General features: G+C 41.5%; 2 protein-coding genes across 2 annotated transcripts in view; one reads left to right on the top strand and one right to left on the bottom strand.

Moving 5' to 3' along the window:
• The first annotated feature begins 14,259 nt into the window (after window positions 1-14,259).
• Window positions 14,260-50,990, top strand: itga5 (integrin, alpha 5 (fibronectin receptor, alpha polypeptide)). Its single transcript, XM_023289758.3, has 30 exons — window positions 14,260-14,684; window positions 23,815-23,945; window positions 27,542-27,642; window positions 28,118-28,241; window positions 29,241-29,302; window positions 29,396-29,441; window positions 29,523-29,648; window positions 29,757-29,801; window positions 30,048-30,091; window positions 30,320-30,376; window positions 30,986-31,038; window positions 31,199-31,407; window positions 32,736-32,927; window positions 33,009-33,054; window positions 33,431-33,544; window positions 34,954-35,009; window positions 35,433-35,590; window positions 35,762-35,899; window positions 38,373-38,440; window positions 39,785-39,935; window positions 40,947-41,039; window positions 41,761-41,840; window positions 42,643-42,723; window positions 42,816-42,921; window positions 43,248-43,406; window positions 44,020-44,127; window positions 47,222-47,335; window positions 47,974-48,075; window positions 48,185-48,307; window positions 48,414-50,990. The coding sequence occupies exons 1-30, from the start codon at window positions 14,476-14,478 to the stop codon at window positions 48,495-48,497; spliced, it is 3,180 nt and encodes a 1,059-aa protein (XP_023145526.2). The 5' UTR covers window positions 14,260-14,475; the 3' UTR covers window positions 48,498-50,990.
• Window positions 50,991-54,123: 3,133 nt separating this feature from the next.
• The window catches only part of rapgef3 (Rap guanine nucleotide exchange factor (GEF) 3), a 25,398-nt gene continuing 7,722 nt past the window's right edge, over window positions 54,124-71,799 (bottom strand). The window contains exons 3-27 of the mRNA XM_023289259.3: window positions 66,246-66,352; window positions 66,033-66,154; window positions 65,241-65,418; window positions 64,951-65,035; window positions 64,518-64,578; window positions 63,694-63,770; window positions 63,434-63,580; window positions 62,471-62,577; window positions 60,919-61,007; window positions 60,746-60,824; window positions 59,388-59,538; window positions 59,181-59,263; window positions 59,048-59,078; window positions 58,847-58,922; window positions 58,498-58,635; window positions 57,434-57,531; window positions 57,057-57,182; window positions 56,493-56,674; window positions 55,776-55,866; window positions 55,637-55,687; window positions 55,398-55,485; window positions 55,239-55,303; window positions 55,092-55,146; window positions 54,901-54,972; window positions 54,124-54,699 (exon numbers count right to left, since the gene is read on the bottom strand). Coding sequence (XP_023145027.1) covers window positions 54,581-54,699; window positions 54,901-54,972; window positions 55,092-55,146; window positions 55,239-55,303; window positions 55,398-55,485; window positions 55,637-55,687; window positions 55,776-55,866; window positions 56,493-56,674; window positions 57,057-57,182; window positions 57,434-57,531; window positions 58,498-58,635; window positions 58,847-58,922; window positions 59,048-59,078; window positions 59,181-59,263; window positions 59,388-59,538; window positions 60,746-60,824; window positions 60,919-61,007; window positions 62,471-62,577; window positions 63,434-63,580; window positions 63,694-63,770; window positions 64,518-64,578; window positions 64,951-65,035; window positions 65,241-65,418; window positions 66,033-66,154; window positions 66,246-66,352 — 2,478 coding nt within the window. The 3' untranslated portion in view covers window positions 54,124-54,580. The remainder of the gene's footprint in view (window positions 54,700-54,900; window positions 54,973-55,091; window positions 55,147-55,238; window positions 55,304-55,397; window positions 55,486-55,636; window positions 55,688-55,775; window positions 55,867-56,492; window positions 56,675-57,056; window positions 57,183-57,433; window positions 57,532-58,497; window positions 58,636-58,846; window positions 58,923-59,047; window positions 59,079-59,180; window positions 59,264-59,387; window positions 59,539-60,745; window positions 60,825-60,918; window positions 61,008-62,470; window positions 62,578-63,433; window positions 63,581-63,693; window positions 63,771-64,517; window positions 64,579-64,950; window positions 65,036-65,240; window positions 65,419-66,032; window positions 66,155-66,245; window positions 66,353-71,799) is intronic.

Genomic DNA, 71,799 nt, shown 5'->3' with positions numbered 1-71,799 from the left:
ACACAAGTTTACTGGGAGACTCAAATGTTCCGGGTTGTTCATGTCCCCTGTTTGAACGGTGGGGGGGGCAGCTGTAGATGATACAGTCTACATACGAAATGTGCGTGACTCAAAATGAGAGAGACGCGGTGACGGATGGGGGCTGTCTTGTAAAAGGGAAATTTCTGCCTTAACAGCTCCCGTACCTAGACAGAATGCGCACGGAGGCCTGTGCCAAATCACTAATAGAAACCAGACACATGGCGCATGAGGAGTGAGGCTTTCACTGCACAGCTCCAGAGGGAACCACTGGAGGAGTGATGAAGGAGGAGGAGGTGGGAAGTAGGCAAAAAAAAAAGAGTAAAGACATGAAGAACTGCGTAGATAACAAACCTTTAACCGTCATTTGCCCTCTGAGGCAGGTTGAGACGGCAGAGTTCGGTTCCTATTGGAGGTTTCTCCATCCACTCGCAAGATGAACACAACTGACTGATAAGGAGAGTCGGAATAACACTTAACTGAGATAACTCTTTAAAACGCAGCCTGCTGTACATTTGAGAAAATTCCCTACTAAAGCATTTAACTGCAACCACATGCACACACCGATAACCACCCAGCTTCGGCCCTGAACTTACTGACAGCTTACTGAACTGCACACTGGAAAAAATTAATGTTTACCAGTCATTTTAAGAACAATTTAGTGGCACCTTACAGATTTACCGTGCACAGATCTAGTAAAGTCACAGAAAAAAATATGAATTTACGTTAATCCTAAAAACAAGCCAATGCTGTACATAATGTTCAGATCGGCAATCTGTATTTTTATTATTATAGATTCATCTTTTACAATGTTTGACTATAAAATAAAACTTTTGCTACATTGAAATCAGCATAAAAAATGAAAAAATTTATTTGGCAGATATTTGTATTTCTTTTGAAAAAAATGTATATGAAGGAATAAAAACAAATCATCAACCATTTTTAACATTTTAAACAAACTTTCTCTGTTTTCTTACATTACAGATAATATGTAGTGAAATCACAGGGAAAATCTTAATATAACCATGGATGGAGCAAATGTGAAAAGTTGAGTATGGTATAATCGTGTGCTGTTGTTTCAAACAAACTCTGTCTGAGGACTTGGGTAATTTGGGATGTTGGGACGTCAGATCAGATGATTCATCATAACTTTGTGAATCAGATGTTTTCTCAAGAACAACAGACCTTTTACCCTCCTAACAGCTGTCTCTCCTCTCCTTCCTCTCCTTCTTGTTTCTGTTCTCGGTGAGCATGAGTGACGGCGGTGGATGTGCGAGTTGCAGGAAATTTGGATTGTTTTTGGTCCCTTTTCACGACCTTCCATCTGTTTTCAATCATTGCATCCACATGATCAGGTAAGCTAGTTCAACAGTTCTCTTGATTGTTAAAAAACCTTCTGATTGGGAGCATTGTCGTTTTTTTTCAGGATGATAGCGTCCACCTAGACGCCACCTCCGTCTTTTCAGCAGGGAATCACTGTGGAGGTTTTGCTAGTGGTAGGTGAACAGGTAGGTCATGACAAACTGCTCTTTTCCAGGTCACATGGGTCACTGATGAGGGTTCGGGAAAGTGGCTGTTTGAAGAAGAAGCAGGCTTTTTTTTAACAAGTGGACCATTGTGGAAGTTCTCTGTTGTGTAGGAGAGGATGGAGAATGATTGTTGAATCTTTGATCACAGTAACCCTCTCCTCTCCTCTCCTCTCCTCTCCTCTCCTCTCCTCTCCTCTCCTCTCCTCTCCTCTCCTCTCCTCTCCTCTCCTCTCCTCTCCTCTCCTCTCCTCTCCTCTCCTCTCCTCTAATGTCTCCTCTCCTCTCCTCTCCTCTCCTCTCCTCTCCTCTCCTCTCCTCTCCTCTCCTCTAATGTCTCCTCTCCTCTCCTCTCCTCTCCTCTCCTCTCCTCTCCTCTCCTCTCCTCTCCTCTCCTCTAATGTCTCCTCTCCTCTCCTCTCCTCTCCTCTCCTCTCCTCTCCTCTCCTCTCCTCTCCTCTCCTCTCCTCTCCTCTAATGTCTCCTCTCCTCTCCTCTCCTCTCCTCTCCTCTAATGTCTCCTCTCCTCTCCTCTCCTCTCCTCTCCTCTCCTCTCCTCTCCTCTCCTCTCCTCTCCTCTCCTCTCCTCTCCTCTCCTCTCCTCTAATGTCTCCTCTCCTCTCCTCTCCTCTCCTCTCCTCTCCTCTCCTCTCCTCTCCTCTCCTCTCCTCTAATGTCTCCTCTCCTCTCCTCTCCTCTCCTCTCCTCTCCTCTCCTCTCCTCTAATGTCTCCTCTCCTCTCCTCTCCTCTCCTCTCCTCTCCTCTCCTCTCCTCTCCTCTCCTCTCCTCTCCTCTCCTCTCCTCTCCTCTCCTCTAATGTCTCCTCTCCTCTCCTCTAATGTCTCCTCTCCTCTCCTCTCCTCTCCTCTCCTCTCCTCTCCTCTCCTCTCCTCTCCTCTCCTCTCCTCTCCTCTCCTCTCCTCTCCTCTCCTCTAATGTCTCCTCTCCTCTCCTCTCCTCTCCTCTCCTCTCCTCTCCTCTCCTCTCCTCTCCTCTCCTCTCCTCTCCTCTCCTCTAATGTCTCCTCTCCTCTCCTCTCCTCTCCTCTCCTCTCCTCTCCTCTCCTCTCCTCTCCTCTCCTCTCCTCTCCTCTCCTCTCCTCTCCTCTCCTCTCCTCTAATGTCTCCTCTCCTCTCCTCTAATGTCTCCTCTCCTCTCCTCTAATGTCTCCTCTCCTCTCCTCTCCTCTCCTCTCCTCTCCTCTCCTCTCCTCTCCTCTCCTCTCCTCTCCTCTCCTCTCCTCTCCTCTCCTCTCCTCTCCTAACCCTCCCTCCCTACTGGTCATGTGTAAAACATCCACCCTCTAAGAACAGAGGCTTCTCTTCAGTCTTTTGTCGGCAGCTTGTGTTCTCTGTTAGGTCATAAGTTAGTACCAGTGAGTGCTGAATGTACTGTAAAAACACCACAGAGCAGTACACTGCCTTATTTAGAACTGCAGTTAGAAGAGGGTTTGAGTCACAAGACATCAGCAGCAAAATCTCTCTGAAGGGAATTCATTACTGAGAGTGAATCAGCATTTCAGCACAACCATTAGGTGTTGGAGTTTATGCTCTGCAGGCTTTATGATCCAGGTGTTACCATGAATGGTCAATTCCTCCTTGGAGTGAGACATTTAGTCTCCAGGTTGGTGGACATGAATCAGTATTTAGAACAATACTGTCACTTCCTGGAGGATTCTGGAAATAGGAAAGTCATCTTCATGTTTACTTTACTCTGAGCAGCCTGCAGTGTTGTGATATGAATAAATGGAGGTTTGTTGTGTTAATACAACACATCAAGAACATTTTGTTAGTTATATATCACACATTTGACCTCGTTACAATTGACATGAGCCTTTTGTTTTCTTTTTTTTTAAACATTAAGTTGAATTAGTTACCTAGAATACCTGCTCCTTATCCTTAACAATGAACGGTTTGAGTATATTACAGTAGTAACATTATAAAAATACAATACAATACTGGCAGCCACAGCTTCCTGAATTTATTGTAATTTTACAAGAACATTTTTTAAATTACCCTTCACTCCAATAACTGGACAATATATATGTAAAGAAAATGACTTGTTTTTTAGAGATGCCTCAGAAGTCATGATCCGTAAGAACTCCATCCACGTATTTTAAATAAATAAATAACAATTACCACTAACTGTATTGCACTTATTTTTTCTTTTTACTTATTTGTTTCAGGAGAGGCAGTAATCCTGCTAGTTTGCTTTAATAACGTGTTATATATTCCAAAATCATTAAACACAGTTAGACAAAGCTTAGAATAAAATGTTGTATTTTTATATATTTCTTCATATTATTTAAATCAAGCAATAGTTTTCCCTCTATTGTGAGAAGTCCTGAAAATTTAATTGTTGAAAGGTTGTGTGGGCAGAAAATAAAACTGGCTTTAAAGCATATCAGAAAATCTAAATGTCTTTAGTTAAATTGTGTGACACAAACCTTCCACCTCTTGTGGGAGTTTTATGGGAATTTAGCTACTGGCACAGTAATGTTTTCCTGTTGTTTTCTACCTGGGTGTTCCATTATAGAAAATTTGTTTTTATTGAAATAAGAGTTGAAGCCCTGTTGTTAAAAATGTATATTTTGTCATTTTCCCCACAGGAAAGACATCACTGCTGCTGCTGTGTGTAGGTGGTCTTCTGCTAAGCCCTAAGCTGTGCTGTATTACATTACCAGCTATGCCTATTATGTGCAGCCAGGAAAATGCATTTTCTCAATGCTAAGGCCATAATTCAATTAATATAATTACAGCAATATTACACAAATGCCAGATTACAGTAAAATGGGTGTAATTGTCATGTTTTTCCATAGAAATAATGAAACTAGCCTTAGAGACATCAACATGTTTTCTTCAATGTGTGATGCTAAATAGGCTGTGAAATGCATCTCTTTTCCTGTGAAGAACAGGAGATTCATCAGTAGCACAAAAACACAACATTCCTCAACACAAATGCAGGAAGACGAGGATTGTTTGGCTGCAGTTCTTGACTGTGGCAACATGGCACTCTGTTATTAATACAGCAAAAGGGGAAATATGCCAAAAGCACTTAATCAGTGTGGTTTGTAAAAATGAGGATTATGCTAAAGGTGAATAGGACCTGGCTTTGGGTTTGGATAAACCTGACTTCACTGGAAAAAACAAAAGACAAGATGGAGAAGCTATTTTTACTCCAGGGCTGTCTGTTTGAATTATGGGTTCCTTACAGCCAGGAGTGCATTCGTACAAGCTGTGGCGGATTCAGTATCAAGTCTTACGGACAGCGTAAGAAGCAAAAAGCCTCCTAAAAAGATTTTCCACGGAGACGTCCCAGCAGCAATAAAAATACCTGCCTGGGTAGCTTTTTCCTGCATTTCCAAACATGCTATTATTTGAGTCTCGCTGATGGTTTAAACTACATGTTCATGTCATTACGAGGGTCTACGGCTCACGACATCTGCTTTTATATTTAGAGGTCCATCGTATCATTGAACAAATAAACTCAGAGAACAGGTGGGAGTCTGGTGGAGATCTTTCCAGGACATTCAACATATAATTGCCGGTGACGAGTCTGACTGCAAGTGGAGGAAAAAATCTGCAGTTGAACCATAATAATGCTGCTGACCTCGGAACCTTTCATTAGTCAGGACACTTTGCTTCCCCTCTGTGCTGTTTGCTTGTGTGCATGCTTTGGTTTGTTTGGGATGTAACTCTATCCTCACAGAGGACACGCTATGTGCCAAGTCCTCTCTGAATCAGCCTCATAAAAATTGATTCTGCCACGCCAATCATTTCCCAGGACCCCTCATCCTGTGAGGGATCCTCACTCTTATAAGGGAAGAGAAGGAGGTATTACTAAGCAGCCTCACCAGACCACCAGGGGATGTAACCTTCCAGTGACTTGTACATTTGGGAGATGACAGAATACCCTCTGCATGTTGGTTCACACCAGCTGATGCTACTAATGCACCGATCATAAACCTCTGATGGCTGCTATATAAGGTTGTGTGAGTGTGTGCGACACCTCGGTGGTCTGGACAGCATGAACATCAACATTGACTTATAAGGAGGAGCAGGACAGATTAAGGGCAGTCAAGGGGGTAGGTGTAACTTCTTAATGGCTATTGTGAGTCACCACCCCAAACATTGTTTTTCAGTGTTTACAGAAGGTGACACGGCTGAAATATTGTACATTCTTTCGAGACCCCCACCATGTTGTTCATCAGCCCCAGTTAAGCACAGTCTGGGCAGGAAATAACACACAATACATCAGGAAGCAGTCAGAGATGAGAGATAGAGCAGGAGTAACGAAATGTTTTCAGTCATGCTACTCTAAAAAGCAATTCAAGGGACCTGACACTCGATTAAGTGCATAGTTGCAAGAGAGAGAGAAAAATCCTAATTAAGACAAATTTTTTAAGTTGCAAAGATTATTTTGATGAGGTGGGTTGGCATAATATTGTTAATACCTACATCAGCTTAACATTCGGAGTAATTTAATCTCAGTATTTCATGTTGGTTAATTTAAAACGTGAGGTAACTTAACTAAATTGGCTTCCTTATCCCAGGGTTTTTTTTTGTTCCTTCCCACCGTCTCACATAGGGAATCCAAAGGCATCTTTGGATTGCTGTGTTTTCTGTCTATAATTTGTAAGGTCTCTACCTTACTATGCTAAGTGCTGTGAGATGACATATGTTGTATCTGCACTATATAAATAAAACTGAATTGAACTGAATCACTGTGCAGTTGTTTGCTTCCATGAACCAGTTAAGTTACAGTTTCCATCCATGTCTGTCCAGACTTTGTGTGAAATATTGACATAATTAGCGCTGAATTCTTGTTGTATGGCCAGAAACACGTTTTTTTGAGGTCACATTGACCTTTAATCACCAATTTTTAATCAATTCATCATTGGCTCCAGGTGAAGTTTGTTTGAAATCTGAAGAAATTTGAAGAAATTCCATCCAGACATTCAAACGATTCATGAGAATGGGACATGCAGATGTGAATGTTTGTTGGGATGGAAACCACAGAGACATCATGTGGAGATATAAAATGCGCTCTGGTGAAAAACCTTTTTAATAGTGATTTTGTTTAAAACATTTCAAATCTATTTTGGCATTCCTGTATTGCACTGTTTTATTCCTAATCGATCACACAGTATATTTGCAGTTAGCTAATATTGGCCAACATGTTGTTTATTGACCTTGCTGTTTAATTGATAGGCCTTGATTGTTAGGCTCTATTTATATTTGGCAATCAGTAAATGTTAGAATATTTACACATTAAACAAAGATAGCAAACACAGTAAACATTACATCTGCTAAGTGTAAGATTATGAGCACCGCTGTGGATATGTAAGAGCGGCAGAATAGTCACCGTATGAATCAAAAAGACAATATATATAAGCATTTGGAAGGTTGTGTTTAATGATTCTTCTCTGCACGGCTGTGTGGAAGACAACAGAATGATAAATGTGAGCTTCCACCACAGGAAGGAAGAGACAACTTGAACACATTACCCAGAAACATTCAGGAAACTATGGTAATACGTTACACCCATAATGTTGGTGAAGATGATGACAGCATGTAAAGACTCCTCTCCAGAAAGGCTTGTTCCATTGTTCACCTATCTTATTGCAAACAGAGAAGAGACCCTATGAGAAGCCTTTGTTCCTTCCTTCATTTATTCCATCAGTCTCATCTACAACTGTTTCCATCTGAGGAGGAAATTGTACGTCTCCATTCAGCTGATGAAGTGTTGACAGTCAGCGTAGTGGTGTTGTGTCTGCTGGAGCCATCAGTCACTCATTGTCATGAGATTTCTCAAGTGGAGTATCTGAAGGCCTTTATCAAGTCCGCGTGTCCTCTTCAATCATTCATCTGATACTAATTCGGATGCGCTTAAATAAGCACTGACATTTCCTATCGTGCTATTCTTGCAGCAACAAAACAAGGCTGTAATAAAATAGAGCATGTTTATGTTTTGTCTGCAGTAAAAGGAGAAACTGCATCTAGACATGTCTATTTTCACTTTAGAGCAGTTTGTTTTTGTCCTGGGAAGCCGGGTGCTGCTTTTTCCATATGCATAGTGTCAAACATGTTTGGCCGTGGGAGTGGGAGTGGGAGTGGGAGTGGGTGTGGGAAAGCAACAGCAGCAAATCGGAGGGAATGTGTGAATGGTTATATATATGTGTGTGTGTGCATGCATTTGGTTGTGAAACAATACACCCGAGGCTCTGCAGTGATCACACTGATTCACTGCCCTCTCCTGCTGTACCCCCAGATACACACATTTTAACAGCCACATTCCTTCACTGCGAGGCCTGGCGGCAGCACCGCAGCACGCCTGCCCCAATAGCAAAACACAGAAGGGGGTCAGGGGGGCACCATTACTCTGGGAGACAAATAGGCCATCCAAGTAAAACGCGACACCCCCAACATGGGGACACTTGTCTCGATCAATGTCATCTTTCAGCTACGCATTCCTGTTGACAAGTTTTCAAAATGAAAGCAGCGGTTTTGAAATCACACCCTCTGTGTGTTGTTCTTTCATTGCGATAACAAGAAAATATCTCATGTTGGGATCCAGCTCGGAGTTTTACCCGTTTTATGTTTCACTGTTGACTCTGGTATTTAAGAGGATTTTCTAAGAAGCTCACCTTGTACCATGTTTCGTAGCCGAGTGCTTCTAAGTTGTTGTGCTTGGTCGCCTGGACACTCTGTGACCTCTCATTAAAGGATGTCAAGCATTTTACGCCTTCCCTTAAAAAGCTGTGTATTTAGGCAAACAAGTTAAGCGAGGCAGGACACTGAACGGAGCACGGTGCTTGCTGTAAATAGAATAATAATCTTTATTTATAGGGCACTTTTAAAATCCAAGTTACAGTGAGTCCTTCACGAGGCCGCAAAATAAAACACACAAATCATGACATCATCAGAAGTGAATGACATACACAACATGACTCAAATAATACCAAGAAAAGCTCTCTTAAGAAGAGACTCAAAGACATCACTGAGTCAGACTCTGGGACATTGTTCTCGATCCTCAGGAACCCAAATCCAAACATTATGACCCCTTTAGTTGTAAGCAAGAACAGAGAATAGACCTCTTCTAAAGATCTTCAGGTGCACATTGGTGCATATAGCTACAAGAGAAGACATGCAGGGCTTTAAAAGTGATCAATAGAATCTTAAATTCCATCCTAAAACATACTGGGAGTCAATGTACAGAGACTGAAACAGGAGTACTGTGCTGGTGTCTCTTGGGTTTGGTTAAGGCAGGTTAGAGGTTGTATTTGGGCCACTTGCATGTGTCATGATGTGTAGAATGAGGCCGGTGGAGTCGGTTGTGGGGTCGTTTCCCCCCAGCAGTTTGCATGCTGCTGCTTTACTGCCCAACTCCCTCACACTGATTAGCAGATGCACATAAAAACGCAACCGCTCATTTTCAGGCGTTTCTGTGGCTGTTTTAACAAGGCAGCTAAACAACGGACACTGTTTGGATCATCTTGCTCCCCACACAAGTGGTCTCACTTTGTCAGGATTGACAGTGAAAGCTCGCAAGAGGAAACAATAATGCAGGAGCGAGGGCGATCTTTGCCTTGTATGGAGCCTCCGGGATGATTTCTCCATCTAAAACAATCATATGATTCACTCAGGCGCTACGTTGCTAAGAGCTTGTGTTGAAAACAATGGACAGTCCACTCGGCAACGCGGGCCAGCTCAGGACTTCCACCCCTTCATGACAAATCTGTCATCCAGTACACAGCGTGTCAGAGCGGCTACAGCGATCAGTAACACCTCACCACCCTTCCTGCTCGTACATGGGGAATGTTACAGCACAGAGGGGAAAGCAAAGCAGATAGGAACGGAGTGTGTGTGTGTGTGTAAGGTGTGTGTTTGTGTGTGAGGAAGCCCAGGCAGGCTTTTACATTGGAGGAATTTCCTGCCTGTAAGATGTGTATCGCTGTGTTTCTACAGTGAAAGGGAAGCAGAAGAAGAAGGGGGGATGGAAAGTCTGCTCTGTGCGTTCAAAAGGCATCTCAAGACAGGTTTCATGCTTGCAGTTCAGATCAAGCACAGGTTTTAATTTCAGCCACAGTAGCTTATTCTTCACAAAGACTCATTTTTTCATGGCGATACAGCCTTCTGTTCAGAAACCACATTTTCCATCATTACCCCCAATTTCCTTGCTCAACAAGACTTTTTATCCACAGCTAAATGAATCACAAATCCAACACATGTGAAAGGAGCCGCTGAAGTGCTTAAAGGGAACAAACAGAAGTTAGAACCTCCTGCTGTTGTGACTTGTGTGTGTGCAAACTACTCAGCTGTGTGTTGTGACCTTTATTTGCTGTCTGTTCCCGAAAGGTGAAATAGTGTTTATTCTGTGACTTAAAAGGCTGACAGTCACCTATTAGGAACTGTCAGGTTATGTGTCCACTAGTAAGTTTTAGCTTATTGTTTGAACCACAAAAGCCCCTTGAGACATGCACTGTTCTGTTAATCTGACTGCAACTGAAGGGGAATGATTCATGTCTTCACAATGTGAAAGTAAAAGTCGTAATGGCAATCTTACCAGGTTGGATCTAGTAAAATTCTCATGGTGCCTTCTTCATGGCACAAGTCTGAACTTAACCATCACAAAACACATTTCCAACTTACTTTGCTCTACCGTTTCAAATCTATTAGGCTCATTATTTGTAATACAAAGAGGAACGACATGAGGGCTGGTTGCAGGTTGGCGTCTGTGGGAATGAATATCATTATTGTAGATGTAGTGACTGATTAGGTAACTACAGCCAGAGAAAACCTCAACTTTGAAGTTCTGGGCATTAAAAAAGCAATGCACTAAGTCAGCTGCATGCGGTTCAATCGGAGATTTGGGTGTGTTATTCGAGTAGTGGTTAATGTAGTGTTAAGCTGCTACAGAGGTCTGGTAAGCTACTTCTTTCTAACTCCTAGTTTAGTCTTCAGACCTTACAAACACTAACTGAAGTGACAGAGGACATTTATCAGACTTTACACAGCTCCCTCTGGAGCCATACAAGGGTTTAAACGACTTCATTCCCCAAGACCCGTAAACAGACTTTGATGTGTTGGTGGAGTTTGAATTTAACAGTTAAACCATTTTCAGACTTGTGCTCCTAACTGTTAGTCTGATGGCATCTGAATGTGTCAGCTTCGTGTCTGAATGAGCATCCTGCTCACTTTTCCGGAAAAGTTGTGACGGCAATCTTATTAAGTTAGACTTATTAACATTTCCGTTTCCCTTTAAATGCAGCATAAGTGTGAACTACATGTTGTTGCAATAGTGCACAGGTACACACAAGTGATAAGCTTCTAGCTGTTTGTAGGATCCTTTAGGAGTTTATTCAATCAAATAGCAACTAGATCTATATATGCTTCTCCAAAGCAAGAGTTGCAACATTTCTGGAACGACAGCAGTAATTGAATTAATCGCTGATCATGTGAAATTATCCACAACATGGTTACAGGAGCAGTCAGGATTTAATGGCAAGTCACACTGTGTACTTTTCTTCACATCAGACAGATGAGATGTCACACACAGAGTCACAGTCCATCAACTACAGTTAAACTATTTTCTGAATTCTAATGTCACTTGACGTTCTGTCTAATCTTGCATCTTGCATGTACCATGTGTGCACTGTGTTATGGATATACCTAAATGAAACTGTGATGAACAGTGATGGATAAGTTATCTTTGTCTACATGGCAGAATACTGTCACATTAACAGATTTATGAAACCAACGAGGTTATGGATTGCATGTCTGAAAAGTGCTTTAGATTGACACTTAAAGCTGGGGTAGGCAGTATTTATGGTGCCACTGGCCAAAAATGCCAGACTAGCATTTCGGCATATTAGAATTTAAGTTGTCTGAGGGGAGACTAGACTTCTGCACATCTGCTAGGTTTTATTTTCAGGCTTTAGATAATCTGTGACAGGAGACTTCAGCCGACTACCAAGTCCACAATGGGCATAGTGTGATGTGATTGTGCAATGGGATAAACAGAGGATCAATTTCCATTTGAAGCAATAAGTGAATGACTACTCTTAGTTATTTAGCTGTTTTGACTGAAGCTGCATTAGGAGTCCTGTATTTTCAATGTCCTTTTGTTTTCCCTTTTCCAGATTTATGCCCACCGCAGCTTTAAATATTCGGCATGAGATTTGTGGGGTAAAACATTAACTGCATGCTTTCTTCCAGTGAAAAAGGTGAGAAGATCAATACCAATCTATTATTGATGAAGCTGGGTCCAGGACACACATAGCTTAACTTAGCATAAAGACTGACAGAAAAAGGAAACAGCTAGCCTGGATCTACCAAAAAACAAAAAATATCTCAGAGCAAATCAAAGAAACACAATTTTCTCCATTTTCCCTTAAACAATATTGAGTGTTCCATTAAGTGATCTTTAGAGGTGCTTGTGGATTTTATTACTTGTGGATAGTCAGGGTAACTGTTTATGCAAAGTTAAGCTAACTTTTCCTGGCACCAGCTGCTAGAGCAGGACTTTTGATCCTCTCATTTCACTCTCTGTAGCAAAGTGAATAAGTGGTTTCCTCAAATTCCCCACAATGATGTATACCACTGAAATATTCCATTGAATAGAACTGGAGTTGGCAGACAAGTGACCGTAATGTTTCCTGTCATGTGTCACCAAACCGAGTTTAGAAGCTCGATAAAGATTTGTAATGTGTAAAGCAAATGAGAAACAGTTGTATGAGAGCGCTGAGTTCACACCTACATATCTTGATATAGCTGTGTGAGGATAATGGCACTTAGCAGCCTTCTGGTTGTGCTATTAATAGTTTGTCCTGCTTTATTGGAAACCACATGCTCAGTTACCAGTGACAAAGAGAGTCCATGTATATGTGTGCGTTTACAGGCACCTACATATATATTTATGTGCCAGTCCTTCACAACGTGCCACTGTGTCACGTCTATATTTGAAACAGTTGGCCAGCTGTATAGAGTCCTGTGAAATGTTCTATAAGTGTTTTGCTGCACTTCAGATCTGTTGCCATAGCGGCTGAGTGATGATGTCAAAGCCAAGGCATTGGAATAAAACCACACCCCCTTTTCTCAACGGAAAAGACGAGATGGAAAATACTGTTCAGTTAGCCAGACCCAATTATGCATCACCAAAAAGCAGAACAGCCTCTGGCTTCAGGCACAAAATATGCTCAATAACGGAACACACTTGTGTAGGCGAGACTTGTAGGTTCAGTCGTTACTGGATGACACATACAGACATGCAGTATGTGTGAAGAGAGAGGGGGTGATAATACTTGAAAGAAATATTTCTCCTATCTCCTGATAAATCCTGATTCTTGAAGATGCCAGATTATTGGGGGTGGATAGATAACAGGAGAGATGTGGTGTTGAACAGTTCAGACAGTAAAGAAGACCATGACTAAGAGCTGATACCAGTATTATCTGTATCTAAAGTATTTGGTTGCCCCCTCTGACTAACCTCATATATGAGGTCATGGGACTGTGTGTACATGACCTCATAATGATCTCCAGCAGCTTCAGACTTCCAGAATATCCAGAAATACACGTTGGATTTTCATACCTATCATTTTAGATCATTAGTATGTTTGTGACTAACATCTCATTCTGGAGTTTGCATGCGATGTGATTTCTGAAAACCAAGCCATGACTTCAGCTGGAAAGTGAGGACAACAAATCATTTTGATGGCTACACAGAATCCATCTTTCTACCAACCACGCCTTGAACTCTGACTCTCATTAATCTGCAGTCTCATCTTGAGAACCTAAAAACAGAGTGAGAGAATGAGGCCCCACTAGGATTAGATCTTTGAACCATCAAGTGCACCCAACAGCTGGTAACTGGCCCCCTCCAGACACTCTGGATTACTCCCATCGGTCTACGGTCAGACTTTACTCCGTGTGCCGGAGCACTTAGACGGGTTATAAATACGAGCAGCACTTGACGGAGAGTTCACGTTGCTACTGCCACACAGCCAAATTTGGCCCCTGTGTTCAATCCCAGAGGCTTCAAGTAAATCAGCTAAACCAACAGTCACTAATTCCGGCCGGTCTGGATAGGTTTATTAAAGGTCTCATTGCAGTGAGTAGTTGCTTTTCGCAGCCTAACCACTTTCCTCGTTCTCGTGTGACTCAGAAGCAGGAACAGACTATGAAATCTTCCCACACCCCCCCACAAAGCGTGCTAGAGGACATCAATTGCCCAAATTGGATAAACGTTGTAATTAGATAGAAATACATATGGATCACACATTGAGTTTAAAGAGTGGCTGAAGAAGGAGTTGTAAATTTGGGAAGTGGAGCAACCAGCTTGTGGGGAAAAAACACTCAAAACAAGTTGTAAACATGAACAAAAACAGCAAAACATGACATTTTGTAAGTTTAACTGACCTTTCTGTCACCTATCAAACTGTCTACTGTTACATCAACTTTGGTCTCAACAGGTCATGATACCTGGGAGATAAAATCAAAAGGAGGATTTTGTTCCATTGTTCTTTTGGCTAATAATCTTGGTGATACTGATAAAAGTGACCACATTAGTAAACATATTCTAGCTCGGTTAGTGGATGAGAAGTTCCCCCTCCGAAGTTTTTTTTTTAAGGGAATCACAGGCTCCTCCTCTTCCAAACTTTGTTACGGTTGTGGGAACTCCCTGCCCCGTGTGTCATGATTAGGTGAGCAGAGAAGGCGTGGGTCTGGAGAGACGCAGACAGAGAAGCCGAGAGAAGAGCGAGGACGCACAGAGGAGCTGACGGAGCATTAATGAGATACTGGCCGGTTAGAGTTGCAGGGATGCAGTTTTAGCCACATTCTCCCACTGTTTTCAGCCTTCATCTGCGGACTAGAACATTTGGACACATTCGCTACTCAAAACAAACTTTAGAGGATTTATTTATTCTGAAAAATGGGCTTGGAACGATTTCGCGCAAAGACGCCGGGGACAGCAGCCTCTCTCGCCCTCTCATTCCTTTGTATCATCGGGGTATTACTCACTTTTTCTCAGCCTGCCTGCGAGGCGTTCAACTTGGACGTGGAGGACCCAGCTGTGTATAGCGGACCTAAAGGGAGCTACTTCGGATATGCTGTTGACTTTTATTTGTCTGATTCTGCTAGGTGAGTCTTTAATACTGAGAAATACATTTTCCCTAAATGTTACATGATTAATTTAGAACAAGAAAATATTTTAATTTAAATTCTGAAACATTTGTGCCTAATTTTATTTGGGTACTTCACAATACCCAGTTGTACGCAAATATGTTGTGCAAACTTTCCATTGGAGGTTTTTTGGCAAACTTCAGAACATTTACAGCTCCCTTGTTAAAGTAACAGAGCAAGTTTCCAATGGGAAGCACTCTTCCAACACGTTTCATTTGCGGGTTGTTGTTTTGGCTCTGACATTAAATCGGAGTTTTGTGTATATTCTGTCCACCCAGGACGCACGTTTTACGCACAGCGCACACCCTCAGCGTGCGCACAACTTACTGTAATGGAATACATCCAGGAAATTACATTTGTGTTCTAAACTGCTCTTGAAGTCAAGACTCAATAATGCCAATATAAAAGAGTGGCTGTTTCATCACAAAAAAAGTAATGAACCCAAACAAAGATCAGAACATTGTGGAGTCTCTCTCAAATCCTAATCTCATTGTTCCACAAAATGGCATTTATTTTTGACCTTTAAATCTGACCTCGCCTTAGAAATCTGCTCACTGCAACCTTTAGCACTCACATCTTATTGGTATGAAAAGCTGCTGGTTGCTGGTTGTGATGCTCCCTGTCCCAGTGGGGATGTGATCCTGGTGACACTCTGCATGCAGGGACTGTCTCAGCATTCTTCCTGAGGAGCTTTTGGCATCAGACATTTTTGGAACTTAAACTCATGAATGCATGCCTGTGGTCAGTTCTAATGTCATGGTAGTTTGTGCAGAATATAATATGGGGAGAGGGGTTCCTTACTCTCCTAGGATCATATAGACTTTGTATCAGCTGGGATGCCAAAAAAAAGGCAAGACATGGGTTAATTTGGCTGCTGATAGTTCTGTATTTGTGTTGCTCCCCATTAGGTATATTTTGGTGAGCCCCAGACCAAACCCTGTAATCGCAATAATCATTAACAAAAAATTATGTAGCCACAGTCGAGGCTTCAGACATAATCAGACTTCCTGGCTGAGTCTGTGTCTGCTGAGCGCCAGCGGCGTCTCGGACCGCTGTTCCACCAGCCAGCATGCTGGGATTTGAGAAAGGGCTTTGTGCCGAGTGGGCCGCCAGCAGCAGCTTTAGTTTCCCTGTTTCTCCTCCCTACTTCCCTGGACGGCAGACACTCAGACAAGAGAGATTTCCCCCCCCCCTCTTCTCTGGCCCTCGCTGTCTCTTTAAAAGCCTGCTGCTATTGGTCTTAATTTCTCAGCCTGGGAAGCAGGGGCTTCAGTAGAACAGTATGATTTAGGACGTGAAGCTTGTATGCACAGACCCCTCTTCTCTCTGTCCAACATCCCCCTCCTTATTTCCTCGTATGCTGATGTCATTCTGCAGGGCTTTTTAATCCATCCATCGCCAGACCTTCCCCCACTGTCTAGCCCCTCTCCCCATCATCTCTCCTGGTCCCATTAAGCGTCAGACACAGTAGACGTCATCTCACCGATGACTTAATCCAAACTTTTCTACAGTTGAGACGCCTTTGCTCGCGGGGGCGGAGATGAGACAATGGTTTGTATGTACAAAGCAAGAATAATGTTGAAAAGCAGCTTCCTACAAATGGTTGCCCTGTAATTTTCCTCCTGATGATATGTATGTAGAAGTCTAATGTTAAACAAAACAAAGCATGAGAGAGCAGATTTAAGACCATGACTCATCGCTTTATCTGTAGACCACATGTATCAACCACTTCTCATCCACATTTTCTTAGAAGTTAACCCATCAAAACATATTGGTGGACACATGAAATGAGTTTCTGTTATCTCTTGTTTTGCCATCACATCATCATCTCCCACATTTTGGAGATGTGGGGGAGTAGCTGGAAAACCAGTGAGGTCAGTGGAGGGTTGCACTGTGAGATTCTTCTTGGTAGGATGAGCTGCTGAGGGCCTGGTTCCAGCCCTGTACCTAAAACAGTTTCAGCTTTTGGACAGATATGTGTTCATCACTGGCTAGACTGCAGAATGAATCCAATGGCAGATGTAGATGCAGAGACAATAAAACAGATCCCAGCCATAAATGTGCCTGTCAGGCCTGCATATACAAAGGCTTACTTTCTCCCATGTTGATGCCGATCCGCGACAATGGGTTTATATGTTATGGTCTGTCGTGCCCTTAGGCCTGATGTAATAAAATAGAGTTTGGACACTGGTAGATGGCCCACCATGGAAGAACGCCTGAGGATAGTGTCTGTGAACTGTGTATGACAAACTTGTCAGATGCACACAGGAAGGGCAGGAGGATGTATGGTTCCCTGTTGTGAGTGTATGTTTTTCCATGGTGAGCGAAGATGAACTTTTCACAGTGTTTGGTGGTCCATGTCCTCACACACACACCCTCCTCTACATGGGCCGCAAACACTCACTCTCTTCTCAAACACTTAATAATCAAACAGCAGTAAGTGACTCCTCTTTGACTCTCCGGTGCCAGGCAGGGATAAGGGAGTGGATCGCACTGAGATAGAAAAGGCCAAAGGTCAGCGGCTGTAAATAATAACAGACCTGGCCTGGAGTGTATGAAAAGACAGGTACATGTGTTTGGGTGATGTGCGCTAGCGTGCCGATGGTCTGGCCGTGACGAGCGCATGCCAAGGTCAGCCGGTCCGTGTAGGTGACTCTCCTGGAGTTTACCCTCTCAAACAGGGTTAGAGTTGAACTAATATTGACATTGGATCAGGGTCTCTTTTGGCCTCTAAAGCTCCAATGTTTTCTCTGTTTCTATGCTGAGGTCCCTCTCCATATACGACCAGTCTGATTTCTGTTATTGTTTTCGCTGGTGTCCTTTTCTGTGGACCTGTTTCTAAATAAAACCAGTGAGAGTTTGAGCTGCGGGAGCGCGGCTTGTATATTTGGATTGCCAAGCGTTTCTTCATCCAGGTTCTCATTGTTGCGTGCAGACAAAGGGGCCCTTTGTGTGATGGCAGAAATTGTTTACTGTTTTCCATCAGAGCAGCTCTAACAATTTCTTTCTTAATTTATTGGCCCTCTGAAACGCTGCTTTAATATTCTGTTGTCGAATGGTGCATGCACCTATGATAATGAGGCCGGTGTGCTGGGAACATTGATGTCTGTTCCTGTAAAGGTCAGTCTGGATATACCGAGCATTGTTAAACTGCAGTCAGGCAACAAAGCGCCTTTCTAGCTTTTACAGGTCTGTTGGTTAAACGGGCTTCATATAATGAGCTTGTGTGTGTTTCACTGGAAAAAGATGTCAGTGTGGATGGTGATGACGGGTTTAAAGGGCCCTCGCTGTCACGTCTGCTGTGCTGGTTTGGGAATGCCCCGAGGACGTCACGTCTACTTTGGAATGGAGTTGGCTGTTGGTCAGGGTCGTCCTGACTCATGCTTTGCTAGATTTAATCTCTGACTGCAAGCCAGGCTGGTTTGTTTTAACCCCTGGGTCACAATATGACTCACAGTGGTGGTAATTTGATAAAGGCCATCCTTTATTTGGCAATAAGTCTGTGACACCGTTGTTGACTTGTGCAATGTGAGATTCTACTGGGTGAAGTTTAAATTAGAAGTCTACTCTAATATTTGAGATGGAAATAACACAAAACCCTCAGCCATTCCTGGTTATGAATGCGTGTTTGTGTATATGCATGTGTGGGAACAGCAGGGGTTGGGGTGTGTGGAGGCAAAGTGCTCCAACAGCTGCAACCTCCCCCCCCCCATCGTCGCCATGTTTAATACAACAGCCTCTCTATCTTGAGGTGAGAGCTCTGGACCCCCTGATGTGGCCATTGTGCAGAGGTGTGAACTGCCGACAGTTAAACTCCCCGCAGGATTTTAGGGCAGTAAGACTGTGAAAGAGGGGCGGTAACAGCGGTAGGGGGGTGGACAACAGTTTGGCATGAGAAAATGCATAGTCGAGACCACGAGTCATTTTGATGTTCTGCACTAGAGGCAGGATGTTTCAAATTTCTCACTTGCCACTTGTGAAATAACTCGACAGGTTGGTGGTTTTAACAAAGCAGCTGCTGGTTTTCCCACATTAAGTCTGAGAGCACCCATAAGGGTGGCAGAACGCGAAATGATCGCAGCTTGTTGAAAGGTCGGTAGGAAAAAAACAATGATCGCTAAATCAACTCGGTGTCAACTTGCTGATTCCCTTAACAGAATAGTAGCTCCTACCCAGCGGCAGAGAAGCGTAAAATCATAAAGCCTAAACTATTATTTCAAACTGCCTCTGGATGTCCGCACATTTTTCCAGTGTGACAATAAACAATATTGTCTGGCTACCTTAGCTATCAGTGTTTGTAATTTCCAGGCCACCTGTTGCCCGGCACTACGATCTTTTTGAGACATGAGGGGAAGCGGTTTTACTGTCATACAAGATCAGATCCTCGACAGACTGGACTGTTTATCTTATCATCAGCGGTTGGTTCAGATCTCAATGGCTCCTTTTCAAGTCAGATCTGGGATGCGGAAATGTCTATAAATTGTTATAAAAGACATAACTTGCTCCGGGCTTGTAGAGCAACATGCAGATCTTTTTTCCAGCGCTGCAACTTGCAGTACCATCTGACCGGCAACTGAAAAACGTGGCTTCGGCTCAGCACAGTAGACGCTCTGTAGTCAGCACACGCCATCCCAGCAGGCACTGCTACTCTCATCATCTTCAGGCTCCTGGAAAGCAGCACTGACAGCATGTGTCTATGTGGTGTGTGAATGGACCATCATCCATATGGCAGCCGTAAGGACTCGAACAGCTTCTGTCTGGCCTTGGTTCTGAGAGGACGCAAGACTCTGGCTCCATGTGGTCTAGAATAAAGTCACTGGGCATTACTTGTACTTCTCATTTCATTGTCATTCAGCTGATCTCACTCTTAAGTGTCATGCATGCCCTGAAAAATCAATATTGCAAAAGAATGACGTCATCCAATTATACATGTGTTTGTTGAACGTTTCAACTCTGTATTCTACTCCTATTGATCTGGTGTCATTTGAATCTGCTGGTGATGTTTGTTGCATTTTGGCTTCATTCCTCCACTGCAGGTCAAGAGCTGCCTCTGGCTGGATCAGGTCACTGCTCTGAGTTCTTTTCACTGACATGGAACCACTCCAGAGTTTAAGTATGTGTTGATAGCTACGTGCGAACTCCACAGAGAACCGTACATGTTTTACTTAGGTGTTGCTGAAGTTTGAAGGCCACTGGTGGTTTTTTTTTTTTGTTTTGTTTTAAAGCCACCCTCCTCCCTTGCATATGTGCCACAGCATTTGTTGAGCCGTGTTTATGACTGCAGATGGTAACTGCAGCCGGCACTGGCAGGCTTAACAAGTGTGATTGTGGATTTTTTCCCCCCTCTTTCTAGCTTAAATCTGTTATAATAGTGTTCAAGTGACATCAGCCTTGCAGCTGGGTGGAAGACAATTAAATGTGGACTAGGAGGGGGGAAATGCTGGGCCGAATAGGAGGGAGCAATGGAGGAATTTGCCCGCTGACAACCTCCCTCTGTAACCTCATCATAAACCATATTAGCCATGGCTACGCACAATCAGCAAGTTCCAGCACTCTGCATCACCCTTAATTTCTCAACCCCACATAAAATAGCGGCTACAGTCTGGCAATTATGGTGTGGTGAGATATTTTTTGTAGATTGTCCCCTGATTGCTTGACCTTCAAATGAGACAAACCCAGACTTCGGTTACAGTGAAGCAGTTGTTTACACATTCCTCACTTGCAGCTTAAATCAATTACAGTAGTTTAATTAATGCTTAATTGTCAGCTGGGTGGTGTAGATCATTAGTGGCTGCTCTATGGTAGCTGGTGGGACATGGTGAAGCCGCTAATGCTTTTCATCTGCTCCCTGCTTTCCCCACTAGGACAGTGCTGAAATCTCTCCCTGCTGAAATGGGTTGGCTAGTTGTACAAAACGACATGAAACTAAGAAATGACCAGATGATGATTATTTGAATTCTCCAGTAGCCAAAGCATCTGAATGAGCAGAGAAACCTGTCGAGAGCATCAGAAGGAATTTCTTATTCGTTTTTAGATGCAAATTGAGCTACATCTGTCAGCGCGTGCACAGTGACTCCTATAAAACCTGTGATGGTGTTGCTTTACACTGTAAAAAACAAAAAAACAAAAAACAAAACAGTCCGCAAAAACATGGTGAAATCTGGCAGCAAAGGTGCCAAAAAAATTACATTAGAAAATTGTGGAATTCTGTAAAAAATATGAAAATAACAGCAATTATCTGATATTAATATTGTTTTTAAATTGAGTTAAACACACTCATTCAGTGTGTGACTCACTCAGTCAATTATTGCACAACAAGAAGTAACTTTTGATGCAAACATCATGTACAGTATTTATAAGCCAACATGTACATTATAACTTTTTTCTAACATAAAAGCAATGTATTAATCCCAAGTATACACTGTTTTACTTTCAAACAATGGCAAACATTTTTGAAACAGCTATATGTTTTACTGCTTTAAATATAGTAAGAGAATAATGCAATTTTACAGTCAAATGTTGTAAAACAAATTACCTTTAAGAGAAAAGTAGAGATTTTTGATGTTGACATTTGATTTTGATGTTTGAGCAAGTTTTTGTCTATGTACGGTTAAAGTGTAAATTAATACTCATTTTCTGTGATTTTCCTAGATATTATCTGTAATTTAACAAAACAAGAAAAATCTGTAAAATAACAGTAAATTGTTAAAAAAAATACAGATAAAAACAGTTTAAAAACATTAATTTTTAGGCCTTTTATGTACTCACTCTTTAGTCACTGTAGCATGAAAACAGCCCTTCTCATGAGCATGTCTGTCCTTCAGCTGAACAGCTGTGGATTGCTCGCCCCCTGCTAATTACATATTTTTGCATACCCGTTCCAAGAGCCCCTTCTCTCACAAAGGAATTTGTAATGCAGCACTCAGCCGACTGCAGTTTGAGCTTCATTAAATGCTAATGATACAAAAGCTCCCAGCTAGCAGATACAGTATAGAGGCGGGGAAATGTCAGCTAGAAGTAGACGGATCCTCCCCAGATAAAGCCCCATTAAATGTTAATTCTTCCTCATTTACTGATTGCTATCAATCTGTGTTTGCACATCTGCATGCATCAGTGTAAGTTAGTGAAAAGCAGCTTAAACTGCCAACTTGCTGATTAAAGTCTGATCTGCTTGTTTTGTTATTTCCTGTATTTTTTCCCCTTGGAAAAGATGCCATGACCAACTATGGCTGGATTCTATTCAGATCCGATTCAACAAAAGATGCTGTGGCTTTCAGTTTCCTTGGTCTTGATACTGTGTGCATGTACAACTGGTGTCATTTATTGCATACATGTGCTTGCACATTATTTCTAAAAGTTCATTCTTAGCCAAAGCAGTATTTGCCCTTTTGTTTACTTGGAAACTTTGGCAGCCTGGTTGTCCAGGAGAATTTGCAAACTGAAATGGGGGGAAATTGTGCTTAGAGTTTCTGAAATTTATTTCCCGCAAATAGATTTGGAAGGCTGAAAAGGTGATTAAGGGAATGTGGTCTACTAGTGATAAATATTTACTAACTGCTTCAATATTTGAGTGTGAGAGTTTATAGCTGGTAAGAGTGAGATCTTCAGCCGAGGATCCGGGAAACCTCTCTGTGATTTAGATTATTGTCCAGGTGGAGCTCTGTAGCTCTGCAGGGATATTCCTGCATCTGCACATGTGGTCAGAAATAAAAGGGGGGACACTGTTTCTTCCATTCCAAGTTGAACTGGTTTGTTTCTTTTTTCCCTCTTCCAACAAAAACTGGGAGTTTCTGCTCCACATTTAGAATTGGCATTGTGCTTTATCTCTTCTGAGGTATTAAGACTACACTAACAGTGCAAGATTAAACTCACACCTCCTGCTTTCCTGCCTTTTCTTTGTCCTTCCGCAGTTGTGTGTTTTTCAAACCGTAGATGTTGAAATGATTCGAAGGCTTTGTATCGACCACCAACGCACCCTGGATCACTTCTGTTAGATTTCCTCCATAAGTCATCCCATAACTTTTTGCAGTTTGTCCTCTGAGGTAATAGATAGGTTCAGTGGGATTAATTAGGGTGGATTACAAGGCCTCGGAATATCGCATGTTTTAACTGCTGTCTGACTCATGCTGGTTCTTCCTCTGGACCCAGCTGAGTACTTACCCCTGGGGGCAGGATGCTAAGTTTAGCCAAAATTTAAACTTTCATGCACTATTGGTAGATCTGGGGCAGGAAAGGGTGTACTCTTCCTGTTTTGAAGCCCCCTAGACACCGTCTGGACTCAATGGTCCCATGCCTCCTTTACCCACATCAATGCCTACAACTTTGTCTGTGATGTTTGTCGGGTCAAGTGGGTCCACAATGAGGTAATGGCTAAACCATCCACTTAAGACACATTATCTTCTTGTTTTTTTTTTTCCTCAACTTATCCTTGTCCAAAATCTTGCTTGTCTCCATTTATATACAATGACTCTGCTTTTTATTCATCCTCTGAAGTCTGTCCTCTGTGTTTTTACTCCCTGGTGCACCTGTAACTTCACTCTTCTCTCACTGTCTGTTCAAGTGGTTGGCTGCCCTTTCTGTAGTTGTACAGTGTAACTGCAAGGACTCTGATGTTTAGCATCACAGCTGTAGAAACAAGAGTGTGACTCCACTTAGCCTGTCTGCTTTCTTGTTTTCCTATTGAATCGGGGCCACAGGGGAGCCTGTGTGACCATGCAAGTGTTTCTCTTTTGTGTGTCTGACTGTAAGCAGGTGGAGTGAATGTGAACATCACATGTGCACATGTCATAGCAGCAGTTTCCAGTGATTGTATAGGATTATGTAAAACGGTGCTAGTAAAGTGTTTTGCATCAGTTTCAGAATACAGCTCGCTAGGCAGTAAAATGTGCGTACTGCGCTATGTTTAAAGCTGTCGGGGTGGGAGGCCTGGAATGCAGTTTTTTAACTGAGGCCAGGCTAAGAGCTACAAACCGACTGATTTAATGAAGAAGTTCAGGTTTCTAATAGTTGAGTTTTAGTGTTGTTATTTGGGAATCGTATCATTTGGTTTGCAGCTTACAAATTGTTTCTTGGTCTCTTTCCCTCACAGTGCCAGTGTGGTGATAGGAGCCCCCAAGGCCAACACGAGGCAGGCCAACGTTACAGAAGGAGGATCCGTATTCTACTGTCCATGGAGCCTCAGGCAATCAGACTGCCACCCGATTGAATTTGATCCTGAAGGTAAGCCTTGTGATTGACACACAAACAAGCAGTGCGTTAATATGCTGTTTGGAAGACCTCAGATCTGCTTTCTTTGTGATTTTTAACTCTGCTGTGAAACCGATACCACCTTTGTCTTATCACTTGGTTGTTCAAGAGGTTGAGAAACTGGAGATGGTGTTTGAATTCTCTTTAGCTGTCCGAGCTTTGTTGCTTCTCTGTACACTTTGGCAGCCGTCAGAGCATTTCCTTTCTGGATCAGGCGTCACTTGTTCCACTTCATTGCTGTTGACTACAGTGGTTCCTGGACGTAGGAGGATTCTTTTTTTCCTGTTTGTGTCCTCTCTTTGGGGATGAAAAGGATAATGGGGTGTTGAAGAGGTCTGGAGGATACTCCTTCCTTCCTCCAGGTCATGTTTGTGCTGCATTGCCTCAGGAGGCATAGGGAGATAAGCAACCAGTAAACAAATAGGTCAGACAAAGAAATATCCTGTTTGTATGACAGGTGAGACAGACACTGCCAGCCTTGACAAAAGAACTCCAGTTGAATCCAAATTAAGTGGTTTAAAGGAACATGAGGAAGTCCGTGTGGTTGTTTAATGAATGGATTCATGTTTCAGTGTGTTGACAGAATAGCCATCAGCCTATTTTGCACAATGGAGCAAAGTGAAGAAAAGGGCACTCTAAGTGAAAAGTTACTAGCTTTTAGAATGAAAACAGACACACACACATGCATGCACGCACACACACACACACACACACAGAGTGAATTGCACTTATAGAGGGTCACTCACTGCGTCATTTTTGGCTTCTTTCCTGAGAAATCAAAGATGTGCATTGTGGGCCAACTTAAATTTACAGTCCACAATGCAAAACAGGGAGAAATATTCCACTGAGTGTTTCACAAGCCCAGTAAAACAACATTCTTTTATTGGACACTGCTGCTTGGTACCCTTTGCGCTACTATTTTTGCACTGCTTTTCTTGCAACATGAAATGTGTTGAGCATCCATCGGTGCTGGCTAAAGGCCACATCGAGTGATGTCATGCACAAGCAGCGAGGCCTTGCGGTCAAGGTTAGTCCCCTGGGCTGTCAGACAGTGTCCTTCATATTTTGAAAAAGGCTTTGAAGGCAGCCGATTAGAGTGCCAGAGCCAGTTCTGACATCTGGATCACGGCGGAGCTGCTGCATAGCGGAGCAGCACTCAATACATTGACATCTGCATGCAAATGCGGCTATGACAAACAGCTGTTACACGGATGACATTTACTGCTGCGATCCACTTACTGTAGCTTTGCCTGTGCTTTCTTTGCCAATTCTGATAGTAAAGGCTAGAGCAATAAAGAGACATTCAGTGATTTTTTCCACTATAAGGGCTGCATAAAAGATGGCTTTCAGTAGGTGTATTCCTAAATCAAAGTGGTGTCAGAGGTCTCCCTGTGTCTTGGTGTGTTTGAGCTCTGACCCACAGGCCACAGATCCTCTTAATTAGACGAACTAATTGGGTCAAAGTGGACACAGGGCCCCCCTCCCATCCACTTCCTCTTCCATAGAGATAAGAGCCTGTCTATGGATTTGAGAGGACGACAGGGGACTGGGGGCAGCAGGGAGGGTCCGTGAGGGCACATACAGGATGGGAGGAGGAAAGAGGGGAGAAACCAGAGCCCTGTTCCTCGACTCAGTCCCCCCACTGTCTGTACTCCCACAGGGGCAGCTGATGTGATGAGTGAATTTGGCCATTTGTCTTCCACCCCACTGTCACGCACAAAAATACACACACTCTTACAATAAGTAGCTCTAATGGCTCCACTCACACACTGTTCAAAGTGGAGTCTATGAACGTACTCCAGACCCCAGAGAGAGACCAGGCCTGGCACCACGTCACGTCAGCACACTGCACTATTCTGCCTCCCAGCGGGACTTTGGTCAGATGACATCTCACCCGTCTCTAGGTATCCCTTTATCTAGCCTGTGAATCTCTATTTTCACTTCCACGTGATTCTAGCTGGCTGTCTTCAGTCGCCTCGCAGACAACAAACAGAACTTTTCATCACCCATTATGGTGACACGGAGCTAATGGTGCCATGTGAGAACTTCACTGAGCTTCTATAGGCGTTTACGATAATGTGCTTCCGCTCTTCGCAGTTATGCGGTATGAATTACAAGAGGACTTTTCCACTGCGTCTCTTGGTTGCCGTGGTAACATGATTCAAATCAACACAGTCGCTGTTGGGCTTCAACCTTTGGTTGGTGGATTTGACTTAACCAAACAACTTTCCCTGTTATGAAAATGTTGAGTAAAAATACCACGCAGCTAAGGCAGATTAGTTAAAGTAACAGGCTTATAAGGAGCTGTTTGAAGTGCTGCTCATGTTATTGCCTTTGCGGCTAAAGCGCTGCTTTTCACTCCTCTGAACACTTAGTGCTGGGCTGGCTGCTGTTGACCCTCGATAAATAATGTCAGCAGAAAAGCCCAGAGATGGAGATTAAGCAGAAATACAGTCAGGTTATTAAAAAACTATAATCTCTCTGCTTATCGTCTTGGGTTAAGGGAGGCAGCGCTCCCTGTGAGCAAAGAAGAGAATAGGTTGTGTAGACATGGAGAGCTGGGTGAGATAGTGTCAGAAAAAGGAATAGGAAAATGGAGATAATGTTGAAAATGAAAACAGTGAAGGGGGAGAGTGGAGTATGTGCCTGAACAGAGATGACTGGGAAGTTGCAGTGAGGAAGCCAGGCTGGAGTGTGTATGTTTTGATTGGACCACGGCCTCTTCGCTGTTTCCACAAAGACACGGAGCAGGCCTTCACCCTCAGCTCCAGGCTGCCTAGTTGGCTAGAAGTTAAGAATAGAGGCAGACAGGCATGGATGGATGTAGAGGCCCGACGCTCAGCCTTCTTTCTTCACATCCACGCAGAGCATGATCTCCAACAATATCTATCAGGGCTCAGTTTCTGGCAGATGCTGCTCTTCTCTTTTGCAACAAGCCTGTGGTTTGACATAGTCTAAACAGAAGAAATGAGTCTGCAAAGAGGGGATGTTATTGATCTTGAACTCATATTTGGACTTTCCCCTACAGATGTCAGCTCAGACTCGGAGACTGATATGAGCTATATGGTCGGGATGTGGATCCCTTGCCTAATCAATTTGTTTGCATTTCATTCTTTATTGCAGCTCAGATGTAACATCTGTCTTCCAATAAAGTTGTGTTTAAACCTGACTCCCCACACCATCTGTCACGTCACCTGCTGCTGTCAAAGCGTTGAAGTGGGAGATCAGCATTACTGGCCAGGTGGTCAAACAGAGCAAAGGGTCAGCAGGGTTAAACCAGGCCAGTCCAGTCCAAACCTGACCAAGCTGAGATAACCCCCTATCTCCTGAACACTTGCCTGGTAGCGGATTCCAGTCTTTTCAAATTGTCACCCTGATTATCTTTGCATGAAAAACCATGTAACTGGAGTCTTAAAGTCTGCTATCTGCCAATTGTACAGATGTTTATAAGAGCCAGGGAGGGAGGGGAAGGCAGAATTAGGATACTTGAGGTCCAGCTCAAGGAATGCACGTTTTATCGCACTGCTATAACTCAGGTTTTTTTTTGTTTGTGTGTGTTTTTTTCCCAGGAGATCGTGTCGTCTTGCTGAATGACACAGAACACCAGGTGGATTTCAAGTCTCACCAATGGTTCGGCGCCACTGTGCGTTCACACGGTGACACAATTCTGGTAAGGTGACTCTCTCAGAGATATAGGTAGGGGTTGGGAAAAGGAGAAATGGAGTTTGAGGCTTGCTGCACACCAGTGACACTTTTTACTTCAACTGATGTCTCACTCCGAATTTATGGGGAATGTGTATGTTCTTTATTAGAAATTTGTCTCTCAGATTACTGTCCACTAAGTTGTTGTCATTCAGGCCCAATTTTCACCTCCAGTCTCAACACACCGTAAAGAAATGTTTTTGTGCTGCCATGTGACATCAAAGTCTAGCTGCCTGTTGTTTGGTCTGATTGTACGGGTTGTGACCGGGGTTGAGTTTCATGGTTACCCTGCTCCAGATGTAGCACTGACCTCAGCCTGAGACTCCTCCTGAGTTCACCAGGGTGTTGTTGCAACTGGAAAAACATCTCCCACCTCACCACGTTCATCAACACATCTCCTCCCTTTTTCCTCCCTTCCCCTCTCCACCTCTCTTGCACCTCAGGCTTGTGCCCCACTTTACTCGTGGCGGACTGAAAAGGATATCCCCCGTTCTGATGCTACAGGAACCTGCTACCTCTCAGTCCATAATTTCACCAAATTTGTGGAGTATGCTCCCTGTCGTACAGGTAACTGTCACCTCTATTCAAATATGTCATTAGCATTTATGTCTTACCTCACAGAAATAGCCTGCCTTTACATTAACCCCCTGAACCCCAAGCAGTTTCTGGGTGTTTCTTGCTGTTGACACATTTTACTCACTGTGGGCTCCTTTTTTTTTTTACTTCAATCTGAAGTCCTACACCTCTTTGGAGACACCACAGCCATGGCAAGAAGTAGAGAGTACTCAAACTGTGTACACTATAAGAAAGTAATAATGTTATGAATCATAAAAAAGAAAAAGCAAAAGCTGAATTTTTTGGTTATTTATTCTGCAAGAATTGATATTCAACATGTACAACATTTTTCCAAGTCCCATAGGTGTACAAATACTAGAAAAGAGTAACTCAACATACTAGAGATATATTACTACTTAAATTTTTATTTTGTCTGCATGTTTCTCTCATCTTTGCTCTGTGTAAACACAGCCTGCTGTTCAGCCCAGTTCAGCTGAAAAGTCCCAGAATTTTTGTCAGGTGCCTTATTGTTCCAGCGAATGGCTTCAGCGTTTCAACAAAGTCGACAGAATTTTATTTATTTATTTATTTATTTTACAGAATCTGGTTTGAGTACATGTACAATGAAGTGATATTTTTGTTGAAATATCAAAATTTGAAGCTTAGATTTGGTTACGTTTTCTGATGAATGGCATGTCATAGATGAGTACTTCAAGGACCATCAGATAGATGAAAATCAAATAAATGTTTTTGTTCTTACAGTTTCTGGCTCTAAAAAAATGTGTCATTTTGGTCATTTTTTAAATAAATAATGATAAGATATGATTCTGAACCCAGTGGTCGGTTTTAAAGTTCATTGTAACTATTTAGAAAATTTGAAAGGATATGTTTCCATTATTGTAATTGAATATTATTTGTTGCTACTTTGAAACCAGTAAATTTGAAAAATCAACAATCTGGTTTCTGATGTTAGGTCATTCACGACGCACCACTCTACTCTTTTATTTTCAGAACTCAGTGATCCGGTGGGACAAGGCTACTGTCAGGGAGGGTTCAGTGCCGACTTCACAATGGTAAACTCTATGTAACTGTTCGTGAATCACCACAGGTTCCTGGGATAATACTTTCTTTTGCAATTGTAGTAATTCACAGATGTTATCTTTCAGGATGGTAAAGTGGTGTTGGGAGGTCCAGGTAGCTACTTTTGGCAAGGTATGTAGCAAGAACATCGACCGATATAAAAAAACAATCTTCAAATGTCCTTTTAAACCGACCGTTTTTCTCTTACTTTAGGTCAGGTGATCTCTGCTGCTAAGCAGGACATTATCGAAGCTTACTATCCAGGCTATTTTATGCAGGCTGTGAATGGTCAGATACAGACCAGGCAGGTCCAGGCCGATCACGATGACAGCTACCAAGGTGAGAGAGGCTCACTAACACATGGATGAATGCACATTCACACGTATCTTCATTTGTCAACTGTGAAAGCTGAGAGAACTGATGTCTGTCCTCTTGTGTTTTCTTCAGGCTACTCTGTTGCTGTTGGGGAATTCAGTGGTGATCAGGTAGAAGGTAAGTCAACGAAACAGGCTACACACATGGACAGTGTTCGGTGAAGCGTACAGAAAGTGAAAGACATAAAGATATTTATATTGCAATGCAAATATTACAACCAAAATAACATGAACAGAAATCAACTACAATATTTTCCATAATTACTGAGCTGGAAATTTTGTGGAATGCTCTTATTCTCCTGCTGTTCTTGACATGTATACTTTCCCTGCTAAATCTTTCTTCATCTTTCTGTGCACTCCTCAGATTTTGTGGCTGGTGTTCCAAAAGGACTCATGCTCTATGGTTCGGTAAGGACACTTAATCATTACTCTCATTTTGGTTTTCATTTAAGTGTCTTTTGAATGGGAGGCTTGGGCTTTAGACTTGGGACTCATACAGGAAAGTGAGAGAATGAAAACAGTCTTGGCGATATTGTCACAGTGAGAATTATTTTTGCAGTAAATTCCTGACCAGAGACTGTGCTTATATTAGACCCTATAAAAAGATGTTCGCCATATGTGCTTGCTGTGTTGCAGGTGTCCATTCTGAACGGTACAGATCTGACAACAATGATTAACTACACTGGTGAGCAGGTGAGTCTGGAAACTCCTCTTTACCCTCTATAGAAAGCTCCTTCATGCTCCACTTTCTCTGTGTTTTCATTGCTCGACTCCTTGTAAGTGCTCTTAATTTGTCGAGTCAGTGTAAGCAAAAATAATTTCCTGTACAATGTTCTGTTTACTAGATTCTGGTCTCTTTGGTGGTTCGCTGTAAAGCTAAATTATTGAAGGGAAAGTGCAGCTGCAATTTGTGCAAATGGCTCTGGGAATAGAAAAGTGCTGCGCTTGTTTAAACAGTGATGATTGACTCAGCTGAATAAATAAAATCACAAGCGAATTTGCATAAACTCCAGTAATTCATATGACTTCTGCAGTGTCTGTGCTTCTTAGACTGAAAATCCCAAAAGGGAAATCAAAAAATGAAAGAAAACTAGAGCAGACAGCCCCAAACAGGGTCTAACCTGTAAAACCCATCAAGCCTTTGTGTTTTCGTCAGGCCTTCCTGTATTTTAATAACAGAGAAAGCACGTTTGCAGTAGTATGAGTGTCTTTGGATGATCTAAGAACCAACCAAATCTTGACTCTGCCTTTAGTTAATTAGATTTTTACTGGCTAAAGTCCTGAAAACACTTTTGTCCATAGATGGGGTCATATTTCGGCTATGCAGTGGCAACAACTGACATCAACAGTGATGGGTGAGTCTGTTTTCTCTGTTTCTTTCTCACGTTCTCGCTAATGAATTAGCTTGGCAGAATCTTGATTGCATGCCATCAACAACACATTAGAGCTGCACCCTTAGGCGTCAGCGTGTCTGAGCTTAAGTGAGTTGGAGTGATCGTCCTCTGTTGACTGCAGGATGGTTGACCTGCTGGTGGGGGCTCCCATGCTCATGGTCCGAGGCTCCGACGGTCGCCTGGAAGAGATGGGCCGAGTCTACGTTTATCTACAGCGAAGCCCTCTGAACCTGGAGCTCCGCCTGCCTCACCTGACAGGCACACAGGTGTTTGGGAGATTTGGCAGCACCATTGCACCTCTGGGAGATCTGAACCAGGATGGGTTTAATGGTAAGGATGGGGAATTATAGCAGGGGAACTGACAGACATTTGTTTTCGTCTCTGCCTCTTATTTAAATGGGATACAGAGTAGTTTTTGTGATAAAATTATATGTAGAAGCAGCCTCATGCCTTTAAAGTTTTGCAGGGTGCCAATTAATTAAAGAAAGTAGCAACGAAAAGAAGGAAATCTGGTTAAAAAAAAAAGTCATAAATATGGATTTTTTCCCCCTATTTTGTTTAATTAGAGAGCTACAATATCAGCTTATGTGATTTATTTTAGTGTTTTGGCTGGAAAAAGCATTCTTGCTCCAGGGACAGCAGTGTTGGTTGCTTGACCTACTTGTGGGTTCTAAAGGATTAAGGCTAATAGCTTTGGTGATCCCATAATTTTGGTTTATGACTAAATACCAGCAAAAGTAATGATACTCAGATTAGCCTCAGTTGTATGTTCACTGCTAATTATGACCATTCTGTAGTGCTGGTATAGTTCTGTGTAAAATGGTCTGACTGTAGCTCATTATCATCCTGCTATAGGGAGGTAAAAAGCTCTGGGTGTTGGTATCTCTTTAAACCAATCATGTTAGTAATGGGCAGAGCTAGTGAGACTAACTGTTAACATATATAGCTCAAAGGACTGAAACAGCATCATAAGCTGCAGACTATAAGAATTATTATGAGAATGAACTTCTGATATTAGTTTTTTTCTTTGTTAAATTCTACATTTTTCACTGGGATCCAGTGGCTAAAGTGCAACCTGGCTTTACTAAGACATGAAATTTATTTTCGTTACGTCTTTAAATATGGATATCCTAATATTGGGGTTGGAAATGTAGCTGACCAAGGCAATTTTTAACTGATCGATATTGGTACGACCCTTAATCTGATCATTTCCTTACATCCACTGTCACAGAAGTATTGAAAAGTGTAATCATTTTTTAAAATAAATGCAGCACTATGAATCAGTTGTTGATTTAACTTAGTATACAGATTAAACTAATTGGACATTTCTTCTGTGCTGATATTGCTGTTTTAGCCACGGACACATTATATGGGTTGCAAGGGCAGCTGCGACATATCCCACTGGGGTATTGTGACTCTGTCCTATTTGATCCTAGTTTGATTTAACTAATGTGTGCTGACTGGATGTCATTAAGTGTCACAAAATACTTTATCACAGTGACTTTTTACCGGCTTGTATAATCTCGAAAAATGACTCTGCATATCAACAGATACACAATATTACATGACTTTGATCGTGCAAAAAAACTTGATCGGGATATTCCTATGTAAAAGAAAACCTAAGCAAATATGTTTTATGACTGCTTGCTGCTTTGCAGATGTGGCTATCAGCTGTCCATTTGGAGGGGAGGATCGACAGGGACTGGTCTACATCTATAATGGATACTCAGAAGGACTCAGGGAAAAGCCTTCTCAGGTGATTGTGGGCCAATGGGCGGCTGGGACTATTCCTGCCAGCTTTGGATTTGCCCTCAGAGGTGCCAAGGACCTGGACATGAATGGTTATCCAGGTAAGTGAGCTGAGAAACACAACCATCAGTAGATTTTTATGTTTTAGTATGTTTTCCAATTGTGTTCTTTTATTTCCTCAGATCTCATTGTTGGTGCCTTTGGGGTTAATAAGGCAGTTCTCTATAGGTATGTTTTTCTGAATTAGAACCTCCAATCATGCAGTCTTTTTGTTCAAATGAATAGATCAACATTCTGTGAGACAAGTTAATTTGCTTTCTTGCCCACAGTTAGATGAGAAAATCAAAGCTACTTTAATATCTACACTAAACTTGAAGACTCAAAGCAGAGAAGACACCGCTTGCTCTGCTCTGTGTTTCAGCTATGCCGAGCTAACCATCTGCTTAATGGAAAGATATAAAAGTGGTATTGATCTTCTCATCTAAGTATTGACAGGAAAACAAGCTTTCCCAAAATGTCAAACTATTTCAGTTTCAGCAGTAAAATTGGAAATGTAATGTTTAATGATGGCGTCTTCAGTCTGTATTGTTTTTGTTGTCCACAGATCCCGACCAATAGTCAACACCACTGCCTCTCTGATAGTTTCTCCCACCATGATCAACCCTGAAGAGAAGAACTGCATGGTCAATAATGGAAACTCCAGCATTCCTGTTTCCTGGTGAGTGTTCAGATCACCCCTTGTGACCAACGCTCTGCTTCCTTTGACCCTGCTGCAGAACTGCACTGTTGGTATTTCTTTGACCCAACTGCCAAAAGATGGGCTTCCCCATTTCCCTCATGCATAAACACCGTGATATCCTGGCAGGAAGCTCTGATAAGGAATATCCTCCACATCAGCAGTCATGGTATTAGTTCATACTGAGCACAGCTCTTATCTGACCTATTTTCAAAATGTCTTCATATCACACTCCTTCTGTTGAGGAGCAGAGAAATAACATGCTGAATAGCAGCATTGTCGGCTGCTTCTGGCCTCCTCCAAATCTGCAGCTCCAGAGAAGGGGAGAGGAAACAGACGACGGTTGCTCGCTGTTCGACATGGTTGACACTGCGCTCATGTGTCTGCTTTTCCCCCTTCTCCACATCCTGATCCATAAAGGAAACTCTTGTATACACATGTGTCTTGATTATGCTGCGTTGCCTGGTGATGAGGAGTTTTTTGGTGGGGGTGAAAGGAGAGCAGAAGGCATAATGGGAGGGAGGTCGGGAGGGGAGGGGTTGGGAGGTTTTTGCAGTTGCTTTCAATGAGATATTGTTTGGTGGTGGAACACAGCTGGGAAACATCAGGACACGTAGACTCCCGTGAGCGTGCGCACACAGTTGTGCAGGAACAGGAGCACAGACATGAACTTAGTACTGCTTCTCAAAAAAGATCCTTGTACTTTGTGTCTTTCTCATTTTTCACCTCTCTTCCCTTTCCTGTGTTTTTTTTCCTCTTTAACACGCTCTCCCTTTTTCCTTTCATACTTCTTCCAATTCTTTGCTTTGTGCCTCTTATGTGGGGTTACTAGTAAAAGGATTGGGGGTTTTTGGAGTTTCAGACTTGGACAGCAGTGGCATGTTGTGTGGCTGATGTCATGGGAGAGAGCTACAGGCTTATATAGGCAGCCATTGACTGGTCAGGACTGAAACCTGAGTCGTTGCTCAATTTCACCCTTCTTAACTCCGCTATTTCTTGTGTGTGTGTGTGTGTGTGTGTGTGTGTGTGTGTGTGTGTATGTGTGTGTGTGTGTGTGTGTGTGTGTGTGTGTGTGTGTGGAGGGGGGGCTGTGGGTAGAAATGGAGACGCGCTGATTTATCAACTTGGCTGCTGAAAGTGTTCAGATGCCAGCCTGTCTCCAGACATTTTGTATTTTTTTTCATATTATTTGTGGAAGTCCCATTATGCCTCTTGCCTTGTAATGTGAACCATGTAAGGAGCTGACACAAGAAAAGTGGGCCCTGAGTGAAAGTGAGAGAACAAGTGAGGGCGAGTGAGGTGTCTTGTGTGTGCAGTGTGTTTATACTGAATCTCTGCCATAAATGAATATGCTTCTCTCATCATGTCCTTGTCCTTTCTGTCTGAACCAGCGTCAACCTAAGTTTCTGCATATCTGCTGAGGGGAAGCACCTACCAGGCATCCTAGGTGAGCCAATTTTCCACATCTGCACTTTATTACAAGTAAGAAAAATGTCAAATAGCCACCAACGGTAATGTTTTAAATCCATAACAGCCTGTAGGTTAAAGTGTTTTGGCAGGTAATGTAAATTTTCGGATTTTGTTATGACAAAAAAAGGGAGTCCAGCGTGCCAAATGTCTTCTGTGATCCACCTTTAATGATCAAACCTCTTCTGTGCTCACTCCTTTTCCATATCAACTCTTAGTTATTATCTCTAATTACTCCTTCCTTCATATACAAGTGTTCTCCCTGCCATTATGCTTAAGTTACACTGACTACAATGTGCGCACTACAGAATATTTATGGAGGCTTTGTTCAAGCCTGTCATTATGTGACTCAAGAACATTCATCAAACCATGAATGCTCATTTGTGTGTGTTATGTGTTCCAGATTTCCAGGTGGAGGTGCAGCTTGATAGTCTTAAGCACAAGCAGAAAGGTGCAGTGAAGAGAGCTCTCTTCTTGGATTCCCAGCAGCCCTTGCTCCAGAAGAGTGTGAGAGTGCGGCACGGCGAGCGTGTGTGCAGCCACACCAAGATCTACCTTCGAGTACGACCTCTGTGGTTCAGTGGTTCTAATAATTGTCTTAAAAGCATGAAACTGTAGCTGTAATTCTTTGATGATGATACTGATTTGTGGGTCATTCTTGTTTACCGTCTTTCCATCTTGAGCACAAATTGAATTTGATAAAAACTCTTGTTTGTGTTTCTTTAACTGCAGGATGAGAAGGAGTTCAGGGATAAACTCTCCTCTATTTTTGTGGCCTTGAACTTCAGCTTGGATCCAAAGGCTGCAGCTGACTCCCATGGCCTGCGACCCATCCTCAACTATCAGACCACCAATGTCATTGAGCAAAAGGTACTATTTACGTCCACAGCCCTTGTCCAATCAGAACAGCTAGCTTACTCTGGAGTGATCTACAGGGCTGCTAAAATTAATGCATGACTGAGAAATGTTCACTAATATTGTACATGTGGTTCTGAGACAGCTTGAGCTCATTCTCTCTCAGCTGATGATAAGAAATCCAGCGCACTGATTAATCATTCCTTGTATCAGTTGCCAACTACTCGCTGACTCCCCTGTCCCTGATGAAAGACTGAATCTGTTCTTTTTAATGTACAATTCTAAACTACTCCACTGGGAAGATGTCCAGAGGATCTGGAAAGCTGTTTTCAAAATGAAAATGTGAGGCATATGCACAGTGGAGTGTTTTCCTGTCCCAGTTGGAATAGTTTCTTGGCCTGCATGACTACGCAATGCAGGTGACTCAAGCACTGAAGGATGGTTAATATTTCAGGGAGGGGCACAGCCAGACGTCTTGCCCATCTGGTTGAAATCTCTCGGCTTTTAGCCAGCTTTCCTCTGGCAGTGAGTGAAGCTGGCTAAACGTGCAGGCAACTTTTCAGCTGTGGCACAGCATGTACCACATGTGAGTTTAGCAACAGCTACCAGATTGGAGCATTTGGAGAATGGCAGTCAGTGTAGTTTGATCTCTTTCTCCATTTGTTTCACTATCCTGTTGTGCTTCTTTTTCCTGTTAGACCCTGTCATTCATGTCCTTCTTAGATATCAAAGCAGTTGGGCCTCTGAAAGATGTGGTCCATTGCTGAACCAAGACCTTGGGCTGAAATATCAACCTTAAACCTGACAAAACCCTTTTTTTTTTGCCAAACATCTAAAGAGGGCAAACTGAATCTGTGGATATCGGTGCACTGGGAGTAGTGTCAGATGGCCAACATATTTCGTTAATCTTGTTTTATACTGTGTGAATATAAGAGTGAAGGGTGACTATTATACCACAGCCTTGGCCTAGATCAGACACATGATGCCCTATTGATTTCCACATATGCTTTGAGAATGTGTGGCAGCCTAAGTAGCGCTTCATTGACTCTGCCAAGTTCTTACACTGTTCAAGCTGGAGTGAGAATGAGAGATGGCTGATGTGCTCGGTGCAGTCTCACTTTTTCTCATCTTAACATATCCCACATGTATCTATGAAGAGCTATGGCTTTACAATGGGATCATTAATTGCCGTTGTTCTCAGATCTTGTACACAAGCATCCATTTGTGGAAAACCAGGGAAGAGTTCACATGTTGCCACCTTTTTAGAACTTGGACATGGTTGAAATTGTGAATCAATGGCCTCATTGTTGTTAAAATAAGATCATCTGACCGAAAGAGTCGAACTTTGATTAATGGGCTGTGCTCATATTGCCAAGTTTGTGTTTGGAGGATGTTTGCCCTCATTGTGTCACATGTTGATGTTGTTGTTCAAGCGCAGCGATGATACTGCAAGAGTTGTTTTCCTGGCCTACACGCGCACACACACACACAGACACACACACACACATACAGACATGAGCCAGAGAGCATATGTGGCCAAGTTAGCATGGTGGTTACCATGGTGTCCATAATTAGAGCCCCTGGATGGTGTAATGACAAGGGGGGTGCTTGACTCCCTCTAATCTCCTCCTCTATTTCTATTTATTATCCTCATCGTCATGAGCATCATCACACTGTCACAGTCGCAGTGGGATGCATTTTAGCAATCCGCAGGGCTTTCCCTGCCGCTGCCCTGCCACACGTTCAGCGGTCATCCACTTATCCAGCAGTGTTTCTGTTCCTTTCTTCTCTTCCTCTCCGCTGTAATCTCTGAAGCCTCACTTCTGCTTTCAGGTCAACACAGATATCCTATGTCTCAGTCAGTTGCTCTGGGCCGTTCCCTCCTCTCCATATGATCATACAGCACTGCGGTTCGCTGGGTGCTGTAGTGTGTGGTGAAAGCGCGGTTTGCCACATGGTGCTGTGATGTGGGACGCTGGTGAGAGCTGGGAGCCGGCAGCTTTGTGCTCAGCTTCACAGGAGTATCTCCTCCGGCATGAGCTCTGAGCTTCATCGTTTTCTTTCTTTCTTTTTTTTTCTTTTACATTGTAAACAGAAAGCATGTGTGCAGCAGGACAGCTGGTTCATGGGACTGTGTCTGCGCCTGTCATGACCTCACCAAGTCAGTTAACGTCCCTCTGAGCCACAGCGTTGTGTTTAAGTGTCTGATGTGCAGTGATGATGCCTTGTAAATAAGGGGGAGTATCGCAGCCCAGGTGTGTGTTGGGTGGTGGTCGGAAGACGGAGGTGGAATGCATTAGTCACACCACATGTCGCATCTTGCTACATTCATCCTGTTGTCTCCCTTAAACAGACATCTGATTTATCTTGTGTCCTTAATTGTCCTCACGTGTAAAATACGAGTGCTTTCAGTCAGAACCTACTGTGTGATCATGATGATCTGCAGCCTCTTATTAAACTTGTATCACTCCCACTGTGTATCTTTTAGGCTCAGATTCTGCTGGACTGTGGAGAGGACAACATCTGTGTTCCTGACTTGAAGCTGGCAGTTAACGGGTGAGTCTGTTCATTTCCTTACATATTTCTAAAAATCCCAGAGCATATGGATTTCAGGAAATAGACTAGAATTCAGTGGATAATACATAGCAAACTCTGAACAGGATCACAGACGCTGAACTCTTCACCTCCACTCTACAAATAGGACCTTGGATTTGCGTGCTAAAGCATAAATACAGCTGTTTTTGTTGTTCTGCTGCTTTGTTTAGTTTAGCATACCAGAGAGTGAGTGTTAATAGCCAAGGTGTTGCGGTACAGTAGAGATGCACCATCGCTGCAGGTGCTACGACTAACAGTTGAGGGGAAAAGACACAGAAGATGAAAGGGATCTGCTCGTCTGCTTCTTGAGCCGTCAGGAGCACCCGGACTGCCACACTTTGATTCAAGAAATCTGTTAGCATTTTCCTCAAAAATAACAGCCTCCCTGATACTCCCTTCTCTGCTCTGTCATTTTGATTTCACATTCCTATATTTATCTCCCATCTGCCTCCCTTTTCTTCAATGTATGACTGATCCATCGCATATGGAATAACCTGCTGTTAAAGTTTGCGCCCCATCCAACAGAAATTGAGCCGCAGAAATTAGCGCAATTTAAATTATACCTTGTTGTTTCTGTCTGCTCTGCAGTAAATTATGGAGCCTAATAGTAGTTTGAGGGATTGACGGGATGGTCGTGATTTAGTGGAATTTCAAATGGAAAAAGTATTCACCATTCCTGCGCTGCTGTTCCTTCTATTCCACTGCCAAATCACACAACCTGTCTGACCAAAGGTCCCTCAGGGAAGTTTTAAGGTTTTGCGGTGTTTTCTAATTTTGAGCCTTTGTTTAGTTTTTAAAGTGCGATGCCAGCTAGATTCAGACTACAGTCGACTCGTAGGCCAGCAGAGGATCAGCTTCAGAAGTCTTCTCTCCCTCTTGCTCTCCTGCTTTGCTTTATGAGAACGGGCTGTAATTAAAAGCGTCTGTGTGGCCCTCCATATGGAAATTCTCATTGTTCTTAGCTGTGGAGAAAGGTGGAGGGAGTGAGAGAAAGCAAGGAAGGGGGAGGTGTTTTACAGCCCTGTGCTCTGTTGTACAGCATGTATGACTTTACTACCACATTGGAAAAATGTTCATTTAATGTGGGGGGCTTTGTGGGGTGAATCTAATTGGTGCTTTTTTTGTAGCCAGGCTCTTTAGAAAATACTTATGCTGAACACGAATCCTGCAAATTTATTAGTTTAATCAAATAAATAACAATTTGTGGTCCATTCTACTGCCACAGCACAACTTCATCCATATTTCTTTGTGTAAGAAAATAAAACGTTGTCCCAATTAATCAGTTTTTCTTTGGTTGGTCTTCAGTGACAGGAAGGAAGTCTACCTAGGTGATGACAACTCGCTGACCCTGACTTTCAACGCCAGGAATGAGGGTGAGGGAGGGGCGTATGAGGCAGAGCTCTATGTGGTTCTGCCCCCTGAAGCTGACTACAGTGGTATCGCCCGGAATAATGAGGTGAGTGGAATAACCTTAAAACACAGTGAAAATAAGACATGTCCTGATCTGAACTCAAAGACTGGGGTCGGCATTAATCATGGCATTTTTTAAATGATCATATCAGCAGGAACCTAAAAGTGATCTTTTGTTTAAGTCCACTCTGACACAGGTGTCAGAGAGGGAGAGCACAATTTGCTATAAGATGCTAGGAATGCACATTTTGAATTGTTTTCTAAATCAGTAATCTTGTGCTTTAACAATCAACGATATATTAATCAATAACACAAATTGAGCACAATATACATTTGTCCTGTGCTGAAAGTTCTGTTATAGTAAACAGAAATATGGTTTGGGCTATTGAAGTGACTTTGTTACATATTCCAATTGTGGGAAGCACTGTCCAATTGCTCATGGCTTGTCTTGCACATATGGGCTCTAGTCGGAGGACATTGAATGTCATTGTAGTCTTTGTCATGGTGGCCTGTCGCTAGCTAAAACCTGCAATGCTTTCTGCTTGCCAACGCAGAACTGTCTTATTTCCAAGTGACTACCTCGTCAGGTCATTACATTATTTAACAGTAAATGGCTCCATCTGGTGCAAACAGTTACTACAGCTAATGCACAACATATTTTCTGATGTGCAAGTAGAAAAAAAGAAGTTTTGCTGTCTTCTGCAGCCACACTACATTCCAGACAGTTCTCCACCAGACCATTACAACAAGGTCCATGACCACTTATGCAGCATTAGGGAACAGCTAGGTGCATTGCAGAACTTTTCACTTGTCAAACATATACACTGGATTCATTTTAATTATGTGAATGTACTTGAAGTGTGTATTATCTAGAAAAAAAAATGTATTGACAGATGCTAAATATTAAATGACTTGAATTGGGAGCAAACAACTTCATAGAGACAACTCTGATGAAAACCTGCAACTTTTGGGGACTAATATGTCTCTCAGGATTTCTTTTTTTTTCTGATGACCGTTCTTTGCGGTGGTTCGACCAGTCTGTCCTCTTGTTTTCCAGAGTCTGGCCCAACTGACCTGCAGCTATGAGACAGAAAACCAGACCAGATACCTCAGCTGTGATTTGGGCAACCCAATGAAGTCTGGTACTAATGTAAGAACACTGATGTCTTCTAGCTGTTTTTTTTATAGTTATTTGTCATTGTTTTATATATATATTTTTTTGCTGTTATAGGATACAGGACTGTATCTGAAGTACATTTAGTTGTAATACTCAGATGACAAGTCATGGTCTGTTGCTGTTTTTTGGAAAAAGCTGCAGCCGTCTGCAGGTTGGGTGTGAACAGCACAGGAAAAGTTAGCATGTGTCAGGAAATGTTGTGACAGGAAAAACAGCCTCCATCTGTGCCCTCAGCTCCCTGCTGGGAAGAGTTCCCCTTTTAATGATTAAGTCACAAGCTGGCATGCTTTTAATAGATCTGCAGACAAGCTCGACCAACTACATGTTAACTGGGAGTGACAGGAAATGTTTTTATTGTATCTGCTTATTTGTTCTTTTAAAGCTCTTAGATGACAAGATTATTTAACTTGTGTGAGTCAGATGTAGCTTATAGAAAGGTAGATATGAGTGAGATGTAATGTGCCACTAAAAGCCAAATACATTTGAAATTGTAGATGTAAAAAGTACAAAACAAGACCCAACGGAGACACATTTTTGTTCTGTTCGAGTATGTAACATCAAGTGTACATTCAGTCAAGTTAAGGCAAGGTCTGCTGATCTGTTTTCTTCTCTGCAACTTGTTAGGGAAAATCTAGAGATCTGCTTTTTCTAAAATAACTGATGATGTTAACATGTTTGAACTTTCTCTTCACAGCTTTGGGCAGGTCTGCGCTTCACAGTACCACGGCTGAAGGACACCCACAAAACTGTTCAGTTTGAGCTGCAGATTCGCAGGTACAGCTTGATGTGAACATACAGCAGAAGCTCAAACTGTTTTATAAGTGCTGAAAAAGCATCCTAGTACACTGACTACTAGGTAAAATGTTCAGGTGCTTGAGAATTTCCACTTACTGTTACTTTATACTCCCACTCTACTTCATTTCAGAGTCAAATGTTGTATTTTCTGCTCAACTACATTTATTTGGCAGCTTTAGTTACTAGTTAGCCATAAGATGAAGATTTTACATAATAAAATACAACACACTGCTGAAGATTAAACAAGTGATTTCCAACCTTTTAGGCATTTGACGTCTTATAAAAAGCTGTGTACAATCGGGATCACATTTCAGATGTTTATGGGCTGTTAACAGCTCAGACAAACAATGAATTTCTCTCTTAACTTCTCACATTGTTTCTTTTCAATAAATGTTCAAAAGATCCAATATTTCACCAGAAATCAGGGATTAGAGAAACAGTTCAAAAACGGAAAACAGATTTGTTGATCAAAACTATTTTTTCCTCTTTCTTCTCACATTAATTATCTGATTTATCTGCTGTACTTGTATATACAACTAGATATAAAGAAGTAACAGAGACATGATGTTGATACACTGATATATTATTGATCAAATGATGTTATATATAAAAATATATCAGTCAGAGGGACCAAACCGGTACTTCTACTTTAATATTTTAACTGTATCTTGCTGCTTATACTTAGGTAAAGGATCTGAATATTTCTTCCTTCCTGATCCCCACAGCTTTCAAATGACATCATATAATGGGAATCTTTTTCTTCTATTCTTTGTTTCCACAGTAAAAATGAGAATAATTCCCATAGTGAGGTTGTGCCCTATAAGCTGGAGGTGGTTGTTCAGGCTGATGTCATTCTGCAGGGGTGAGTTGAGTGTTAGTATTCCCTCATTTGAACTTTTGGAACTTCATTAATTCTCCAGCGCCTCCCTCACATTTTCTCCTTTACTTTTTCAGTGTGTCTCGACCTGATAAGGTCTTCTTTCCACCGGCCAACTGGAAGGTGACCAAAAACTATGGGATGGAGCAGGACGTTGGGCCTGCAGTGGAACACATCTATGAGGTAATCAGCCCTGGTCTTAGCTGTGCAGACTCATTGGAACTCAGCAGATTGAGCTGGAAAGCAGATCCTACTGTTCAGGGAAAAAAAAAAAGTCAACTTCCCAGAGCAGCAAAGAAGGAAAACCAAAGAAAATGTTCTCCAGATCACACAGTGTGATTTAGGTTGTGCAGAGCTACCAATTTGTAGATTAAAGAAATATGTTGGATATTAATGTTTCAGCATGGGAAAGAAATCTGTTGTAACCTCGCAGCTTTACTGCTGCTATAACTAATTTAAGAAGCAGTCAAGGCTGCTATTGAAGTTTCTGTCTTGATTCCTTTTTCCAGCTGGTGAACAATGGTCCCAGTCAGATCAGCCACACCTTATTGGAGCTGCACTGCCCTCTCAGTGTCCAGGGTCAGAGCCTCTTCTACCCTCTGGAGTTCTCCACTGAAGGCCCCATCAACTGCACTTCGGACAAACACATGAACTACCGGAACCTCAAAGTGAGTGGCTCACATGCACCTCTCAGGGTCAAATGAGGCAAAACTTAGACAGTGCAGATCTCCCAGATTCCCATTTGTATTCTCAGCAGTTGGCCCACACCCACCTTCTCCTCCCAGCGTCTCAGCCCCACCCCGGACACTTACCCCACCCCTGCTTTGAAGTCGCAGCTCTTCCCTCTTCTCAGCACAGCTTGATGAACCACCTCACCCAGCGATACACTCTCATCTTCGAAATTCAGCAACACCTCCCTTATACCAACTCCTAGCTTTGGGGTTTTTTTTTTTTTTTTTGGAGTGAAACATTTCAGCGAAGTTGTTTGTGTTTACATTTGAAGCTTGACAGATGTTGAACAGAGCTGTGAGTGCTCATCCATCTTAGCTGTGTTCTAATGTTGTTTTTTCCCCCTGGTGAATTGCTAAGTATGGTGTATTTCCACGGGAATCCATGAGGAGTGGAGCTCACATGCTTCTGATTAATGACAAAAAGCCTCCGGGTCATGCTAACGTTAGGTCCTGTATTGACAGAGAGGGTGGTGTGCTCTTCTGCCTGCTGAGGTCAGTGTCTGTGTTGTTCTAATGGGTGTTTTTTGTGTGTGTTTTTGTCCTGCTTTAGCTCCAACGTACATCCACAGAAGCACCTATTCTGGCACTGAAGGCCAGTGAGCACCGTGTCGAGAGGAGGGACGTGCACAAGAATCCGCTCGCTCATTTGACTAACCTGGTAAGATGCTTAAGGAGGGAATTGTCACATCCTATAAATATAACAAGCTACATGCATGAATGAACAGGTCAAAAGGTGATGTCTAATGTAATAGATGACTGAATGGTGACTTGAAAGTGAGGGAATGAGGAAGTTGCAGCTCTGAGAAAATGTGGTAATGCAGTTAAAACCAAGAGTTGGGACTAAAGTTTAAAACAATATATTGAATTTTGTTGCCTCAAGTGTTCAAATCTGGATCTGTTTTGGTGACAGCGGCTCTCCTTCTACATGAGGCTCCGGGGACTGGGTAATTAGGTTATGATGTCGTTAAAAGGGAGGGGTCAGAGGGCACAGGCTTGTGCCGTTGTGGTGATTAACATTAAAGAGCCTTTAGTAGTGGTGGAGGGGTGGAAAGGCTGAGATGACATGAGACATGGGAGGCTCTTTTGCCACTGATGCACTGCTTGCTTCACAGAGTCTCTAATTTTTTAGCTCTGGGTGTTATGAGTCCCCCGAGTCCCCAAACACTGGCCCTATTGATCCACCCAGCTGCAGGTAGCTGCTCTATCTGCCTCCATCTGTGGATACCTGCCTCCACTAAAGAGATCTTTGTCCATGCACCAGTCTCCACTATGCACTGTGTTCATTTATCAAGCATGTCCAGTGACACATTAGAATGAAGGACTCCATTCTCTCCTTTCCCTTGCGTCTGCAGTTTTTTTTTTTACACCCAGGAGGACAGACGTCTCCATTCAAAGTGATTCTTGATCGAAGTGTGTTGGTGTTTTGCAAAGCTTAGATAAAGCTGTTAGCGAAGGTGATAGTGTGAGAATTTAAAATGACCTGCTTCAGCTTTGAGGAACTGAATGATGCAGAAAGAACAAAGGACTGTTTTTTTATTGCCTCTAGTCAAATCTAAGAATATTTCAAAATTACAACGATGTGTTGAGAAGTGTTTAACATTCTTTCAAATGCTGTGCGGTAGTTGCCCAAAAGCAGGGGAGTACAGACCACTTTCAAACATATTATCAATATTGAAAATGTAGGTTGCGGCTTCTTTTTAAATGATTAAATTATATAATTGGTTTTTTATTTTATGTTGAAAGTCGCCTGATAGAACACTCCTAAATAGTGTCTGGTCATTCTTTGGCTCCCGTCACATTTTTCCTCTCTGTGGGCTCAGTTTTCCACTGCAATATAAAGTTCTGCACATCTGTGGAAAGAATCCAACTATGGCAAGAAGTGAGTCAAAAATGACTTCTGTGCAGTATAACACAGTTAAAATGCTATAAATTTGAAAAGAGGAAAAAAAAGTAGATTTTTTTTGCTAGCTTATTTTACAAAAATTGAAAAAAACCTGCAATCAGTATGTACACATTTTTGTAACTGCCTGCAGATGTTACCAATATTGGAAAAAAGGTGACTTTACATTACAGAATATAGATATTTTACTGCTCACATTTTTAATTTGTCTGTGTACTTGTCTCCTATCTGCTCGGTGTAAACACATCCTGCAGTTCAGCCTGGAAGTCCTTCAGCTTTTGTCACATGATTGTTGGTCACAGCTGAGTCAATATTGGCTATGTGAGTGCATTGAAAAGCACACAATTTTATAAGATTTTTATAGAATCTGGTTATGCAAACAGTTCATTTTGGTAATTTTTTAAAAAAGAGACCTGTAGAATAAAATGATTTTGATGGAATATCACAATTTTAGGCTTAGGTTTGGTTAATTTACCAAACTTATTAACATATCAAACTGTAATTTGAGAGTTTATTAGGCAGTGTGAAAGCCACAAGTACTAAATCATGGATTACTAATATTTTATAACTGCATTATTATTAAATGCAAATGATAAAGTTTTTTGTTAATTTGTAATGACTGATCTGTAAAACATTAGCAAATATATATTTGCTGTTATTAAAGTCATCAGTTGCAACTTATACTAATTTAAACACACAAACAGGATCTCATATCAGAAAGGGGAGAGAATATTGTATATTATATTTCATGAACAGTGTGTGATACGTGCCCTCATAGTATTATTTGAAATAGAGCTGACATTAACCATAATGTGGTCATATCAACACTCCTGAGCAACAAAATTGTCCAAAACGAAGGCATTTTGCTGGTTATATATCAAGCATCACTAGAAGTAAGTTACCAGAATCTTATTTAAAGTAATTTTCCATCAATCGACAACTTGATTAGTCAACCCTTTATTCCAGAGTGTCATCCTGTACAGCCCCTTTGCATACTGCAGCTGTGTAGTCAGGCCAGACTCTTAGTTTTTGAAGTTGTGGGAACAGCTTCAGCGACCCAATGATCCACGTCTTGACCACGTAATCCCACCAGGGAGGATATGTGGGGACTTGAGTCTGGAGCATCTTTGGCACTGGACCATTTTCATGTCATTTTCACAAACCTTTGTGGCCCCGCTGCCCTTGAAGCATCAAACAAGTCTACCGAGAGGAAGTGGACAGATACGCTCCCTGTCTGTCTGAATTCTTGTTAAATCTGTCTAAGAATGAGCCTGAAGGAACTAGGCGGGCGCTCCTCTCTTCTTCTGCTGTGTTTGCCCTGCTCGGTGTAATAAGTAAACTAATGCGCTCCCGCAGGAAACCCGCCGAAACCTCTCAGTCTGGGGGTGGTCTGGTTGCAGCACCAGCTCTAAAACAGTGTGGGCATGTTTTATAATATGTTTAATGTACCAAACTGCATTATGGGGATCTAATTAAGATTGTGTATACTGCAGTCTTGAGAAAAATGGGCCAGATTTAGTGGTTGGGCAGTAATATGGCAAGTGGTGCATGCTGCATTTTTACAGTCTCATGACATTCCTTCAATCTAATTCGAAGCAGGCGTGGAATAGGGATCATAACATTGGGCTCTTTGTTATATTTATTCGACCTGCAGCGTTAACTTGGCTTTTATATGGAATATCTGTTCTACCAGTTTTCAATTTTTCCTTCATGCTCCTCACTTGCATTTATGTCCTGTCACTTTCTTAAAGTTTTGTGGGAATAATGTGTATTTTAGATAATATTCATGCACAAAATAGATTTGAAAAGTATTTAATCAACACCTTCCTAACAGCGCTCTCTGTTTTCACAGTCTTGCTCTAATGTGGAGTGCTGGACGCTCCAGTGTAACGTGGGTCTTGTGGAGAAAGGAACTACTGCCATCCTCAAAGTGCGATCCCGCATCTGGGCCGAGACCTTCACTGAGGTTTGTGGGAGAAGAACCTTACATTACAAACTCTATACACATGTACTGTACGTGACCATGTGTTACCAACAGAAGAAAAGACTGTTGCTACACGTTTGTCTCTTCCAACTGCTGCCTGTGTATTTTCTCATGTCAGGCTTTGGCAGGAAGCAAGAAATCCATTTTCACTTAACATCGAAATGAAAACACTGAGAGTTAAAACCTCAAATGTGCGGCAAACAAGGAAAGGCGAATAGCTGCAGTAGTCAGTCACACATATTTGTTTGTGTTCACTCGGCACCAGCAGTGGTTCTAAATCAGCTGACTCTGTGCCCAGTCTCACATATTTGCCTCAACAAATGGGACAACAGTTGCTATTTGAAAATGTAGATTGATCCGGGCTGGTGTACATACTGTAGCTTGACAGTTTGCCTGTCATGTCTGAGCTGCACACAGATTATTAACCACCTCCTGCATACGGTCACACAAGGCATATGTGTGATGTATTGAAAATTCATTATCGGGTCGACACAGCTTGTCATTGGATTGGAATGCTGAAAGGGTTTTCTTGAGAAAATGCACATGGTCTGTGTCGCCACCTAGTGTGTGACTCCTGCATACATGAGTTGCTAATTTGTGATGTTTTTTTCTTTACTCAGAGAGCCTACAAGCAGTATGTGCTGGAGTGTCTGGCCACATATAGTGTGAAGAAGATGCCATATGCAATCCCACCCAGAGTTTATCCCAGTGGACACAAAAAGGTTTTTAACATCTTTACTCATTCACTTCTTTCCAAGTGGCTTACTTCATACAGAAAAATGAGCTTATTTTTTATTCTGAGACAAAGACTAATGATCATGTCATCCTCAGGTGGTGACTCCAGTGGTGTGGAACAAGCCGGATATCGAGAACTCTGTTCCCCTGTGGATCATCATCTTGGCTATTCTGGCCGGTTTGCTGCTTCTGGCTCTTCTCATCTACGTCCTCTACAGGGTGAGTGCTGCTGTGAAACAAAGGATTTTAAAGCAGCAAGTCGCTCTCATGTCTGTGTTCTGTTCTGATTCCAGCAGTTGTAAAAATGTTTCTTCTTTTCCTGCAGTTCGGCTTCTTCAAGCGATCTCTACCGTACGGCACCGCCATGGAGAAAGCACAGCTCAAACCACAGGCTGCCTCTGAGGCCTAAATGACCTACCAGAACCACAGTACCTGGCCATATGATTGCAACGGAGAAACAAGATGGAGCATGTAGAAAGCAGTTGAAGAGTTGCGCGAAAGAGAGACTACTGGAACTCCACTGTGCTGCACTAGAGGAAGACAAAAATCCAAAGATCTCTAAGCCAAATGAATGTTTTTCTTTTTCAGTTTTAATTTATGTATTTTTTCGATGGCAGGTTGGGATTGTTATCAACTAGAACTTTTCTCAATGCTTAAAGACTAACATCAGACTCTACAGCAAACAAAAGTGACTGCAAAAGAAATGCAGGCTACCTTCAGCCTGTGAATGCAGTGAGATACATGTTGGGTTTACTTCTGTGGCTTCTTGTGATGAAGAGTTCTATAATACCCTTTTAACTGCCTGTACTGGTGCTAATGACAGGATGCGGCCACATGTAGCTTGTGGCTTCCAGGAGCTGTGAATTACGCTGCCTGCTGAGGCCTGAAAGTATTCTTCTGATATCTCCTGAACACATGATTTAATTGACAGCAGTTTGGGTAGCTTTCACGTGAATTAACATGGTGTTAGTAAAGGCAACATTACATGCATAGATAGCAAAATCGGCTTCGTAGCTCAGCTTTTATAGGATTTAGTTGTTTTTTTGTTTTTTATAAAAAAAAAAGCCCTGACCTGTCCGAGGTATTTCTATGATTCTTGCTCAGTGCATGCAGGGATGGGCTCCACCACCCTGCAGCCCTGGATGGGATATATTGAAGATGCATTGATGGATGTTTCTCAACTGTTCATGAAAATGATCTCTCTCTGCCTCAGGTTGGTGGACTGTGTTGGGTAAAGTTGTTTTTGCACTCAAAGGAAATCTACTGATATTATTCCGAAGACACCAAAGACTGATTGACTGACTGACCTTCCTTTGAGATCTGAATTTGACTCCTACTGATCACTTTGTTTAAATCCTCTATGTTCGTGTTCAGAGTTACCAATGCTAGCATCGTCATTGTTGCGTAGTCGACTGGGATGCAACTGGAACCACCACAGACCTGTGACACCTCATGTAAGGCTCGAAGCAGTGTGGTGCTTCTGTCACAACGTGGTGTCCTCCTCAAGAACATTTGTGCCGTCTTAACTCCTGCTTGTTTCGGGTTTGGAAGACCACATGCAAAGCAAATGATACTTACGAGATACCACACAGTTACTGGCCATGGTGCAATGATGAAGCGAAGACATGACAATCAGCGGGGTTGCAGCTTTGATAGATGGCTGAAAACAGAAGGATCCATATCCAGCTTACTCTGTGTTACTGTGAGATACTGTATTTTTGATTGGGTAAAATGTTTAGAGTAGGAAGAGGCTGAAGTCTTCCCAGAAGCAAAAGGCTACAGGGACAAACATCAAATTGCTTTGTGTTGGTTTCTTTTGTCATGTACATCGGCTTTACTTGCCTTAAATGTAAATACTTAATGTCTGTGGGTTAGAATTAGGGTTGTGTGCATGTATATTTGAGTGAATGGTATATTTATGAATGTTTGTTTAATGCCTCCCATTGCCTAGTCCTGTTTATGCCCATCACATCTGGTAGCTTGAGATAACTGAGGTAAAGCAATTCTGCATTACTATAAAACAAAATAGCATAAATACCTCTAAGGAAGGGATAACAGCTAGGCACTGGGAACTAAATGTTGTTTGGAAGTGCAATATTTATATTCACTCTTTTTAATATTATAGTGCTTTCTTTTTGTTTTATTTGTGATTGAATTGTGACAAACCAGAACTTTGTTTTTGTGTCAAAATATGTGATAAGCACGTAGATGAAATCCTTTGTGGGCTTCTGGCTTTTCACATTTTCTCCACTTCATGTACTCACCACTTCACTGCTGGACTACCTTCCTGATCTTACCGTTTTTTTTTTATAGCACAGACTGACACAGAAACACATCCGCCAGAGCGTATCTGAGTTGAACTTGGGTATGTCGACATAGTTTGATAATTTATGTGCTCTGCTGCTGCACCTGTCCAAACACCACCCTTATACTAACCATGTGTTTTACATTTGTTTGCGTCATTACACAATTTTCATTCATCCGCTCTTATTGGATAGTGATTTACAATTTGTCAGATGGTCCACAAAATCCCCATTCGGTTATTGACCTAAATCCTTTAACACACTGTCTATATGGTTTTTTACTGAACATGTCAACCCATTATTTATAATGACAAGGGTCATTTTACTACTCCCTCCATGGTTACATCAGGAGAAGGCACTGTTATTTTTTCTTTTTTTTTTTTAACATGTCTTAGCCCATTTTTACTCTCCAGGACTTTAAAAAAGATGTTGTACATATTTATGACAAGGAGAGTGTTTTCAATTCAAATGATTTGTCGTGAAATTTCTCACCCCATATTGGGGAGACCTTTTGTGTCAGGTAGAAGGAGGCTGTTTGATGGTCAGTTTTTTACCTGTTACAGTTTGTACTTTAAATAAAATATTTTCCTTTTTACAAATTCTTGTTCTTTCATTGACTACACATAACTGGGAAAATAATTTATTTAGAAAACAACGTTGTATGAAATTATATGCATGTCAGTTGGTGGCCTTGCCGCCAAAATGATCTGATACAATATATTAGTTTTAATGTGAAACACTAGTGCACAATAAACTGACCTAAAGTGATAAGTTGTGGCACAGATGTGTAGTTTGTGTTCTTATGGCCCTTTGGTGGAATCATCGGTGTGATTCTTCCACAGACAGAAGTGTATACAAAATGTAATGGGTCATTTTTTATCTCATATCATCACAGTCCTTCTCCTCGACTATCTGATTTGCTTGAAATGTTTTTTAATATCATAAACTATGGAAACATAAATGGTATCTGTAAATTTTAGACTGATGTATCAAGTACTTTCTGAAATAGGTTTCTTTTTAAAACCCCATCTTCAGCATGTTTAATACTAAGGATCAATGCACTGAGCTAAATGTGATGTTCAAAGTGACTGAAAATTACATGCTCATGTGCTTGTATTTAAAAAAAAAAAAAAAAAAAATCTCATTGATATTTGAAGAACCATTTTGAAACTCCCTGGTTTGCGTCCCGGCCTGGGATCTTTCTGTGAGGAGTTTGCATGTTCTCCCTGTGCAGTGTGTTTTCATCAGGTACTCCAGTTTCCTCCCACAGTCTAAAGTCATGCTGAGGTTAACTGATGTTTCTAAATTGTAGATAGACTGGCAACCTGTCCAGGGTGTCCCCTGCCTTCGCTCTAAGTCAACTGGAATACGCTCCAGCCTATAGATAATGGATGGATGGATGGATTTTGAAACTCCAGAACTCTGTTCTACTTGGATCAGGGTATTTACAGAAATATTTTGTGCTTTTGTGATACAACTTGCCATCCCTGCTCAATCAGTTATGACAATTTAAAAAAAAAAACAACTTCATTTTTGTGACGAAGTGTTTCATATCAAACACTATTCCATATGCTTTGTCTTATATTATTGTGACATGCAACTACATCTAGTTCAGAAAATATCACTAACAGACTCCTGCATTATCACTTTGTTTTGTTAATGTTTGCTGAAAGATCTGACGTTTCATGAGGGCTTCAATTTTTTTCGATATTTGAAATCATCCATAACCACTATTTTACCTACTCAATGTCTGAATGTCCTCTGTGGTAAGTATTTGCTATACCGGTCTAAAATTTCACAAGTACTTTCACATACACATATACATATACATATATATATATATATATATTTATTTATTTTTATTTTTATTTTTATATATATATATATATATATATATATATATATATATATATATATATATATATATATATATACATATATATATATATATATATATATATATATATATATATATATATGTGTGTGTGTGCAGAATTTATGATTTCTTGGCCATTTTTCAGAGAATATGAATGATAACACAAAAACCTTTCTTTCACTCATGGTTAGTGTTGTGCTATAGTTTTTATTATCAAACAACTGTGTTTATTCTTTTTAAATTATAATGACAATAGAAAGTACCCAAATGGCCCTGATCAAAAGTTTACATACCCTGGAGGTTTGGCCTGATAACAGGCACACAAGTTGACACAAACGGGTTTGAATGGCTACTAAAGGTAACCATCCTCACCTGTGATCTATTTGCTTGTAATCAGTGTGTGTGTATAAAAGGTCAGTGAGTTTCTGGGTTCTTGACAGGCCCTTCATCTTTCATCCAGTGCTGCACTGACGTTTCTGGCTTCTAAATCATGGGGAACGCAAAAGAAGTGTCAAAGGATCTGCAGGAAAAGGTAATTGAACTGTATAAAACAGGAAAGGGATATAAAAAGATATCCAAGGATCTGAAAATGCCTATCAGCAGTGTTCAAACATTAATTAAGAAGTGGAAACTGAGGGGTTCTGTTGAAACCAAACCACGGTCAGGTAGACCAACAAAAATTTCAGCCATAGCTGCCAGAAAAATTGCTCGGGCTGCAAAGAAAAACCCACAAATAACTTCAGCTGAAATACAGGAGTCTCTGAAAAAAACTGGTGTGGCTGTTTCAAGATGCACAATAAGGAGGCACTTGAACAAAAATGGGCTCCATGGTCGAGTCGCCAGAAGAAAGCCATTACTACGCAAATGCCACAAAGCATCCCGCTTACAATATGCCAAACAGCACAGAGACAAGCCTCAAAACTTCTGGAACAAAGTCATTTGGAGTGACTTTTTGGAACTTTTTGGCCACAACCATAAACGCTACATTTGGAGAGGAGTAAACAAGGCCTATAATGAGAAGTACACAATCCCTACTGTGAAACATGGAGGTGGATCGCTGATGTTTTGGGGATGTGTGAGCTACAGAGGCACAGGAAACAAGATGAATGCAGCATATTATCAGAAAATACTGGAGGAAAACTTGCACTCATCAGCCTGGAAGCTGCGCATGGGACATACTTGGACGTTCCAACATGACAACGATCCAAAGCACAAGGCCAAGTCTACCTGTCAGTGGCTACAACAGAATAAAGTAAAGGTTCTGGAGTGGCCATCTCAGTCTCCTGACCTCAATATCATTGAGCCACTCTGGGGAGATCTCAAACGTGCAGTTCATGCAAGGCAGCCCAAGAATTTACAGGAGCTGGAGGCTTTTTGCCAAGAAGAATGGGCACCTTTACCATCTGACAAAATAAAGACCCTCATCTACAACTACCACAAAAGACTTCAAGCTGTCATTGATGTTAAAGGGGGGAATACACGGTATTAAGAACTGGGGTATGTAAACTTTTGATCAGGGTCATTTGAGTAGTTTCTGTTGTCAATATGCTTTAAAAAGAGTAAATACAGTTGTTTGATAATAAATGGCTTCACCCAACCACTTACCATGCGTGAAAGAAAAGTTTTTGTGTTATCATTCATATTCTCTGAAAAATGACCAAGAAATCATAAAGTCTGCCAGGGTATGTAAACTTATGAGCACAACGGTTTTTATATATATATATATATATATATATATATATATATATATATATATATATATATATATATATATATATATATATATATATATATATATATATATATATATATATACATATATTATGCTATTAGAAGTTCAGGCAAATCAGAGAAGGTTGAGGTTGAGCAAAAATTGTTTTGAAAATGTGATGAACTGAGATGAATGACCCAAATATATGATGAATTTTGACATTAAAGAACAATACTGTACATGTAACATTGCCTTTCTGAAGGGATTCCTACAAATATATCCACACCAGTGCGACGTAAGGCTTGTTGTATAAAAATTGTCCAATGAGTCTTGTGGACAATGAGTCAAATTCTCTGGATCAGCGCTGGAGATCATTACCGTGCACACTGCACATCTTCACTCACAGCGCTGTGCTGTACAGAAATCATCTCTGTGAATGTCTGAGTTCCTTCAATAACAGTAAATTTCCACAACATTCAACTCCTGCAGAAGCTCATCTTATTCAGGCGAGTGTGGAAATTTTGTTCATCCAGCTACAGTCTCTTCTCTGGTTCCAATTTTGCTACAGTTTTGCAGTCTTTGTACAGTTGCAGGTCGACGTCCTAGCATTCGATTGTTCTCGATAGCTGCGTTAGCTTGCGCTGGTTGTCCATCACCTTCAGGTTTTGAATGTAGTGACGGATGTTGCTGGGACTCCGCAGAGGGAGAGCGTGGTCGGAGTCTGGAGGACAGGGAGGAAATCGTGTTTGATAAGCTATGCAATTTGTGTTTGTAGTGGCAAATCTGACAGTGTGAAATGGTAATAAGGCTTTGGTGATCATAAGTGTCAAAACTACACAAAACTTGTTGTAGGCACTTAGAAGAGAATAGAAGAGAATCTCATGAATGAATGGCACTTAGTGATACTGCAGATGTAGCTTACACGTAGATATGCGAGTAGAAGGCCCTTCCAGAAACATCCGATCAGCCAGACCCCTCTGTGGAGATGAAGGTACTGCAGAGGAGACAGAGGATTTTACACATTACTTACACATATTTAAAGGAACAAACGGGACTATATCATTGACTTCGACATGCATGTGCAACTGTTTGACCCTCAAATGCATCACTTACCATAAGGTTGGCTTCTGCATCCTCGTACAATTTTCACTGTCTTTGCAAGCATTCGCTATGACGAAGACAGGAAGAAAAACATGTTAACACCATGTTTTCCTCAGATTTAACATAGATTTGTGAAGAAAATAATCAAGGCAGTCTTACCATTTTCTCAAAGTTGACCAGTTTGTCTACATAGTTTGGGTTTCCCTCATGGATGAACGTCATGTCTGGATAAAGTCAGAGGCAGATAGGTTAGTAACCTGAAGATTTAGTCAGAGATGTCTGTGGATTCATGATTGCCTGGCTGCTTGTATCTATTACCTTTAAGCAAGAGAGGCATGAAGGGGATGTAAGGAGGACCGAGTTTAGCCACAGCCAGTCTGTAGGCCCTGTGGTTGCGCGAGGGATCCTACCAACCAGAGACACAGCATTTTCATCAATCTTTAGGTTAACACACAGGAGATAACAGGAGCTGCTTTATCGTGATAAGAAGTACAAAACTTATCATGCAGAATAATAGGTTCAGAGTTTGGGAAAGGCGAGAACAGAGTGCAACTTACCATCAATCTCTCATAAGCACAGTAAATTCTTTTTGTCTTGCTGGGTATTCTCTGGAACCGATAAGCAAAAAGTTGCACAAGTTGTTTACAAAATATGCATTAATTATCACCATGACAGCTGCATTCAGCAGTTTCTTACCTCCCAGGTCTTGTAAAGCCTCTGCACTGCACTGTTGCTTAACCCAAACATCACAGCGAAAAATGAATTGAGATTCTTCTGCTCCTTTAATCTGGGACAAAGAAGAAACATGGCTATGAACAACAGGGTTTAGGAATCATCCTGTGAACGTAATGCTAATATACTTAAATTAAATGATGTTAGGCAGGATAGTAATGTTTACCGTATGAGTCATCTTAGTCATATTATCATGCTAACATTTGATAATTTGATGCTAAATGCCATGCACTGACATGGGGGATGTGAATGTAATTAAAATTACCGGATAAAAAAAATGACATGATGTTACAAGACGAAAATTTTACAGGTTGTTAATGTTAATCCTGTGGAGAACATGAACGCCTGTACCAAATTTCATGGCAATCCATCCAGCTCTTGATGAGTCACACAAAAAACATAAATGACCCTCTCATGGTGGCTCAAAAAGAAAACATCTTGGGATCAATAAAAGTCAATTCATTTTCATTATCTGGAAAAAATACCTGTCAGTACCAAACCATGTGAGGTATGTTATAGAATAAGTGAAAACTACGATCTGCTCCATCTACAGGATCACCAAGGTCAACTAATTTATTGGCAATCCATTCAGTAGTTGTTGAGATGCTTCTTTCAGGACGATTGGTGGTGGTGAACTGACTGACCTACATTTTAGTTAGGTTTCATGTGTCTAACTCTTACACTGAAGCAATCTTGATAAACTTCTTGAGCAGAATGGCCCTTTTCACAAGGTCTTCACAGAGGCACAGCTCAGTCACAACCCAGTACTGCACCTCATTGAAGCGACGCACAAACCGCTCCAGGTTAGCTGTGATGGCACCTGGGAATTTATGACGCCCAAATATGTAGTAGACCAGCTCCACCTGGAGAGACAGGGACAGTGACTCACAACCACTGCTATGATGTGGAGAAACAAATCTGGAAATCAAAGAATGGAAAGATTTTGCAGGTGACTTCATGGTAGACCTGCTTTAGAAGCATGTGAAGCATGTAGGAAGTTGTGTGGACTATCTGATGACAAAGATGGTTCTGTCAGACAACAGGGGCCAAAGTGCATGACTCATATATTTTCATCAAAGAGATATCCAGTTCTTTGTTGTAAGAATGCCAGTTTCGGTTTTTACATTTCCTTGTAAAGACAGACAACTGGAGCGTGTCCTTGGGGAGGTATTTTAAACAAGCATTGTTTCCCCTTTGTTGTGTAGCAATATGCTGTGGTCAGATGTAAAAGAACTGTTCAGTTACCTCATGCATGGCAGTGAACAGTTCCCAGTCATAATTAGTGAGTTCATTGGCAATGTCTTTAGAGCTCATCTGCTCGAGGATGTCAGTTGTTCCTTGCTCTGGGCCCTGCTGCTCCTTCAGCGGCACCTGGAAGACAGAAAGAGGGATTAACAGAGAGAGAGCAAGAGAGAAAATTAGCAGGAGCAGATGTTGGGTGTGTATTTAACAGCTTTCCTTATGGGCAGGGAAGCTGCTTGAAACCAAACCAAACTGTACACACCATGATACACAGTAAACATAATGAGAACATGTCTCAGGGTGTTAAATATCTTCTTTTCACTGTGTAGGAAAACAAACAAAAAATGGTATAAAAGGTACAGAAGGCTCCTTTTCCTCACCAGTTGTTCCACTTGGCTGCTTGTGCAGATGAACAGTCTCTCGTTGAGTCCCAGAGCGGTGTAGACGGCAGCAGCATCCAGCTTTAACTGAGCTCTTTCTGTGTGCATTTACAGGGATGCATCAGAAAGTTAATTCCATTTAAACCGACCCAAATCTGAAAAAAATTCCTACCCGACTCCCTCAGAATCAGCAGATTTTTTATGTAAAATAACTTAATACATTTAATGAAGCCATGCACAATTTTACCTTCATACTATGAATATTTTGGCAGTTAGAGGTTTTAGAAGTACATAGGCCTGGGCCTAAATTGCTGCTTTTTACTTAAATTTTCCAGCATTTTTCAACCCTCATATCTTCATAAGTACAGGAGATAGACACAAACTTTTCAGCGCTGAAAAACACATCTGAGTCGTGTTAAAAACTGCAACCGAATCACCTTCACATCCACTCCAGCTGTCACAGCTGTTTGTGATCAGCATTTTTCACCAACCAACTCTGAACATCAGTATCTTGGGAAATATCGCAGTTTCAGTAACAAAAGTGCACCTTTTTATTGTCTTTGACAAAGAGCAATAGAAGCAAGCATTGATACTGTGGACCTGTTTGCTGGTATTCACTGCTTAAAATTTTCAAAAGTGCATTTTAGGTAAACATGCAAGGGTCCTCTCACTATGTGGGTCAAAACATGTCATAGAATATGAAAGGTGTCTTTTTTTTTATCTACGTTGTGATATCAGGCTCATCTGCCAGCCATGATCCCTTCAGTGTTAAAACCATTTTCTAATACTGGCATAATTTATGCATAAGTGCAAAATTTCGACCCATTTCTTTGTACTTCAAGGGTCTCTAACTCTGAATACATTATTAGGGTTCAGTCAGGACATGCTGATTGCTTTTTTATGGAATGACCCAGCAGTAGAAAATGTATAAGCCTGACTTTGGCTTAATGGGAAACTGAATTAATAATTATCTCTGAATGCTTTATTCCAGCAATTTCACAGGACCTGGCAGTTTGAATGAAAAATATCTGCTGAACACATTTGGAAATTACTATGAGTCCCACCTCCTGTGGAGTTCATTTTGACCAGGACGTGATCACCACCAGGTTTGACGATTGCTGCCATTACATCCTGCACAGATGTGTTCACCGGGAGCATCAGAGTGAGAGGTTTGTTGTCTGGTCTGAAGATCTCATACAATACTGCATCAAGAAAAGACAGAAGCCAGACTGTCAAGACATGCTGATTTGATGATTGATGAGTAATGATATCTTACTTACAAATGGCCTCCAAAGATGGTGAACATGAGCTAATTTTGTGACATATTGTTGTGATATAAATTCAAAGATAAGCTGCATAGTATCACTGATTTAAGTGATTGATTAGATGTGCTAGTTTTAGCCCAAGACTCGCCTTTATCCTGAGCTCTGATTGGCTGTAACCTCCCCACTGGCTCCTCACAGTTTGCGAACCAATCAAATGGCTGGTTCTGTCAACAGTATCAGAGTGACTCAGCATATCAGGGACATTAAACTGACAAATGACAACAGAATGACATTCAAACCATCATCTCAAAACATTTCCCTGCAAAAACAACAACTATGAGAAGCTTACCCTGGTCATTGACTGATATCCATTCTCCAACCTGTCAAGGTATTAAAAGGTGATAAACAGTGTTAGATAGAATGGCATAGTATTTATAAATTGAGATTTTGAGAAATAGGAAATTTTATCAGATAATATTTACACTTTTGTTCTCCTCCTTTCCCTGAATTGTTCCTTCAACATGCTGGACAGACGGTAATCAGCTGCCACCTCCTTTTTTAGTCTCTGTTTTACCCGAACGATTAAAATTAAACAGAATGAATGTAATAACTGATTCACCTCACAAATTTAATATTTTAAAATTTCAATTAAAATATTCTGATAAACAAAGCACAAAGTGCTATCTCACCTCCAAAAAGTCTAAAGCAATAGGGTCTTCTTTTAGCAGAAGGCCAAACAGTGCCACCCACTGGCCAATCAGCTTCACTACCTTCTGCTTGATATTCAGGATATAGGCAGCCTTCTCTTGGTCTGAGCCTTCAGAGAGCTCTGCCTGATAAGTGCCATGATAGTTAAGGGTGTATCAAAAAACTTTACTTACAAACTATTCACTAACAAAGACTACTGCATAATACATGAGAAATAGTTTATTAATTGCCAGGATGCAAGGAAATGGAGAGGAGTGAAAGGGGTCAAGGGATGAAAGGTGTTAAATATTACTACTAATAATACTAACTTAATTTGTATAACCCCTTTTGAAAATTATGTTACAAAATGCTTACCAAAAAAAAAAAAAAAATCAAATTAGAGAAATAATTAAAAAAATTCAAACATCAAGTAAACATTTTTAAATAGCACATTTAAGATAATAGCTGTTGCGTCAAAGTGATTTCCAGTGGAAAAATAAAAAGATTATGATTGCTGTTACAAAAGTAACCAAACAAGTGTAAACCATGGGGTTAATACCCTACAGTGTAATTAATATGTGACATAATTTAGAATAAAAACCCTATAAAATGTATATAAAATCCTACTTTACCTGCCTATAAAGCATCTTAAGGCTTAGACCTGACAGTTTTATTAATAATGGAAAATAACCTTGCTAATCTAATAATACAACTAAACACAATACAATATTATAAATTATGGAACTTAGGCAAACAAATTCAAATTGAAGGCCAGGACTCTGAAACATTATTAATTAGAGTTTCATCTGACTACTATATGGCTAATGTTTTGACCACTCAAAAATATACATGAAAGCCAACAAATCCAAGAATTGCCTGGATCCTCTTTGAGGAAGCCTTTTAAAGGGGAGGGAATAACAAGAGTCAAGGGCAGAGAGAAAGGGAGTCAAATGTGGAGATGGAAGAGGCTCTTAATGCATGGAGGAACCCTGGGAGTGAGACTCAGAGTGTGGGCATGTCTCAAAGACCTTTGATTTCTTGTGTCACGGCTCCTTTAATGAAAGAGGAAAGAAAGAGCTGTGGGGAGGGAGGGTTTTGAGACCTGAGATAAACTGAGACCAAGTAGTTAAACATGCTGATAAAGATGGGCATGGGAAATTGAATTATGGTGAGGAGTTGTCTTTGCTCTGGAATCTAAGTTACAATAAATCATCAATTCTATGACAGAGAGTAAAATTGCATTACATTACAATTACACTGCTTGTTTAAATAGCAGATGTCATCATAATCGTAAGCAAAATTATCCTTATTGTCGGCATCACCATCACTGTTACCAGCATTAATAACCATGACAGGATATTGGTGCTGTAGTGCAGGACACAGCTGGCTGGAGGGCATGGAGACTTTGTGGGTGAGCAGAAAGTCACTCACACAGGGGTCTGGAAGAGGAAAAACATCACAGCGGATTAGGTCTGCACATCCTGAATCATTCACAAGCAAGGAAAAGATGAGACCATGTGTGCAGACTCCAACCTATGGCATCATTTCCATTAGAGTCCAGCTTTATTGTTTCCAGTAGGTGTTCCAGGATTTTCTCAGGTGTTCCAGACATAACTGTGTACCTGCACAGAGCACGACAAGAAGAAAATTCACCTTTATTCTGCTCTGCATGCACATATTGTGTATGGGTCAGTCTGTGTCATTTACGAAAGCAACGTTGCTCCACTGTCTTAACGCCGCCCCCCCCCCCACACACACACACACACACACACGCACACGCATACATACATACATAGAAAAAAAACCCAAATACATTAACTTGGAAACCAATTTAAGGGTTCAATATCTTCAGGAATATCTCCCACAGCTATTATAGTTGATGAGGACACAGGCAAAATTGTTTCCAGCAGATCCAAGTGATTAAATGGATCCAGCAGAGAACAAATTTTTGGAGATATTGAACCTTTATGACTAAATTTGAGATGGTGCAGTGACACATTTCTTGAATTCTGTCTGAACTGACACGGACTAACCGAATTAGGTATCTGATAATTTTAGTATAATGTTTTATTTATAATAAGAATCTTCATGCTTATATCATACAGGGTGACTATGTCACATCTGTCCAGCTACTATGTGTTTACAAAAGTAAGTTTACAGCTTTGCTAGAGGCTCTCTCAGCAGTGGTGGAAAGCTACTAAGTACATTTAATCAAATAACATACTTTGGCACAATCTTGAGTTACTTGCACTTCATGTGTTTCCATATTATAGTACTTTCCACTCCACTGCATCATGTGCTACTGTCTCTGCAAAATAAACCAATAAATGATGAGAACTGTTTTACTAGATATACTCGTGTTATCGGTTTGCGTCAGTGTTGATTGATAACTTCACCAGAAAAGAAGAAGCAGTAAAAGGCCCTTGACATAATTATTGCATAGTTTGTCCACTAGAAAACCGTGTTTACAGCACTTGGCAGGTTGGGAGTATTATATATCACAGCTGAGTGGAAAGCAATATTTTGTCTGTTTAAAATCAAAGTTTATGCTTCTTTTTTTTTTATAATGCCTGGCCCTTCTAGCATATAACGTATCTATATCACAACTTCTTTATAAGAACATCTGAGTGCTCCTCAGCTGGTGCCATTGGGCCCAAAAATGTACTACTTATGGGGTTCTTCAGACTGAAAATCTTGCTTTGAACAAGAGCAGATAGTTGCGCTGTGTATGGATGTGTAAGTAAAGGGAGAAGCTGAGGAAAACTAATTAACTATGATGTAAATAAGAGGTCAACATCAACTGAATTCACCTTCATGATTGCTAAAATGCTTCAAGACTGATAATAACTCATTCAACAAGACCTGGTTAAAGTCCATTTCTTTCCTGAATGTCAGATAACATGATATTACTAACACCTTACCCACATCTGACAAAAAGATTTCTGAATGACAGTGTCCCTCTTTGTATTATGATAAAGGCAGTGTTTGTCTTTCTGGCACGGCATGGTATCTGACCACACTCAGGTGAAGTGTCACAATGATTGTCAACCTGCTTGTTGAGGTGAGTTGCGTCAAAGTTTCTCACTTGCTGTTGTTTCCTGCTCCTCCTTGCCCGGCCGAGTCTGCGCTCGTCTCCAGCACCAGCACAGTCTTCCCATGCTCCTCCAGTCGCACTGTGTTAGCCTCCACATCCTGAAGGACACGCATGGATGACAATCCAGTTAAAAATCTATTTCAGTATATACCAATCAGGCATAACAATATGACCACCTGCCCAACATGATGTTGGTCCCCAGTTTGCTGCCAAAACAGTCCTGATCCGTCGAGGCATGGACTCTACTAGACCCCTGAAGGTGTGCTGTGGTATCTGGCACCAAGATAATAGCAGCAGATCCTTTAAATCCTGTAAGTTGTGAGGTGGGGCCTCCATGGATCAGACTTGTTTGTCCAGCATGTCTCACAGATACTCGATTGGATTGAGCTCTGGGTAATTTGGAGGTCAACATTTCAAAATTCGTTGTTTCCATCAGGGAATAGCATTTTGGTGAAAGGGTGTACATGGTTGGCAACAATGCTTAGGTAGGTGGTACAAGTAACATCCACATGGATGGCAGGATCCAAGGTTTTTCAGCAGAACATTGCCCAAAGCATCACACTGCCTCTACCGACTTGCCTGTTGCCGGTTCACCACTGTTACTTCCTTGGACCACTTTTGATAGATACTGACCACTGCAGACAAGGAACACCCCACAAGAGCTGCATTTTTGGAGATGCTCTGACTCAGTTGTCTAGCCATCACAATTTGGCCCTTGTCAAACTCAGTCACATCCTTATATTTTCTTGCTTCTAACACATCGACTTTGAGGACAAAATGTTCACGTGCTGCCTAATATATCCAACCCACTAACAGGTGCCACGATGAAGAGATAATCACTGTTATTCACTTCACCCATCAGTGATCATAATGCTATGCCTGATCGGTGTATACAGTATATATATTTCTGAAGCTACATTGATACATATGTAGTAATGAGTTAATCAAAAAAACCTTGAGGATCCGTATGAAGTCCTGTTTATCAACACGGAGGAAATGGCAATTGTCTTCCCTCAAGATGATGGTGGCCGCACGAGGTGCGTCATTCAGCAAAGCTAGCTGCCCAAAGTCCTCACCTTCATGCAGTGTTGTCACCAGACCCTGTGTACACAGTACTTTCAACAATAAATTATACTCACAGTGAATGGCAAAGCATTTTATCAGCGACAATTAGTGACATTTATTTGTTTACTGGAACCAGTGTATAGAGTTACCTTTCCATGTGTGATCACATTTACAGAGCCTTTCCAGATGATGTACCAGGAGGTGCCTTTATCCCCCTGACTGAACACTACATCACAAGAAAGAAAGATAGCACCAACATCTGAATAACGATGAGGATCACATGTAAAGGGCACCTTCCTACAACTTAATTTATGTACGGACGGTGACAAATCAAAAGAAAACCTGAACCCAATAGTGATCTGATTGTTGGGGTCTACTTGTCCATCTTTGTTCTGGGTGATCACTTTATCCTGTGATAAAATATTTCTATACTGAAGGGAGTGATCTCTTCCAGGAGGAAAACGACACCCACGGAAATGCTGTCAAACATATGCTATAGCCTTTGCACTCACCAGATCTCAACCTAACTGAACTCCGAGGGGAGATTTTACACTGCATTAATGCTTTCAGCCACCATCATCAATATATCAAATGAGGGAATATGGTTTGGACGAATAGTGTTGCTCCAGTTGAGTCCAGAGACTTTGAGAATTAATGCCAGGGGATATTGAAGCTATTTTGGCAGCACATGGTGGCCCAGCACCTGACTAAGACACCATAGTTCTATTTTTTACTTTAATATGTCACCGAACTGTACAGCTTTCATATTGACATGACAATGACATATCAGTCATGACATGAGGTGTCATAAGAAAGGTGTGTTGTGCTAGGTTTTAAAAGGTTTTTGCAAATCATGAAAGAAAATGCCTGCAGTGGACTTTGTGTCAGGCTACACAATAAAACTGTGTGTGTGTGAGTTTTTGTGGTAAGACTCTCTACCATACTCAAACGTCAGCAAAACTGTTACACTCACAGACTGTTCCGGCCTTGGCATGTGATTCAAAGACCAGCACTGCTGCCAGCTCCTTACGCACCTACAGGCACAACAGGGCAAGAAATAAGACTGAACTGCATTGATAACTTCTATTCGGTGGTTGTTTGATCTCAAAGTATTTTAAGAAACACAGCTAAAGTGATGGCTTGGTTGATTTTCTGGCAATGCAATAATTTCTTTCATTTAGCATAAAATGGTAAGATTTTTCTCATTAATTCAGTATCTGCAAGTAAAATAACTTAAAAAACAGACTCAAATAGAGCTCTTGTATCAGATATCTTTAGCAAAAGAAACTTCTGAATTGCTCCAAAAATGTGTGCCCTCAAAAAAATCTAGAACATGCTACTATCACATGAAAAATCTCTGTTAGATGCATTCTTGAAGCCAGGAGAAAACAGTGATGGTGACTGACAGAGGTGGAGAGGTGAGCAGCAGCTTTGACATGGAGAAGCTCCTCATAGATGACCTCCAGGTCCTCAGCACTCCTCTGACTGGGGCTGAATACAACAGAAGTTAAGGGAAAATGGTGTAAGCACCTACACAAGCAACTGACGATCAATAATGATAACATCCAACTATAGTGGTTTCTTTATAGTGTTTTATGAGCCTAATGTGGCTGTCACACATTAGAAAAATCTCATAATGCTACATACGCAACAGGTTTTCATGAGCAATCCTTTTGTAACCATTAAACATACTGACCATTTGCGCAGAATCATAGTGAGCAGAGCATCAGGACCCAGCTGAGACAGTAGTGATAAACCCTCCTGGAGCTCGTCCTCTGACTCCCTCTCATTCGTTATGTGGTTCAGGCCAAACTCTGAGTCCTGGAAGCGGTAGAACTGGGTGTCCTTGTCATGGAAGTTCAACTCATGTTTCACTTGATTGAGACAGAACACAGAAAAGAAAAAACACAGATATAAATGTAAGAATATGGAGATAGAGTGATTACATAAGACTAGTTAAGCTATTTAACTAAAAGATGCAGAAATTTGTTTAGAAATAAACAAACTAAGTAAATGAGTAATTTTGACCTTTCAAAAAATTAGGTTTTCATGTAGGAGCTTTATTAAAATCCACACTGAGCAGATACATGGAAATAAGTGCAAATGCTTTCTGAGTGATTCCCTTCATTTGAGGCTGAAGTATTTCTGGCCTGATTGGAGTGGTCTCTTCCAGGACGATGGTGTCTCGTCCAAACGGCATAAGTGGTTAGTGAACACTCGACCGAGTGAGAACACATTCTAAAACATTTGCTATAACGGACTCAGTCACCAGATTTCAAGCTATTCAAGAACTTCTGGGAATTGCTTGAGTGCTGCTGAAGACATTATCATCAGAATATATTATAAATTCTAAATATGACAGGATTTATTGATGAAATTATTCCACATTCTTCATCCGAAATAGAATGACTAGTATGTTAATGTGTCCTTCACTTTGGCTGTTGGCCAAAAGACTCAGTTCTTCAGACTTTTGCTCTTCACTTCTTACCATGAACAAGGATTCCTTCATCCACCAAGACCTGCCACATTCCAACTGCCTGACTTCTGGATTGGAGACATTCGTTTTGCTTCATCAACCAGTCAACGAGTTCCTTACCAGAGCAACACTTTCTGTGAGAGAAATTGAACATATCAGTTTATTTAGTTTGTAGACACTGTCACATTTTGAGATGAGAGGAAATCACAGCACCAGTGTAGGTACCTGTATGTTTTGAGATGATACTTTCTGTCTCGGATCAGACCAGGGTTCCTCTCGATCATGACACTGTATACTGATCTTGCTGCCTTCACAACACGATCTGAAAGAAACTGAATAAACATATAGAAGGTTAAACAGCTTAACCAGTACTGTCACATTTTGTGTTGTGTTCCCTCTAGAAGCGATTAAATAGCTCTTTCCCCTGAGCCACAAGAGAACTGAACTCTGCCAAATACTGACACTAACTGTATGGACCTGAGTGACCATCAGTATTACACTCTGTCACTGTTACTGTTACATTTACACAATCTATAATGTATGTGTAAAAACCCTTATAGTCATACACTGAACTTGCATATATGTTTACATGCAAATGACAGTAATGTGCAATATCCATAAGTGCAACATCAGTTAGAAAACCACTGTTTTTAAAGTGTTGTTAATACAACAAATAAGCTATTCACATAACAAAAGGTATCTCACTGTTTTCACAGGTGACACTTAAAACTATTATTTTTACGATATCTTACTATTTTTACATATGCACATTTCTAATTCTACTATTTTTAAACTACTGTCGAACTGCGTAAATCCACAAACAGGACTGCTTCTGAATTTCATCGCACACTGTGCAATACAATAAAGTAATTCTATTCTCTTCTATTCTAGGTAACACAGATGGTCTCGTTTACTGAAACAGCCAACTTCTGTTATGGCGACAAACAGAAGTCAGCAAAAGAAGCAAATGTTCAAACAAATGTTTGAGTGTAAGTGTAGGAGAGGGAGACAGTTTTCATTGCATTTAACCTCAGTCTTGAGATTGCATGTGATGGCACTGTTGGCGTGTGCGTCAGCAGCGTGAGGGGAGGTTTATGTAGGCGTTGGAATTTAATGTGTGTGTGGGTTTGTGGGGAGGTGAGAATGTGTTAAAAATGGCTCTCCCACACCTCACTGAGTTCCCAGCCTCTACATCTAACTCTCCGACTGGCACGCAGCGACAACAAACTTTCACTTTCTGGCCACCCTCAACATATTTCCTTTGAACCTTTCTTGATTCTTTCCCCCCTCATTCTCAGCCCCAGACACACACACACACACACACACACTGAGAGTTAGGTTTCCCTCACTTCAGAGGACATAACACTGACTTATATTCAATTCTAGGAGACTTACTGCAAACCTAAATGTAGCCAAAAGCAGCCTTATGCTACAGCAGCACGTCCCCTCACTTTAATTTAGCAATTAACGGTTAATTTAAATTAATGGTTTTTGTTTCTTAATTTGAGGCGAGTGCCAAAAATGTGACTGCTATTTCTCCACAGCATGAGTAATACAAGCACACATGCACTAGACACGACTCACTGAGGTAAGTTTTAAAGCCAAAAAATGGTGCAGACAGTGGAGCAAAACCCTGTCAGCCACTGATGCAGAAGCAAGGCTTATGTAACAAGAATGTGCTTTGTTTGTGGCAGTAATGTGGACGTCCCATTTCAGGCCTTTTCACGCTTGATTCTCTGCTCGCATTTCAAAAGCAATTTGGATTAAACTGCCGCCCAACAATATTCACTGTCTTAATGACTGGCAGCAGAATTAGTAGTAATTTTGCTCCTCCCTAGTCGACTCCCCACAAACACCTCCTGAGTGTCTTGTGATCACATGAGTGACTCAGGCTGTCGCGTGTTTGTGCTTTGGATTCCCTCCAAGATGCTGTTGTTTGCCTAAGGTGGTGGTCTTGAGATGTGCACACATAGCCCAGCAATGACCATTTCCTTTATACTTTGATGATGAGTGGAGTTTAAGGAGGTCAGTGACAGAAATCAAACACTTCGCACCCTCTAATCTGCTGCAACTCCCTCAGGATGTAAAAGTGCCTGCTGAAACTTTGACTTGTCTCCTGACCCCATGGCTTGATGATGCCAACACAACCATTGCTCTTTCACCTCAATGGTGGTCAAAACAAATGACTGTAAGATTCAAATTCACACTAGGATGTTAATAATAATGCACAACTATAAATGACTACTCTGGGTAACACTGTACAGAAACACACTTCAACCTATCATCCCCACATTGGCCTCTTCCCAGACCTGACATCAGTGGAGTAAATGTGCCCTGTGGCGTCTGCTGTGCCCTGCTGGAGTTATGCTGTCTAGAGGTCACCAGTGTTCCCAGGGGCCCATTTTCCCCTGGGACTCCTATAGTCACATTCTCAGGGATGTCAGCTCCAAAACCTATTTTCTTGATGAGGTGATTTTCCATTACCTAAGCCAGTCCTTACAAAAACAATATCAGATGCCATATTTCACTGAGAGGTCAACCCCTGGCTGCTAAAGTGGACAATCATGTAAACATGCAGAAAACGGGAAAAAATATGGAACTTTTATGCAGTTCACTCTGCTGCAGGCTGCCTGTGCTGGAGTCTGTGTTGTAGATTGTCTCTGTTGGAGCCATTTCAATGAGTAACCAGTAGGTGGCACTGTGAATGAGTTACCTGTGTATTTAAAGGCCACACTAATTGCCACAGGTGTGGCGCAAAACGAGAGGTAAATTGTTTTTGACCGTGGCGTGGCGTGAAAGACTTTATTGGAAAGACTTTGTTCTTTGCTAATTTGGATGAACTCCTGAAGGTAAATAAACTGATGAATCCGTTCATGATTGTTATTTTTGGACCACGAGAGAGTACAAGAACACGTCAAAGTAGCCAGAAAGCCACGCGTTCTTAACGGAATCAAGGAGCAGGAGAGACCCGACAGGAGGAGTCGCGGCTGCATTGGGCGCAGCGACGAGCACCGGAGATCGGGGCCGGGCAGTGGACCGGGCAGTGGACCACCCATTGGCAAGGTGTGGACGTCTGGACGCGGTGCGGCGGGCGGCTGGATGCGGACAGAGACAGGAGACTCCGGGGCAGCGGCGGCGCAACGGCGGCGGACAGACGAGGAAAGGTTTCTTTTGGATCGAGGTCTAATAAAGGAGGTACCACACACATACATATGGCCATTATATAAAAGTGTGCACACAACTATCTATTTGAAATACCAATGCATTGGGTCAAAACAAAGTAAAATAAACTTTATTTCAAGTCCAAGACACTACTTCAAAGGAAGAGACTTTATTTCCATGGACATAATTTACGTTGTGTATTAGTGTGAACGTCTGAAAAAGCAACTTTTAAATGAAAAACTGTGTGGTTGATGAACAAATGGTTAAAAAATGTCTGAAACTCAAGGTGGTTCGAAGGTTCAAACTGATAATCAAGGTAACGATGCATATTTGTGTGAAAAGATGACTGAGGCCATAGAAGTAACTGCTGAATCTCAGACTGTTAGTGAGGCGTCCAAGAGAGTTTGTGCAAAGTTGTTTACACATGAGTGCAGACAGAGGCTTTGAAACAGCCAAAGCCCTCCTGTAGGAGCATTTTGGTAATGAAACCAGAATCACTGCAGCTTATATGGACTAAGTCTTCAACTGGCCTGCTGTTAAGATTGAGAATGTTTCAGCACTTCTAGATTACGCTTTATTTTTGCGTGGCTGCAATAATGTGATGTCTGATTTGTTTGGTATGAGAGAACTGGACATGTCTGCAAATCTTAAAATCATTCTATCAAAACTTCCTTTTAAATTGAGAGAACGTTTTAGAAGTGTTGCATATGAAATTAGAGAAACTCAAAACCGCTTACTAAATTTTAGTGATGTTGTGCAGTTTGTGGAACGTCAGGTTAGACTCTTGTCTGATCCCATTTTTTGGGATATCCAAGTAACAGAATGTGGAAGGCATATCAAAAAGGATGTGAATACAGTCAAGCCATCAATCAAACCAAAACTGAAACGAGAAAACTTTGCAAGAAATGTCTGTGCAACCAACAAATGCAAAGAAGTCAAAGAGCCCACACCGAACAACACAAAGAACTGTTTATTCTGTGTACAGGATCATGCTCTAGATGACTGTCAGCAATTTTCCAGAACTACACACCGGGAAAAAAATCAACTTCTTGAAGGAAAAGGAAACTTGCTTTGGGTGTCTCAGCACTGGGCATTTGAGCAAAAATTGCAACCAGCGATTAAACTGCAAAATTTGCAAACGGAGCCATCCAACAGCTTTACATATTCATGTCAAGAAAAAGGTTGATAAGGCAGTGAACACTAATGGCATGCACTCCAGGGAACCGGAACCAGTTGTCAACAATACGCTTGTGTCAAGTCAAACCACTGGAGGTCATACTGGGGCCGGTAGCAATGGATTCCTTCAGATCCTTCCAGTTCAAGTGAAGGCAAGAAAAGGCAATAAAGTGATTCAGACTTATGCATTTTGGGACAATGGATCAACATCCACATTCTGCACTGAAGCATTAATGCGAAAGCTGAACCTGACTGGAAGGAAAACAAAGATTTGTTTGTTAACCATGAGCCCAAAGACAAAAGTATCATATTAGTGCATGACAACATCAAGTGGCGTTTCAATCCACATCATGGCGGTGCTTGGGAAAGCATGATCAGGCTGGTTAGAAAAGTGCTGCTATCTGTGCTACATCACCAGATCTTAACCGATGAAGCCTTATTAACAGTCCTGTGTGAAGCAGAAGCAATCTTAAATGACAGACCCATCACAAAGGTATCTGAGGACCCAAATGACCTTGAACCTCTGACACCAAACCATCTGCTCACACTGAAGAGGAACCCAATTCTCCCTCCAGGCATCTTTGATCAAAACGACCAATATGCAAGGCAAAGATGGAAACAGGCCCAGTATATCACGGATCTGTTCTGGAAAAGATGGCCAAAAGAATACCTTGCTGCATTGCAGGAAAGGCAAAAGTGGAATAACATGCAATGTAATCTCAGTGGGAGACATTGTTCTGATTGCAGATGCAATTGCTACAAGGAACTCCTGGTTAATAGGAAGAGTGATTAAAACATTCCCTGACAAATCAGGCATAGTCAGAACAGTTCAGATTCAAACAAAAACAAATGTCATTGAAAGACCTGTAACAAAACTTTGTTTATTAGTAAAAAATGAGGCATGAAGTGTTCAACTTCTGTCATTAAAAAAGGGGGATCTATTTTTGTTGACACAAGGTATATAGTGAAAATGGTTTATTATGGCTCCATAAGTTATTTGTTTGTTGTAATTGTTATGTTCCTGTACGGCCATAAACAATTAGGGGCCGGTTGTGTTGGAGCCATTTCAATGAGTAACCAGTGGGTGGCACTGTGAATGAGTTACCTGTGTATTTAAAGGCCACACTAATTGCCACAGATGTGGCGCAAAACAAGAGGTAAATTGTTTTTGACCGTGGTGTGAAAGACTGTTTATTGGAAAGACTTTGTTCTTTGTTAATTTTGATGAACTCCTGAAGGTAAATAAATTGATGAATCCGTTCATAATTGCTATTTTTGATATTTTTTGGACCACGAGAGAGTACAAGAACACGTCAAAGCAGCCAGAAAGCCATGCGTTCTTAACGGAATCAAGTTTGCGTCAACAGTCTCCATGTAGGGCATCTAATCAGGATATCTAGGAGCTATAATCCACAGGTGAGAGCTCCAAGTGAGTCAAATT

This window comes from Amphiprion ocellaris, chromosome 8 (assembly GCF_022539595.1).
Source record: "Amphiprion ocellaris isolate individual 3 ecotype Okinawa chromosome 8, ASM2253959v1, whole genome shotgun sequence".
Taxonomy (NCBI): Eukaryota; Metazoa; Chordata; class Actinopteri; family Pomacentridae; genus Amphiprion; species Amphiprion ocellaris.
The sequence above is the reverse complement of the archived record's forward strand: the minus strand, read 5'-3'. Positions and strand labels throughout refer to the sequence as shown.

Bases quoted from the DNA above. Each gene is read 5' to 3' on its own strand.
- itga5 (XM_023289758.3), top strand. From the start codon at position 14,476: ATGGGCTTGGAACGATTTCGCGCAAAGACGCCGGGGACAGCAGCCTCT. The intron at 43,407-44,019 runs GTGAGTGGCTCA...GTCCTGCTTTAG, and splicing joins TGAACTACCGGAACCTCAAA to CTCCAACGTACATCCACAGA. The intron at 44,128-47,221 runs GTAAGATGCTTA...CTGTTTTCACAG, and splicing joins TCGCTCATTTGACTAACCTG to TCTTGCTCTAATGTGGAGTG.